The 72,089-nt window shown below is 37.2% G+C and overlaps 1 protein-coding gene across 1 annotated transcript; it reads left to right on the top strand.

Moving 5' to 3' along the window:
* Positions 1-37,795: 37,795 nt before the first annotated feature.
* Positions 37,796-43,274, top strand: LOC140883693 (abscisic acid 8'-hydroxylase 2). The gene is made up of 7 exons (XM_073290255.1): positions 37,796-38,071; positions 38,571-38,720; positions 40,466-40,717; positions 40,816-40,908; positions 41,018-41,203; positions 42,667-42,785; positions 43,070-43,274. The coding sequence occupies exons 1-7, from the start codon at positions 37,796-37,798 to the stop codon at positions 43,161-43,163; spliced, it is 1,170 nt and encodes a 389-aa protein (XP_073146356.1). The 3' UTR covers positions 43,164-43,274.
* Positions 43,275-72,089: the final 28,815 nt, after the last annotated feature.

Below are 72,089 nucleotides of genomic sequence, written 5' to 3'. Positions count from 1 at the left end.
GTTGTATATCGAATTATTTAACCGATTGTATTCTGTCGGTCAGCATTTTTTAAGCTTTCCGCAGTGTATTCTGATTAGTGTTAATTGCATGTTTAATTATGCTTTAATTCTCTGATTATTAGTGGATCCGGGTTGGGTAGCTACATTTATTTATATCAGAGAGCATGCAAAGAGACTTTTGGGACATAGTACTGAGATTTTTGGGTTACCTTGTAGGGTAATGACAGTGTTTGAGAAAAGAGCAGCAATTGAATTTGGAAAGACGAGATTATCAAGGACTCTCGAGATCGTCATTGCTGAAGTTTCCATCGAAGATTTGTCTTATGAGGATTCATATGAGATCCAACTGGAAGAGGAGTTTGAGTATTTCACTTCAAATGCATCTGAGGAGTTATTGCAGCGCATGGTGTGTGACTTCTTATGTGACATTAACTCAAAGGAGATTCTCCATTAGCAGTTGGAGATATTTTCATAAAGATCTTATCTCATCCACTGGGATGTTTCACCATAGATCAGTGACGTACTCCGGTAGGTTAGTGAGATATTTAATTGGAGATTGTGGGAAAATAAATCTATCAGAGTATGCTTGCATCGATGCATAGACCGATGAGAAGCTTCATGCTCAAGACCATGAGTTTTACTACGATTCGAGTATGATGAATACTGTGTTCTGTTGTAAACATTATTTCAGTTGTAAGTATTGAATCATCTGTACTAGTGATTTCAGACACTAGTTGTATAATTTCAAGTTTTATTGTACATTTTCCAGTGTATTCGGATTCTAATGATTTTGCATTACATGGGATTGTAATAAAAATTGTACATAACTTGAAACAATGATACATGTATTAATTTTGGGAATTCTTGAGGATAATCCAGTGATTAGTTGATCAGTGTTCGACTACAGTGACTCGCTGGGGTTATTGCATGTTTCTAGTTGATTGGTTCTAGAAGCTTTCCTAGGATGACCTAGTTAGTCGGTGGACTAAGTTAGTGCCAGGGATGAGGTGATTTATCAAGGTCATGGGTATGTTTATAGGATGTTTTCCCTTAGAACAATGAGTTGTCTTGACCTTATTGGGTTATTGCTATGTGATGAAGGGTTTTTCATAAGAGTGTCAGGTCGAGTAATACCAAGAGTTGTGGACTGTGTCAAGGATTAGACGTGAGGAGGCGCGACCCTATGCCGGTATTACCTGGGAGCCTTTGTGCTTCGGGAAGGGGCGGTGGGAAGGCTACTCAGTTTAAGAATTTTGGTAACGGTCACAATGAAGTATAACCTTGGTGTGGAAAGATACCGAGCTTGGTATTAATGTATTATTTATCGTTTGGATAATTGTAAGATAAATTGGTTTAATATCTCTGCTGTCAGAATCAGTCTTGGATGGATTTATTTGACGAAATGATTATTCTGAACGGATAGATTTTAACCTTTTGGGGTATTACTAGACGATTAGATCTAGTAGATAGACAGATTCCTATCAATTACTACGTGGAGTATCGTCTGATGTCTTCAGGGATGGAGCGTAGGATTTCCTTGTAATAGGAATGATCTAGGTTAATAGATCAAGGAAATTGTTTGAGTTTAGTTTGCCTTGGTGTTCGTTCGTATGGACAACACCTGGGATAGTAGTTCCAGAAGGGCACGAGACTTGTGACAATAGACTGCTCTAAGCTATCGTCTGTCCTCCCGGAATTAGGAATATAAATCAAGTGTGATTCTTATGATTCCTAAATATTTGGAATTAGCGAACTTGTGACAGTATGATCAAGATCGGTGATCGAGTCATAGTAGTTATCAGTAGTTGGCAAGTGATTGCCTAGACTAAATAGGCTGAGCGTGAGCAGCAGCAAATTAGTGTTATCATTGGGTTTAGTCCAATTCGTGTGATTCGGGGTGCAGCGAATCAAGAGATACCACAGGCTAGTATGCCTTGGAGCTTGATTCTTGGGAATACCTCGCGGTAGTAATGACGAAGAGGCATTCAGAATTCTCTAGTTCTTTGGGAATCTCCAGAAATGCGAGAAATGGAAATTTTGGGATTTCTTCCGATCACGGGAAGTGGTTACGGTGTGACTCTTGTGGTCATGGTTAATTTGATAACATTGTTGAGGTTATCAGTGATAGTGGAGGCAATTATTTCCTTGTTAGGAAATGACGAAATAATCGGAGCATTGCTTGGTATTAGCAATGAGTGGACCAGTTGAGAACATGGGATTATATGATTGTTCCATGTTATTGATAGGCAACAGTTTCAAGGACTATTAGCCTAATATTTTTGCTTGGGCATTCCCAGCAATAGTCTTAGAGTATGCCATCAAGTTGTGATACGACAAGTGTTGTGGATTTCGATGAGCATTGGCGGACTAACATCAGTTGTTTTGTCGTGGGATAAGACGATAGCTGAGACCTGGTTTTCGGGGTCTAGCAGGATTTTTGACACTAATCTCCCAGCGTGTGTGATGCGCGATGCCATTGATATAATTGAATCAATCAAGATCGACTTAGTAGCCAAAATGATTGCCATTAGGACTGAGGACTTCGTAAGATCGAGATGAAGTAATATTGTTCATCCCAATTAGTAAGTCACATCAGTGCAGACTGATTGTCGAGACTGTTGTGTTTTAGTAAGAGACAATAGTCGAAGAGGTGATGTGCCATGAAGGTTATTTCAAGAATGTTAGCGCTAGACGTGTTCCTAGAGAATTTTGGTAAATGTTGACTTGCGATAGCGCCGGAGATGACGAATTCATTAGGAATCTTAGTCATTTCAATTTTTTGTCAGGGCTGATGCATTTCAGCAAGGACATGAATTAGCGTAATGGTAGAACTATTTGGGAATAGTTTTCTCGAAGATCAGTTGATTCGCCCTTGCAAGGTTGTGATTAAACGATGATGATTTTAATCAGAGATTCAGGGATGAGTTATACCAGGTTCGAGTGGCTGTCGGGTTTCGAGACAGAATAGGAAACGTTACCATATGCCCGTGTACTGTGGATAGTTCTTTCGAGTCGGGCATTGCGGAGGGGATTTTCCTTAGTCTCGATATATGCACAGTTATAGCAAGGGGTATAGCTTACCAGGAGGATGTTCAACGATAGTTGAATCCTATAAGAGTTAGTTTTGGTACTAGGTTAGTGTCAAAGAGGTTTGACTAGTCCATCGATTGAGAGTCATAGATCAGCGGCCTGCAATCGAGATGACGTAGTTCGTCAGAGATAAGAGTCTTACCATGGCAGCTTGTGATTATCTAGATGACTTCTCGGATCAATGATTAAGGGTTGATCTTGCGAATATAATTGTCAAGAGATGATAACTTTAATCAGGACACAGTGTTGAGTTATACTGAGAAACGTAAACTGAGATTAGTACTAGACGTGGTGGGTTGAGTTTCCAATGTTGCTCTAGAAGCTTGTTTGTGCTTTAGAGTATTATAGGAAGGTTACCCCAATCTGGAAATCATTGTAAACAGTTGCGTTGGAGTATAGCTTGGTGTCAAATGGATTCGTTTGCAGAGTAATACCTGTTTCGATGTAACAATACAGTGTTGGGAGGGTGTTTCCTGACTATGAGAATTTTGCATGAGAGTTTTGAGAACTATTAGATGGATTAATCTAGTTAGTGATTCGACGAATGCCATGAGCCCGATAGTTTACATATTGGGTTCGTCTGTATAAGATTCTCTTGGGATAGTGAATTTGAAAAAAACTGGTCTTTATGTTCTATTTGATCAGTGAGATCGTGGTTAGTTCAATTGGTTCAAGATCAGTGCCCAGAGGCTACTCGTGAACTATCTTCCAATTCGATCGAAGATAGACATGATTAATATCGGTATAAAAATCAAGTACAGAGGATACTATATGTTCCAAGATATTGTCGATGTATGGATATAATCAATAAGACTTATCTTGACACATACATCTAGTTTGACATGCTGACATCGGAATGCGACGAGGAACGAATGTCATTGTGTAAGATATCTTTGGTTGCGAGATATGATCGTGCGAGTGTCAGGTTGATAGAAGAATCTTTTGGAGATTCAAATTAAGGACAGAAGGTGTATCAGGTATGGGATACCTTAGTGCCAAATAAGTTTTATTTGCATCAATTACGCAGCAGATTTCAGTTTCTGCAAAGGCCAACTATTGGGTTTGGAGATGCTAATGTGATTCAGAGTAAATAGACTTACGGATTTTGACTAGAGTTCGAGTTGTCGAAAGCTATTCGACTAGAAGTTCAAGTAGGGGTCTAAGGTACATTCTCGGGATTCTCTAGATTTCGAGTACGAAATCTTTTAAGGGGGGGGGGGGGGAGAATGTAATAACCCGTATCCGAAAATGATTATTAATTGATAATTAATCAAGTGATCATGTTTAGATTAAGTAAAACATGATTAAGGGAGTTCTTAAGGATCTAAGGAGTTCAAAGATGGATTTAGAGCACTTGAAATAGCAAAAGGGATTCCGAGTCATCAGAGGGATCGGAGGGTCCGAACGGATTGGAGCCAGTGTCCCAAAATTGGAAGATCTGTTGAGTTCGAAGGCTCCGAACTCAAAACGGAGGCTTCGCTCGTGTTCAAAGCCAGCTGTCCGAAGTATTATATCAGTCGTGAAGTCAGATTTTGGACACTCCGAAAGGAGATCAGAGGCTCAGAACAGCTATCGGCAGGCGTCCTCTAGAAGCTAGACACATGGTTGGCTGAGGGAGTTCAGACGCAGGGATCGGAAGCTCCGATCAAGATCGGAGGCTACGAACATGTGATCAAACGCTCTGATCACTATTTATATAATGGGGTGCCGAGCTCATTTGTTAAGTGCACCATTTCCTCTCTTCTCTTCTCTAAGTTAGTCTTTTACTTTTTAGGACCATTATAGGAGTCCTACTGAAGGGCCGGAAGTGGCAAGGCACTAAGGTACTAGTAGTAGAGTTATGCCTAAGTTTTGGAACTGACGACGGACGCTGGTATAGCTTTGGCTTCCTAAAAATATTTAGGAGTATGCAATAGCTTAGTTAAGGCTTTTAGAACATAAATACTATGCATGAGTATTTTGCATTGTAGAGCTAATGATAGGCTTGAAACCTAGAGTGAGACTTCTAGGGCTACATTTAGTAAGGTACGTAAGTACTGACCGAGATAGCCGACATGATATATGAAATATGTGTTGCATTTGTATGTGCTTTGTGTTTTACCATGGTTTACTGTTTTAGCACATGCATGTTTTTATATACGGGACTGCATCTCGTGAGAGGTGAGTCGTGACAGCTTCCATACGAGGATGATACCTCCCTATAGATTCGGGTCAAGGGAGGGGAGGCTCATCCCCATGTTTTGTCTATCACTGGGAGACGCCGCGACGGCAGGTTAGACGCTACAGTGATAAGTAAATAGACGAGTATGTTGGAGAACGGTGTTCAGATCAATCAGAATTGATACCCGGTGCAGCGGAAGTTTTAAAAATTTTATATGGAACGATTCCATATCATGGATATCAAAACTTTACGATTAAATTGTGCGTGTAAAAATTAAATAACAATTAAATTTTTACCTTGAATCTCGAAACGAGATTATGGACACCAACAGATAACTCTGCTCTTGTTGTATATCCCAGGAACTGATGGACGAACAATTCTTCAATCAGGTCCACGAACAGAAGTTTAATCCCTCTGATAGATTGCACTAGAAAATCTATCAGAAGTTTCTACGAAGAGAATTAACGAATTTGATCCGTTAAACCAGACTGCAAATTCGAAATTCACAGAATGGATTTCAGAGAGAAAACACAGAGGGGGGGCGGCCACTCTAGGTCTCAAAACCCTAGTGTTCGAAAATTATGACCTCTGATGTGTAATTTCTGTACTGCAATAACTTATTTATAATGTGGGCTGCTAACAGCTTAGGGCCCATTAGTCATAAGTTCAAGCCTGACAAGCAAAGCCCGCATGTTCAGAAATTAATATAAAATTCATCATGACTCCGATTGATAAACCAATTTCACCAATGTGCACAGAAACCATTTCTGCACCTTTTAAAGTCAAGATAAATTTTCTGAATCCGAATTCAGTGATTTCCAAAAATGCCCATCCCTATGTCATTTTAGGAAATCTTACTCCTCTACTCTGATATAAGAAGTCCTACTTCTTTGTTCATTAAATTTAACTCTTTAAATTTAACTATCTCAACGGGGATTAAAAATCCATTACTTGTGTGACCCTCAATGGTTCAGGATACAGCTAGCTGTGGGCTCACAACTCCTTGTGACTCGGAACAACAATTTCCGACTTGCCCATCGAATCATGGTAAGAGCGCCTAGCAACATCGCCCCATGATTCCCTAGGTATCACTGATAGTGCCTGCAAGAACCAATAGATTTTGGTTAGCGTACAGTACGGTCCCTTCATCCATATATCCCGATCGAATCAACAACCATTGGTAAATCGAGAGTCGTTCGAGATTCGATAACTATGCAATGCATCTTGAAGATCAAATAGTGACATCGCATGTGCTACTAAGAAACCATTTCTTAAAACACATCATGTACTCTGGCCAGAGATTCGTCACACTAATATCTCCTCAGATTGCATAGGATATCCACACTAGCAAGTATGTGGTGAATCCTTGACAACAAAGCATCGACTCCTATATGTGTCGTAACTGTACCCAATCCCGACATTTGATGACCCCAATAGAGTCGGTAAACGAGTCAAAGTACAGTACTAGCATATAGAGTCTCAATGATGTTTCAAGTAGTAAGGACTAATGGTGTACAACCAAAACCGCGGACTTTATCCACTCGATAAGTGATAACCACTTGGAAAGTCCGGATAGGGTAGTTCGATCATTCATCGTATGAATATCCATTTGCATGCTTTGAACATCTCTATGTTCCATAACAATGAAACGTGGTACTCGGCATCGCAAATGCTAGTCTCAATCTCGAGCGATCCTTATCCTTATTAACGGACGACTCAATCGACTAGGAACAGTTTAGAATATACAGTGACTATAAGATGTGTTTCATGATAGCCATCCCCATGTGCCACCACATCTTACATACACTATAGTATATTCAAGGTCTTCATCTAAACATCTTATAGTATTTCACAACATAATAATATGATAAAAGATAAAGTAAACGCCATTATAAAAGTGTAAATTATATTAAACAAAAGATTGTTTATACATAGAGTCATCAAAGCCCTTAGCCACAAGTTGGCTCACCGGGCACCCACTCTTTCAATCTCCCACTTGCCCTAAAGCCAACTAGTCATACTACGCAGTCCCATTGCTTCGCGATGTTTGTCAAACAATGGTCCTGGCAAGGGCTTAGTAAGTGGATCAGCGATATTGTCTGCAGAGGCCACTCTCTCGACAGTGATGTCTCCTCTTTCCACGATCTCCCGGATGATGTGGTATTTCCTCAGTACGTGTTTGGATCTTTGATGAGACCTTGGTTCCTTTGCCTGAGCAACGGCACCCGTGTTGTCACAGTACACCGGGACTGGACCAACAACTTCAGGAATGACGCCCAACTCTTGGACGAAATTCCTCATCCAAACGGCCTCTTTAGCAGTAGCTGATGCCGCAATGTATTCTGCCTCAGTGGTGGAATCCGCTGTGGTGTCCTGCTTGGAACTCTTCCAAGAGACAGCACCGCCATTGAGCATGAACACAAATCCAGAGGTTGACTTCGAGTCATCCACGTCACTTTGGAAGCTAGAGTCGGTATAGCCTTCCAATTTCAGTTCTCTTCCTCCATATACCATGAACATATTCTTAGTCCTTCGTAAGTACTTAAGAATGTCCTTCACGGCTTTCCAATGCATTTGACCGGGATTAGCTTGATATCTGCTCGTGACACTCAGAGCAAATGCTACATCCGGTCTGGTAGATATCATCCCATACATGATACTACCTATGGCTGACGCATATGGTACATGTGTCATTTTCTCTATCTTTTCATCAGTCTTGGGACACATAGACTTGGATAGAGAAACTCCATGACACATAGGTAGATGTCCTCTCTTGGACCCATCCATTGAAAACCTTTTCAATATGGTTTCGATGTAAGTAGCTTGAGTAAGTCCTATCATTCTCTTAGATCTATCTCTATAGATCTGTATCCCTAGAATATAGGATGCCTCACCCAAATCCTTCATCGAAAATCTACCTGATAACCATATCTTTGTTGACTGCAATATCCCTACATCATTCCCAATGAGTAAGATGTCATCAACATAAAGTACTAAGAATGTCACAGCATCCTTAACTACTTTCTTGTATACGCACGGTTCCTCCGGGTTCTTGATAAAACCAAAATCCTTTATTGTTTCATCAAATTTCTGGTTCCAACTTCTTGATGCTTGTTTGAGACCATAGATCGATCTCTGAAGCTTGCATACCTTATGCTCGCTTCCCATGGATGTGTATCCCTCAGGCTGCGTTATATAGATCTCTTCCTTAATGTTTCCATTAAGAAATGCAGTCTTCACATCCATTTGCCATATCTCATAGTCATACCAAGCAGCTATGGCAATAAGGATTCTTATGGACTTGAACATTGCAACTGGTGAAAAGGTTTCATCATAGTCAACTCCTTGTCTTTGAGTATAACCTTTCGCCACCAATCGTGCCTTGTAGGTCAATACCTTACCATCAGGCCCAAGCTTTCTCTTGTAGATCCATTTACACCCTATTGGAACAATTCCATCGGGAGGATCTACTAAAGACCAAACTTGGTTTGTATGCATCGAATCTATTTCCGACTGCATAGCTTCAAGCCATAAATTTGAATCCGCATCAGAAATTGCTTCCTTGAAGTTTCTTGGATCACATCCAACGTCGGGTTCATCTTGATCCCCTTCAAGAAGTAGACCATATCGAATAGGAGGTCTAGAAGTCCTCTCGGATCTTCTAGGTATAGGCGTGTCCATCAATGGTTCCTGAGGTGTAGGATCATTATTTTGTATCTTGGGTTCTTCTCGAATTTCTTCGAGTTCCATCATCTCGCCTTTCTTATCCAATAAGAATTCCTTCTCCAAGAAGGTGGCATTCCTTGAAACAAACACTTTTGTTTCAGTAGGATGATAGAAATAATATCCGATTGAATTCTTCGGATACCCTACAAAATAACATAAGGTGGATCGACTATCCAACTTATCTCTCACTGTCTGCTTCACGTAAGCTGGACATCCCCAAATCCTCAAGTACGAATACTTAGGAGCTTTGCCATTCCATAACTCGTATGGTGTTTTGTCCACTGCTTTGGTGTGGACGTTGTTCAACAACAACACCGCCGTTTCAAGCGCGTAGCCCCAAAACGAAGGTGGAAGCTCAGTGAAGCTCATCATGGATCGAACCATGTCCAACAAAGTTCGATTGCGACGCTCCGAAACACCATCAAGCTGAGGTGTCATAGGAGGAGTCCACTGAGAGAGAATCTCATTCTCTTTCAGATAGTCCAAAAACTCGGTACTTAAGTATTCTCCACCTCGATCAGATCGAAGTGCTTTAATACTTTTACCTAGCTTGTTTTCTACTTCAGCCTTGAATTCTTTGAACTTTTCAAATGCTTCAGACTTATATTTCATTAAATATAAATACCCATACCTAGAATAATCATCAGTAAAGGTAATGAAGTAGGTGTGGCCATATTGAGTACCAATTCTAAATGGACCACAAACATCTGTATGGATCAAATCCAACAGATTTTGACTACGCTCAGGTTTCCCCTTGAATGGAGATTTAGTCATTTTTTCTTTCAGGCAGGATTCACAAGTAGGTAGAGAGTTAATATCAGACATATCAAACATGCCCTCTCCCACTAGCTTGTTCATCCTCCTTGAGGAAATATGACCTAGCCTAGCATGCCAAAGGTTTGCCGGGTTTTGACTATCGATTTTCCTTTTGTTCGTTGTTATCGGTTTATCAACATAATTTATTGGAACGTCTTTTAATTTTAAGTTATATAGATCGTTTTCAAGTTGTCCATTTCCAATTAAACATTCATTCTTGTAAATATTGCAAATCCCATTTACAAAATTTCAAGAAAAACCATCTTTATCAAGCATAGAAATAGATATAATGTTTTTGACCAAATCTGGAACATATAAAACATCTCTCAAAAATAACTTAAAATTGTTTTTGCAAAACTAAATAAATGTCTCCTATAGCTTTGGCTTCGACTCTAGAACCATTCCCGAGCCTTAGCTGGGTCTCACCCATCCTTAGCTTATTACTTCTTGTCATCATTTGCAACTCATTGTAAATGTGAGATCTATATCTGGTATCCAATACCCAAGAAGTAGTATTAAGTAAAACATTTATTTTAATGTAAAACATACCCTTTGCAGTTTTCAACTGCTCGAGGTATTCCTTGCAGTTACGTTTCCAATGACCGGGTTTCTTGCAGTAATGGCAAACTTGTTTAGACTTGTCGAATTTTGCATGTAACATTTGGCCTTGAGATCATGGTCCAACCATTTCTCTAGTTCGGCCAACCTTTCGGCAGTTACATCAGCCGAGGCTGTTTTTCGGAGAAGCCTTTTCTAACACTTAGAAAATCTTTTCCGAACTCATGACAATCTTAACTTATGGAACCATCCTGTATAGATTGCGCCAGAAAATTTGTTTTGTTCGAGAATTGAAACATGTGGATTACGAATTCATTGTAATGAAATACTGAGATGAAACAGACAATAATCGATGATTTGTTTAATAAATTTACTAAGACATAAAATAGGCGAAATTTATTTTATGAATCTCACTCCCACTATTTTGACGATTTCACTACCCTCTAGTGAAAACAGGAAACTGTTTTCCTTAGTGGGAACATGGAGTCCAATTGACAAACTATGGTCCCGAATAATATCAGCCAACCATAATTTTCAAAAGGTAGAGCCCAATTTCTTTCAAAGCAACCTCCACGTTTTTACCTCATGTCCAATAAGGGCCCAATAATATGACGCCGTTTATTGTGACATGTCAAGATGACCCATCAATATTAAGTTGTGATGGACGGTCGCCATGTGGATCCCCCAATAATATGAGCCGATCTCATGGGAGTTCCACCCAACTTACAACATGTGTCGATCCAATGTACAGCTTTCCGACGAACGGGCCCCCCCAATAATATGAGCCGGACCGTATCCGCGGGTAGCATCTCATACATTGATCGTTGATGGAAGGTAGGAACATTTAAACAATATTTAAATTTCCTTTTAATCTTGATATCAATTTTAAATCATATCTAAAATGAGGGATTTTAATTTTTGAAAATTTATCTCATCATTTAAAATTTGTATGCTTGCGGGATTCATACAATTTAGTCTAAAACATGCATACAACGATAATATCATATATTATATAGGATGGTCGATTCCATTTCTAATCGACCCGTGGTTGCCAATCACGAGTCTAAGTCCAATCCTAGGTAATATGCAGGTATGCAATGCAATCCTATTACATTGAGCTTCCAATTTACATTTCTTCAGTCTTTATTGTCTGCTGGGCCCACCTCCGTCTTCAAATCTTCATCTCCCACTAAGTCTAATGTATTTACAATAAATAACTATGACAAGTAGGGGATACATTTTAAGGGGTGGGAACGGGCCATAAACCAGGCCCACTTTTATTACATATGACAATTCATATTGGGCCATAAACCAGGCCCATTAATAAATCCAACAACAATAAAAACAAATGTAAATTCCCTAACATACACCTACAAAATTGGTCATGGCAATCGATCATCCTTATCCAATAATATTTAATTCAAAATTAATTTATTGGATAACATGCAATGACAATCAAATCAAAAAGGATAAAATCATATTCCATATATAAAATCTTATTTTACATACAAAATCATATTTTATCTTTTTATCAAATAAAATCATATTTTACATATAAAATCCAATTTTATACATAAAATCATATTTTACTCAATATTTCCATAAGATCATATCTTATCATCAATTGTACCAAAAATAATTAATTTCATAAAATCTGATTTACCGGATAAAATTTATAAATTTTCCAAAAATTCAAATTTATCCAAAAAGCAATTTTAAAATTTTCGGACTCGAACAATTCGATCCGACGCCTCGTGGACCAATCAAAAACAATTTTCAATCGGACCAAAAATAGAATTTTAACATATTAAAATTTTAATTAAAAAATAAAAATAAATTTTTCCAGGCCGCCCGGTACGATCCCGGGCAGCCCGCGACCCAAAAGGGGCTCGGGCCGGGCAGCCCGTCGCTGCCCCTTGGGCAGCGCCGTGCGCTGCCCCGGGCAGCGAGCATCGCTGCCCCGGGCAGCGATCCAATCGCTGCCCGTGTTTTACCCGTCAAAAATTTTAAATTTTTATTTTGTTTCAAAAACCGAGGCTAAAAAAATTTTGTACAATTGATTAATTTAATCGCTTGATCTGAGCAACCTGTCTCTGATACCACTGTTGGAGAACGGTGTTCAGATCAATCAGAATTGATACCCGGTGCAGCGGAAGTTTTAAAAATTTTATATGGAACGATTCCATATCATGGATATCAAAACTTTACGATTAAATTGTGCGTGTAAAAATTAAATAACAATTAAATGTTTACCTTGAATCTCGAAACGAGATTATGGACACCAACAGATAACTCTGCTCTTATTGTATATCCCAGGAACTGATGGACGAACATTTCTTCAATCAGGTCCACGAACAGAAGTTTAATCCCTCTGATAGATTTCACTAGAAAATCTATCAGAAGTTTCTACGAAGAGAATTAACGAATTTGATCCGTTAAACCAGACTGCAAATTCGAAATTCACAGACTGGATTTCAGAGAGAAAACACAGAGGGGGGGCGGCCACTCTAGGTCTCAAAACCCTAGTGTTCGAAAATTATGACCTCTGATGTGTAATTTCTGTACTGCAATAACTTATTTATAATGTGGGCTGCTAACAGCTTAGGGCCCATTAGTCATAAGTTCAAGCCTGACAAGCAAAGCCCGCATGTTCATAAATTAATATAAAATTCATCATGACTCCGATTGATAAACCAATTTCACCAATGTGCACAGAAACCATTTCTGCACCTTTTAAAGTCAAGATAAATTTTCTGAATCCGAATTCAGTGATTTCCAAAAATGCCCATCCCTATGTCATTTTAGGAAATCTTACTCCTCTACTCTGATATAAGAAGTCCTACTTCTTTGTTCATTAAATTTAACTCTTTAAATTTAACTATCTCAACGGGGATTAAAAATCCATTACTTGTGTGACCCTCAATGGTTCAGGATACAGCTAGCTGTGGGCTCACAACTCCTTGTGACTCGGAACAACAATTTCCGACTTGCCCATCGAATCATGGTAAGAGCGCCTAGCAACATCGCCCCATGATTCCCTAGGTATCACTGATAGTGTCTGCAAGAACCAATAGATTTTGGTTAGCGTACAGTACGGTCCCTTCATCCATATATCCCGATCGAATCAACAACCATTGGTAAATCGAGAGTCGTTCGAGATTCGATAACTATGCAATGCATCTTGAAGATCAAATAGTGACATCGCATGTGCTACTAAGAAACCATTTCTTAAAACACATCATGTACTCTGGCCAGAGATTCGTCACACTAATATCTCCTCAGATTGCATAGGATATCCACACTAGCAAGTATGTGGTGAATCCTTGACAACAAAGCATCGACTCCTATATGTGTCGTAACTGTACCCAATCCCGACATTTGATGACCCCAATAGAGTCGGTAAACGAGTCAAAGTACAGTACTAGCATATAGAGTCTCAATGATGTTTCAAGTAGTAAGGACTAATGGTGTACAACCAAAACCGCGGACTTTATCCACTCGATAAGTGATAACCACTTGGAAAGTCCGGATAGGGTAGTTCGATCATTCATCGTATGAATATCCATTTGCATGCTTTGAACATCTCTATGTTCCATAACAATGAAACGTGATACTCGGCATCGCAAATGCTAGTCTCAATCTCGAGCGATCCTTATCCTTATTAACGGACGACTCAATCGACTAGGAACAGTTTAGAATATACAGTGACTATAAGATGTGTTTCATGATAGCCATCCACATGTGCCACCACATCTTACATACACTATAGTATATTCAAGGTCTTCATCTAAACATCTTATAGTATTTCACAACATAATAATATGATAAAAGATAAAGTAAACGCCATTATAAAAGTGTAAATTATATTAAACAAAAGATTGTTTATACATAGAGTCATCAAAGCCCTTAGCCACAAGTTGGCTCACCGGGCACCCACTCTTTCAATCTCCCACTTGCCCTAAAGCCAACTAGTCATACTACGCAGTCCCATTGCTTCGCGATGTTTGTCAAACAATGGTCCTGGCAAGGGCTTAGTAAGTGGATCAGCGATATTGTCTGCAGAGGCCACTCTCTCGACAGTGATGTCTCCTCTTTCCACGATCTCCCGGATGATGTGGTATTTCCTCAGTACGTGTTTGGATCTTTGATGAGACCTTGGTTCCTTTGCCTGAGCAACGGCACCCGTGTTGTCACAGTACACTGGGACTGGACCAACAACTTCAGGAATGACGCCCAACTCTTGGACAAAATTCCTCATCCAAACGGCCTCTTTAGCAGTAGCTGATGCCGCAATGTATTCTGCCTCAGTGGTGGAATCCGCTGTGGTGTCCTGCTTTGAACTCTTCCAAGAGACAGCACCGCCATTGAGCATGAACACAAATCCAGAGGTTGACTTCGAGTCATCCACGTCACTTTGGAAGCTAGAGTCGGTATAGCCTTCCAATTTCAGTTCTCTTCCTCCATATACCATGAACATATTCTTAGTCCTTCGTAAGTACTTAAGAATGTCCTTCACGGCTTTCCAATGCATTTGACCGGGATTAGCTTGATATCTGCTCGTGACACTCAGAGCAAATGCTACATCCGGTCTGGTAGATATCATCCCATACATGATACTACCTATGGCTGACGCATATGGTACATGTGTCATTTTCTCTATCTTTTCATCAGTCTTGGGACACATAGACTTGGATAGAGAAACTCCATGACACATAGGTAGATGTCCTCTCTTGGACCCATCCATTGAAAACCTTTTCAATATGGTTTCGATGTAAGTAGCTTGAGTAAGTCCTATCATTCTCTTAGATCTATCTCTATAGATCTGTATCCCTAGAATATAGATGCCTCACCCAAATCCTTCATCGAAAATCTACCTGATAACCATATCTTTGTTGACTGCAACATCCCTACATCATTCCCAATGAGTAAGATGTCATCAACATAAAGTACTAAGAATGTCACAGCATCCTTAACTACTTTCTTGTATACGCACGGTTCCTCCGGGTTCTTGATGAAACCAAAATCCTTTATTGTTTCATCAAATTTCTGGTTCCAACTTCTTGATGCTTGTTTGAGACCATAGATCGATCTCTGAAGCTTGCATACCTTATGCTCGCTTCCCATGGATGTGTATCCCTCAGGCTGCGTCATATAGATCTCTTCCTTAATGTTTCCATTAAGAAATGCAGTCTTCACATCCATTTGCCATATCTCATAGTCATACCAAGCAGCTATGGCAATAAGGATTCTTATGGACTTGAACATTGCAACTGGTGAAAAGGTTTCATCATAGTCAACTCCTTGTCTTTGAGTATAACCTTTCGCCACCAATTGTGCCTTGTAGGTCAATACCTTACCATCAGGCCCAAGCTTTCTCTTGTAGATCCATTTACACCCTATTGGAACAATTCCATCGGGAGGATCTACTAAAGACCAAACTTGGTTTGTATGCATCGAATCTATTTCCGACTGCATAGCTTCAAGCCATAAATTTGAATCCGCATCAGAAATTGCTTCCTTGAAGTTTCTTGGATCACATCCAACGCCGGGTTCATCTTGATCCCCTTCAAGAAGTAAACCATATCGAATAGGAGGTCTAGAAGTCCTCTCGGATCTTCTAGGTATAGGCGTGTCCATCAATGGTTCCTGAGGTGTAGGATCATTATTTTGTATCTTGGGTTCTTCTCGAATTTCTTCGAGTTCCATCATCTCGCCTTTCTTATCCAATAAGAATTCCTTCTCCAAGAAGGTGGCATTCCTTGAAACAAACACTTTTGTTTCAGTAGGATGATAGAAATAATATCCGATTGAATTCTTCGGATACCCTACAAAATAACATAAGGTGGATCGACTATCCAACTTATCTCCCACTGTCTGCTTCACGTAAGCTGGACATCCCCAAATCCTCAAGTACGAATACTTAGGAGCTTTGCCATTCCATAACTCGTATGGTGTTTTGTCCACTGCTTTGGTGTGGACGTTGTTCAACAACAACACCGCCGTTTCAAGCGCGTAGCCCCAAAACGAAGGTGGAAGCTCAGTGAAGCTCATCATGGATCGAACCATGTCCAACAAAGTTCGATTGCGACGCTCCGAAACACCATCAAGCTGAGGTGTCATAGGAGGAGTCCACTGAGAGAGAATCTCATTCTCTTTCAGATAGTCCAAAAACTCGGTACTTAAGTATTCTCCACCTCGATCAGATCGAAGTGCTTTAATACTTTTACCTAGCTTGTTTTCTACTTCAGCCTTGAATTCTTTGAACTTTTCAAATGCTTCAGACTTATATTTCATTAAATATAAATACCCATACCTAGAATAATCATCAGTAAAGGTAATGAAGTAGGTGTGGCCATATTGAGTACCAATTCTAAATGGACCACAAACATCTGTATGGATCAAATCCAACAGATTTTGACTACGCTCAGGTTTCCCCTTGAATGGAGATTTAGTCATTTTTTCTTTCAGGCAGGATTCACAAGTAGGTAGAGAGTTAATATCAGACATATCAAACATGCCCTCTCCCACTAGCTTGTTCATCCTCCTTGAGGAAATATGACCTAGCCTAGCATGCCAAAGGTTTGCCGGGTTTTGACTATCGATTTTCCTTTTGTTCGTTGTTATCGGTTTATCAACATAATTTATTGGAACGTCTTTTAATTTTAAGTTATATAGATCGTTTTCAAGTTGTCCATTTCCAATTAAACATTCATTCTTGTAAATATTGCAAATCCCATTTACAAAATTTCAAGAAAAACCATCTTTATCAAGCATAGAAATAGATATAATGTTTTTGACCAAATCTGGAACATATAAAACATCTCTCAAAAATAACTTAAAATTGTTTTTGCAAAACTAAATAAATTTCTCCTATAGCTTTGGCTTCGACTCTAGAACCATTTCCGAGCCTTAGCTGGGTCTCACCCATCCTTAGCTTATTACTTCTTGTCATCATTTGCAACTCATTGTAAATGTGAGATCTATATCTGGTATCCAATACCCAAGAAGTAGTATTAAGTAAAACATTTATTTTAATGTAAAACATACCCTTTGCAGTTCTCAACTGCTCGAGGTATTCCTTGCAGTTACGTTTCCAATGACCGGGTTTCTTGCAGTAATGGCAAACTTGTTTAGACTTGTCGAATTTTGCATGTAACATTTGGCCTTGAGATCATGGTCCAACCATTTCTCTAGTTCGGCCAACCTTTCGGCAGTTACATCAGCCGAGGCTGTTTTTCGGAGAAGCCTTTTCTAACACTTAGAAAATTTTTTTCGAACTCATGACAATCTTAACTTATGGAACCATCCTGTATAGATTGCGCCAGAAAATTTGTTTTGTTCGAGAATTGAAACATGTGGATTACGAATTCATTGTAATGAAATACTGAGATGAAACAGACAATAATCGATGATTTGTTTAATAAATTTACTAAGACATAAAATAGGCGAAATTTATTTTATGAATCTCACTCCCACTATTTTGACGATTTCACTATCCTCTAGTGAAAACGGGAAACTGTTTTCCTTAGTGGAAACATGGAGTCCAATTGACAAACTATGGTCCCGAATAATATCAGCCAACCATAATTTTCAAAAGGTAGAGCCCAATTGCTTTCAAAGCAACCTCCACGTTTTTACCTCATGTCCAATAAGGGCCCAATAATATGACGCCGTTTATTGTGACATGTCAAGATGACCCATCAATATTAAGTTGTGATGGACGGTCGCCATGTGGATCCCCCAATAATATGAGCCGATCTCATGGGAGTTCCACCCAACTTACAACATGTGTCGATCCAATGTACAGCTTTCCGACGAACGGGCCTCCCCAATAATATGAGCCGGACCGTATCCGCGGGTAGCATCTCATACATTGATCGTTGATGGAAGGTAGGAACATTTAAACAATATTTAAATTTCCTTTTAATCTTGATATCAATTTTAAATCATATCTAAAATGAGGGATTTTAATTTTTGAAAATTTATCTCATCATTTAAAATTTGTATGCTTGCGGGATTCATACAATTTAGTCTAAAACATGCATACAACGATAATATCATATATTATATAGGATGGTCGATTCCATTTCTAATCGACCCGTGGTTGCCAATCACGAGTCTAAGTCCAATCCTAGGTAATATGCAGGTATGCAATGCAATCCTATTACATTGAGCTTCCAATTTACATTTCTTCAGTCTTTATTGTCTGCTGGGCCCACCTCCGTCTTCAAATCTTCATCTTCCACTAAGTCTAATGTATTTACAATAAATAACTATGACAAGTAGGGGATACATTTTAAGGGGTGGGAACGGGCCATAAACCAGGCCCACTTTTATTACATATGACAATTCATATTGGGCCATAAACCAGGCCCATTAATAAATCCAACAACAATAAAAACAAATGTAAATTCCCTAACATACACCTACAAAATTGGTCATGACAATCGATCATCCTTATCCAATAATATTTAATTCAAAATTAATTTATTGGATAACATGCAATGACAATCAAATCAAAAAGGATAAAATCATATTCCATATATAAAATCTTATTTTACATACAAAATCATATTTTATCTTTTTATCAAATAAAATCATATTTTACATATAAAATCCAATTTTATACATAAAATCATATTTTACTCAATATTTCCATAAGATCATATCTTATCATCAATTGTACCAAAAATAATTAATTTCATAAAATCTGATTTACCGGATAAAATTTATAAATTTTCCAAAAATTCAAATTTATCCAAAAAGCAATTTTAAAATTTTCGGACTCGAACAATTCGATCCGACGCCTCGTGGACCAATCAAAAACAATTTTCGATCGGACCAAAAATAGAATTTTAACAAATTAAAATTTTAATTAAAAAATAAAAATAAATTTTTCCGGGCCGCCCGGGACGATCCCGGGCAGCCCGCGACCCAAAAGGGGCTCGGGCCGGGCAGCCCGTCGCTGCCCCTTGGGCAGCGACCATCGCTGCCCCGGGCAGCGACCATCGCTGCCCCGGGCAGCGATCCAATCGCTGCCCGTGTTTTACCCGTCAAAAATTTTAAATTTTTATTTTGTTTCAAAACCCGAGGCTAAAAAAATTTTGTACAATTGATTAATTTAATCGCTTGATCTGAGCAACCTGTCTCTGATACACTGTTGGAGAACGGTGTTCAGATCAATCAGAATTGATACCCGGTGCAGCGGAAGTTTTAAAAATTTTATATGGAACGATTCCATATCATGGATATCAAAACTTTACGATTAAATTGTGCGTGTAAAAATTAAATAACAATTAAATTTTTACCTTGAATCTCGAAACGAGATTATGGACACCAACAGATAACTCTGCTCTTGTTGTATATCCCAGGAACTGATGGACGAACATTTCTTCAATCAGGTCCACGAACAGAAGTTTAATCCCTCTGATAGATTTCACTAGAAAATCTATCAGAAGTTTCTACGAAGAGAATTAACGAATTTGATCCGTTAAACCAGACTGCAAATTCGAAATTCACAGACTGGATTTCAGAGAGAAAACACAGAGGGGGGGCGGCCACTCTAGGTCTCAAAACCCTAGTGTTCGAAAATTATGACCTCTGATGTGTAATTTCTGTACTGCAATAACTTATTTATAATGTGGGCTGCTAACAGCTTAGGGCCCATTAGTCATAAGTTCAAGCCTGACAAGCAAAGCCCGCATGTTCATAAATTAATATAAAATTCATCATGACTCCGATTGATAAACCAATTTCACCAATGTGCACAGAAACCATTTCTGCACCTTTTAAAGTCAAGATAAATTTTCTGAATCCGAATTCAGTGATTTCCAAAAATGCCCATCCCTATGTCATTTTAGGAAATCTTACTCCTCTACTCTGATATAAGAAGTCCTACTTCTTTGTTCATTAAATTTAACTCTTTAAATTTAACTATCTCAACGGGGATTAAAAATCCATTACTTGTGTGACCCTCAATGGTTCAGGATACAGCTAGCTGTGGGCTCACAACTCCTTGTGACTCGGAACAACAATTTCCGACTTGCCCATCGAATCATGGTAAGAGCGCCTAGCAACATCGCCCCATGATTCCCTAGGTATCACTGATAGTGCCTGCAAGAACCAATAGATTTTGGTTAGCGTACAGTACGGTCCCTTCATCCATATATCCCGATCGAATCAACAACCATTGGTAAATCGAGAGTCGTTCGAGATTCGATAACTATGCAATGCATCTTGAAGATCAAATAGTGACATCGCATGTGCTACTAAGAAACCATTTCTTAAAACACATCATGTACTCTGGCCAGAGATTCGTCACACTAATATCTCCTCAGATTGCATAGGATATCCACACTAGCAAGTATGTGGTGAATCCTTGACAACAAAGCATCGACTCCTATATGTGTCGTAACTGTACCCAATCCCGACATTTGATGACCCCAATAGAGTCGGTAAACGAGTCAAAGTACGGTACTAGCATATAGAGTCTCAATGATGTTTCAAGTAGTAAGGACTAATGGTGTACAACCAAAACCGCGGACTTTATCCACTCGATAAGTGATAACCACTTGGAAAGTCCGGATAGGGTAGTTCGATCATTCATCGTATGAATATCCATTTGCATGCTTTGAACATCTCTATGTTCCATAACAATGAAACGTGGTACTCGGCATCGCAAATGCTAGTCTCAATCTCGAGCGATCCTTATCCTTATTAACGGACGGCTCAATCGACTAGGAACAGTTTAGAATATACAGTGACTATAAGATGTGTTTCATGATAGTCATCCCCATGTGCCACCACATCTTACATACACTATAGTATATTCAAGGTCTTCATCTAAACATCTTATAGTATTTCACAACATAATAATATGATAAAAGATAAAGTAAACGCCATTATAAAAGTGTAAATTATATTAAACAAAAGATTGTTTATACATAGAGTCATCAAAGCCCTTAGCCACAAGTTGGCTCACCGGGCACCCACTCTTTCAATCTCCCACTTACCCTAAGGCCAACTAGTCATACTACGCAGTCCCATTGCTTCGCGATGTTTGTCAAACAATGGTCCTGGCAAGGGCTTAGTAAGTGGATCAGCGATATTGTCTGCAGAGGCCACTCTCTCGACAGTGATGTCTCCTCTTTCCACGATCTCCCGGATGATGTGGTATTTCCTCAGTACGTGTTTGGATCTTTGATGAGACCTTGGTTCCTTTGCCTGAGCAACGGCACCCGTGTTGTCACAGTACACCGGGACTGGACCAACAACTTCAGGAATGACGCCCAACTCTTGGACGAAATTCCTCATCCAAACGGCCTCTTTAGCAGTAGCTGATGCCGCAATGTATTCTGCCTCAGTGGTGGAATCCGTTGTGGTGTCCTGCTTGAAACTCTTCCAAGAGATAGCACCGCCATTGAGCATGAACACAAATCCAGAGGTTGACTTCGAGTCATCCACGTCACTTTGGAAGCTAGAGTCGGTATAGCCTTCCAATTTCAGTTCTCTTCCTCCATATACCATGAACATATTCTTAGTCCTTCGTAAGTACTTAAGAATGTCCTTCACGGCTTTCCAATGCATTTGACCGGGATTAGCTTGATATCTGCTCGTGACACTCAGAGCAAATGCTACATCCGGTCTGGTAGATATCATCCCATACATGATACTACCTATGGCTGACGCATATGGTACATGTGTCATTTTCTCTATCTTTTCATCAGTCTTGGGACACATAGACTTGGATAGAGAAACTCCATGACACATAGGTAGATGTCCTCTCTTGGACCCATCCATTGAAAACCTTTTCAATATGGTTTCGATGTAAGTAGCTTGAGTAAGTCCTATCATTCTCTTAGATCTATCTCTATAGATCTGTATCCCTAGAATATAGGATGCCTCACCCAAATCCTTCATCGAAAATCTACCTGATAACCATATCTTTGTTGACTGCAACATCCCTACATCATTCCCAATGAGTAAGATGTCATCAACATAAAGTACTAAGAATGTCACAGCATCCTTAACTACTTTCTTGTATACGCACGGTTCCTCCGGGTTCTTGATGAAACCAAAATCCTTTATTGTTTCATCAAATTTCTGGTTCCAACTTCTTGATGCTTGTTTGAGACCATAGATCAATCTCTGAAGCTTGCATACCTTATGCTCGCTTCCCATGGATGTGTATCCCTCAGGCTGCGTCATATAGATCTCTTCCTTAATGTTTCCATTAAGAAATGCAGTCTTCACATCCATTTGCCATATCTCATAGTCATACCAAGCAGCTATGGCAATAAGGATTCTTATGGACTTGAACATTGCAACTGGTGAAAAGGTTTCATCATAGTCAACTCCTTGTCTTTGAGTATAACCTTTCGCCACCAATCGTGCCTTGTAGGTCAATACCTTACCATCAGGCCCAAGCTTTCTCTTGTAGATCCATTTACACCCTATTGGAACAATTCCATCGGGAGGATCTACTAAAGACCAAACTTGGTTTGTATGCATCGAATCTATTTCCTACTGCATAGCTTCAAGCCATAAATTTGAATCCGCATCAGAAATTGCTTCCTTGAAGTTTCTTGGATCACATCCAACGTCGGGTTCATCTTGATCCCCTTCAAGAAGTAGACCATATCGAATAGGAGGTCTAGAAGTCCTCTCGGATCTTCTAGGTATAGGCGTGTCCATCAATGGTTCCTAAGGTGTAGGATCATTATTTTGTATCTTGGGTTCTTCTCGAATTTCTTCGAGTTCCATCATCTCGCCTTTCTTATCCAATAAGAATTCCTTCTCCAAGAAGGTGGCATTCCTTGAAACAAACACTTTTGTTTCAGTAGGATGATAGAAATAATATCCGATTGAATTCTTCGGATACCCTACAAAATAACATAAGGTGGATCGACTATCCAACTTATCTCCCACTGTCTGCTTCACGTAAGCTGGACATCCCCAAATCCTCAAGTACGAATACTTAGGAGCTTTGCCATTCCATAACTCGTATGGTGTTTTGTCCACTGCTTTGGTGTGGACGTTGTTCAACAACAACACCGCCGTTTCAAGCGCGTAGCCCCAAAACGAAGGTGGAAGCTCAGTGAAGCTCATCATGGATCGAACCATGTCCAACAAAGTTCGATTGCGACGCTCCGAAACACCATTAAGCTGAGGTGTCATAGGAGGAGTCCACTGAGAGAGAATCCCATTCTCTTTCAGATAGTCCAAAAACTCGGTACTTAAGTATTCTCCACCTCGATCAGATCGAAGTGCTTTAATACTTTTACCTAGCTTGTTTTCTACTTCAGCCTTGAATTCTTTGAACTTTTCAAATGCTTCAGACTTATATTTCATTAAATATAAATACCCATACCTAGAATAATCATCAGTAAAGGTAATGAAGTAGGTGTGGCCATATTGAGTACCAATTCTAAATGGACCACAAACATCTGTATGGATCAAATCCAACAGATTTTGACTATGCTCAGGTTTCCCCTTGAATGGAGATTTAGTCATTTTTTCTTTCAGGCAGGATTCACAAGTAGGTAGAGAGTTAATATCAGACATATCAAACATGCCCTCTCCCACTAGCTTGTTCATCCTCCTTGAGGAAATATGACCTAGCCTAGCATGCCAAAGGTTTGCCGGGTTTTGACTATCGATTTTCCTTTTGTTCGTTGTTATCGGTTTATCAACATAATTTATTGGAACGTCTTTTAATTTTAAGTTATATAGATCGTTTTCAAGTTGTCCATTTCCAATTAAACATTCATTCTTGTAAATATTGCAAATCCCATTTACAAAATTTCAAGAAAAACCATCTCTATCAAGCATAGAAATAGATATAATGTTTTTGACCAAATCTGGAACATATAAAACATCTCTAAAAAATAACTTAAAATTGTTTTTGCAAAACTAAATAAATGTCTCCTATAGCTTTGGCTTCGACTCTAGAACCATTCCCGAGCCTTAGCTGGGTCTCACCCATCCTTAGCTTATTACTTCTTGTCATCATTTGCAACTCATTGTAAATGTGAGATCTATATCTGGTATCCAATACCCAAGAAGTAGTATTAAGTCAAACATTTATTTTAATGTAAAACATACCCTTTGCAGTTCTCAACTGCTCGAGGTATTCCTTGCAGTTACGTTTCCAATGACTGGGTTTCTTGCAGTAATGGCAAACTTGTTTAGACTTGTCGAATTTTGCATGTAACATTTGGCCTTGAGATCATGGTCCAACCATTTCTCTAGTTCGGCCAACCTTTCGGCAGTTACATCACCCGAGGCTGTTTTTCGGAGAAGCCTTTTCTAACACTTAGAAAATCTTTTCCGAACTCATGACAATCTTAACTTATGGAACCATCCTGTATAGATTGCGCCAGAAAATTTGTTTTGTTCGAGAATTGAAACATGTGGATTACGAATTCATTGTAATGAAATACTGAGATGAAACAGACAATAATCGATGATTTGTTTAATAAATTTACTAAGACATAAAATAGGCGAAATTTATTTTATGAATCTCACTCCCACTATTTTGACGATTTCACTACCCTCTAGTGAAAACGGGAAACTGTTTTCCTTAGTGGAAACATGGAGTCCAATTGACAAACTATGGTCCCGAATAATATTAGCCAACCATAATTTTCAAAAGGTAGAGCCCAATTGCTTTCAAAGCAACCTTCACGTTTTTACCTCATGTCCAATAAGGGCCCAATAATATGACGCCGTTTATTGTGACATGTCAAGATGACCCATCAATATTAAGTTGTGATGGACGGTCGCCATGTGGATCCCCCAATAATATGAGCCGATCTCATGGGAGTTCCACCCAACTTACAACATGTGTCGATCCAATGTACAGCTTTCCGACGAACGGGCCCCCCCAATAATATGAGCCGGACCGTATCCGCGGGTAGCATCTCATACATTGATCGTTGATGGAAGGTAGGAACATTTAAACAATATTTAAATTTCCTTTTAATCTTGATATCAATTTTAAATCATATTTAAAATGAGGGATTTTAATTTTTGAAAATTTGTCTCATCATTTAAAATTTGTATGCTTGCGGGATTCATACAATTTAGTCTAAAACATGCATACAACGATAATATCATATATTATATAGGATGATCGATTCCATTTCTAATCGACCCGTGGTTGCCAATCACGAGTCTAAGTCCAATCCTAGGTAATATGCAGGTATGCAATGCAATCCTATTACATTGAGCTTCCAATTTACATTTTTTCAGTCTTTATTGTCTGCTGGGCCCACCTCCGTCTTCAAATCTTCATCTCCCACTAAGTCTAATGTATTTACAATAAATAACTATGACAAGTAGGGGATACATTTTAAGGGGTGGGAACGGGCCATAAACCAGGCCCATTAATAAATCCAACAACAATAAAAACAAATGTAAATTCCCTAACATACACCTACAAAATTGGTCATGGCAATCGATCATCCTTATCCAATAATATTTAATTCAAAATTAATTTATTGGATAACATGCAATGACAATAAAATCAAAAAGGATAAAATCATATTCCATATATAAAATCTTATTTTACATACAAAATCATATTTTATCTTTTTATCAAATAAAATCATATTTTACATATAAAATCCAATTTTATACATATAATCATATTTTACTCAATATTTCCATAAGATCATATCTTATCATCAATTGTACCAAAAATAATTAATTTCATAAAATCTGATTTACCGGATAAAATTTATAAATTTTCCAAAAATTCAAATTTATCCAAAAATCAATTTTAAAATTTTCGGACTCGAACAATTCGATCCGACGCCTCGTGGACCAATCAAAAACAATTTTCGATCGGACCAAAAATAGAATTTTAACATATTAAAATTTTAATTAAAAAATAAAAATAAATTTTTCCGGGCCGCCCGGGACGATCCCGGGCAGCCCGCAACCCAAAAGGGGCTCGGGCCGGGCAGCGATCCAATCGCTGCCCGTGTTTTACCCGTCAAAAATTTTAAATTTTTATTTTGTTTCAAAAACCGAGGCTAAAAAAATTTTGTACAATTGATTAATTTAATCGCTTGATCTGAGCAACCTGTCTTTGATACCACTGTTGGAGAACGGTGTTCAGATCAATCAGAATTGATACCCGGTGCAGCGGAAGTTTTAAAAATTTTATATGGAACGATTCCATATCATGGATATCAAAACTTTACGATTAAATTGTGCGTGTAAAAATTAAATAACAATTAAATTTTTACCTTGAATCTCGAAACGAGATTATGGACACCAACAGATAACTCTGCTCTTGTTGTATATCCCAGGAACTGATGGACGAACAATTCTTCAATCAGGTCCACGAACAGAAGTTTAATCCCTCTGATAGATTGCACTAGAAAATCTATCAGAAGTTTCTACGAAGATAATTAACGAATTTGATCCGTTAAACCAGACTGCAAATTCGAAATTCACAGACTGGATTTCAGAGAGAAAACACAGAGGGGGGGCGGCCACTCTAGGTCTCAAAACCCTAGTGTTCGAAAATTATGACCTCTGATGTGTAATTTCTGTACTGCAATAACTTATTTATAATGTGGGCTGCTAACAGCTTAGGGCCCATTATTCATAAGTTCAAGCCTGACAAGCAAAGCCCGCATGTTCAGAAATTAATATAAAATTCATCATGACTCCGATTGATAAACCAATTTCACCAATGTGCACAGAAACCATTTCTGCACCTTTTAAAGTCAAGATAAATTTTCTGAATCCGAATTCAGTGATTTCCAAAAATGCCCATCCCTATGTCATTTTAGGAAATCATACTCCTCTAATCTGATATAAGAAGTCCTACTTCTTTGTTCATTAAATTTAACTCTTTAAATTTAACTATCTCAACGGGGATTAAAAATCCATTACTTGTGTGACCCTCAATGGTTCAGGATACAGCTAGCTGTGGGCTCACAACTCCTTGTGACTCGGAACAACAATTTCCGACTTGCCCATCGAATCATGGTAAGAGCGCCTAGCAACATCGCCCCATGATTCCCTAGGTATCACTGATAGTGCCTGAAAGAACCAATAGATTTTGGTTAGCGTACAGTACGGTCCCTTCATCCATATATCCCGATCGAATCAACAACCATTGGTAAATCGAGAGTCGTTCAAGATTCGATAACTATGCAATGCATCTTGAAGATCAAATAGTGACATCGCATGTGCTGCTAAGAAACCATTTCTTAAAACACATCATGTACTCTGGCCAGAGATTCGTCACACTAATATCTCCTCAGATTGCATAGGATATCCACACTAGCAAGTATGTGGTGAATCCTTGACAACAAAGCATCGACTCCTATATGTGTCGTAACTGTACCCAATCCCGACATTTGATGACCCCAATAGAGTCGGTAAACGAGTCAAAGTACAGTACTAGCATATAGAGTCTCAATGATGTTTCAAGTAGTAAGGACTAATGGTGTACAACCAAAACCGCGGACTTTATCCACTCGATAAGTGATAACCACTTGGAAAGTACGGATAGGGTAGTTCGATCATTCATCGTATGAATATCCATTTGCATGCTTTGAACATCTTTATGTTCCATAACAATGAAACGTGGTACTCGGCATCGCAAATGCTAGTCTCAATCTTGAGCAATCCTTATCCTTATTAACGGACGGCTCAATCGACTAGGAACAGTTTAGAATATACAGTGACTATAAGATGTGTTTCATGATAGCCATCCCCATGTGCCACCACATCTTACATACACTATAGTATATTCAAGGTCTTCATCTAAACATCTTATAGTATTTCACAACATAATAATATGATAAAAGATAAAGTAAACGCCATTATAAAAGTGTAAATTATATTAAACAAAAGATTGTTTATACATAGAGTCTTCAAAGCCCTTAGCCACAAGTTGGCTCACCGGGCACCCACTCTTTCAATCTCCCACTTGCCCTAAAGCCAACTAGTCATACTACGCAGTCACATTGCTTCGCGATGTTTGTCAAACAATGGTCCTGGCAAGGGCTTAGTAAGTGGATCAGCGATATTGTCTGCAGAGGCCACTCTCTCGACAGTGATGTCTCCTCTTTCCACGATCTCCCAGATGATGTGGTATTTCCTCAGTACGTGTTTGGATCTTTGATGAGACCTTGGTTCCTTTGCCTGAGCAACGGCATCCGTGTTGTCACAGTACACCGGGACTGGACCAACAACTTCAGGAATGACGCCCAACTCTTGGACGAAATTCCTCATCCAAACGGCCTCTTTAGCAGTAGCTGATGCCGCAATGTATTCTGCCTCAGTGGTGGAATCCGCTGTGGTGTCCTGCTTGGAACTCTTCCAAGAGACAGCACCGCCATTGAGCATGAACACAAATCCAGAGGTTGACTTCGAGTCATCCACGTCACTTTGGAAGCTAGAGTCGGTATAGCCTTCCAATTTCAGTTCTCTTCCTCCATATACCATGAACATATTCTTAGTCCTTCGTAAGTACTTAAGAATGTCCTTCACGGCTTTCCAATGCATTTGACCGGGATTAGCTTGATATCTGCTCGTGACACTCAGAGCAAATGCTACATCCGGTCTGGTAGATATCATCCCATACATGATACTACCTATGGCTGACGCATATGGTACATGTGTCATTTTCTCTATCTTTTCATCAGTCTTGGGACACATAGACTTGGATAGAGAAACTCCATGACACATAGGTAGATGTCCTCTCTTGGACCCATCCATTGAAAACCTTTTCAATATGGTTTTGATGTAAGTAGCTTGAGTAAGTCCTATCATTCTCTTAGATCTATCTCTATAGATCTGTATCCCTAGAATATAGGATGCCTCACCCAAATCCTTCATCGAAAATCTACCTGATAACCATATCTTTGTTGACTGCAACATCCCTACATCATTCCCAATGAGTAAGATGTCATCAACATAAAGTACTAAGAATGTCACAGCATCCTTAACTACTTTCTTGTATACGCACGGTTCCTCCGGGTTCTTGATGAAACCAAAATCCTTTATTGTTTCATCAAATTTCTGGTTCCAACTTCTTGATGCTTGTTTGAGACCATAGATCAATCTCTGAAGCTTGCATACCTTATGCTCGCTTCCCATGGATGTGTATCCCTCAGGCTGCGTCATATAGATCTCTTCCTTAATGTTTCCATTAAGAAATGCAGTCTTCACATCCATTTGCCATATCTCATAGTCATACCAAGCAGCTATGGCAATAAGGATTCTTATGGACTTGAACATTGCAACTGGTGAAAAGGTTTCATCATAGTCAACTCCTTGTCTTTGAGTATAACCTTTCGCCACCAATCGTGCCTTGTAGGTCAATACCTTACCATCAGGCCCAAGCTTTCTCTTGTAGATCCATTTACACCCTATTGGAACAATTCCATCGGGAGGATCTACTAAAGACCAAACTTGGTTTGTATGCATCGAATCTATTTCCGACTGCATAGCTTCAAGCCATAAATTTGAATCCGCATCAGAAATTGCTTCCTTGAAGTTTCTTGGATCACATCCAACGTCGGGTTCATCTTGATCCCCTTCAAGAAGTAGACCATATCGAATAGGAGGTCTAGAAGTCCTCTCGGATCTTCTAGGTATAGGCGTGTCCATCAATGGTTCCTGAGGTGTAGGATCATTATTTTGTATCTTGGGTTCTTCTCGAATTTCTTCGAGTTCCATCATCTCGCCTTTCTTATCCAATAAGAATTCCTTCTCCAAGAAGGTGGCATTCCTTGAAACAAACACTTTTGTTTCAGTAGGATGATAGAAATAATATCCGATTGAATTCTTCGGATACCCTACAAAATAACATAAGGTGGATCGACTATCCAACTTATCTCCCACTGTCTGCTTCACGTAAGCTGGACATCCCCAAATCCTCAAGTACGAATACTTAGGAGCTTTGCCATTCCATAACTCGTATGGTGTTTTGTCCACTGCTTTGGTGTGGACGTTGTTCAACAACAACACCGCCGTTTCAAGCGCGTAGCCCCAAAACGAAGGTGGAAGCTCAGTGAAGCTCATCATGGATCGAACCATGTCCAACAAAGTTCGATTGCGACGCTCCGAAACACCATTAAGCTGAGGTGTCATAGGAGGAGTCCACTGAGAGAGAATCCCATTCTCTTTCAGATAGTCCAAAAACTCGGTACTTAAGTATTCTCCACCTCGATCAGATCGAAGTGCTTTAATACTTTTACCTAGCTTGTTTTCTACTTCAGCCTTGAATTCTTTGAACTTTTCAAATGCTTCAGACTTATATTTCATTAAATATAAATACCCATACCTAGAATAAGCATCAGTAAAGGTAATGAAGTAGGTGTGGCCATATTGAGTACCAATTCTAAATGGACCACAAACATCTGTATGGATCAAATCCAACAGATTTTGACTACGCTCAGGTTTCCCCTTGAATGGAGATTTAGTCATTTTTTCTTTCAGGCAGGATTCACAAGTAGGTAGAGAGTTAATATCAGACATATCAAACATGCCCTCTCCTACTAGCTTATTCATCCTCCTTGAGGAAATATGACCTAGCCTAGCATGCCAAAGGTTTGCCGGGTTTTGACTATCGATTTTCCTTTTGTTCGTTGTTATCGGTTTATCAACATAATTTATTGGAACGTCTTTTAATTTTAAGTTATATAGATCGTTTTCAAGTTGTCCATTTCCAATTAAACATTCATTCTTGTAAATATTGCAAATCCCATTTACAAAATTTCAAGAAAAACCATCTTTATCAAGCATAGAAATAGATATAATGTTTTTGACCAAATCTGGAACATATAAAACATCTCTCAAAAATAACTTAAAATTGTTTTTTCAAAACTAAATAAATGTCTCCTATAGCTTTGGCTTCGACTCTAGAACCATTCCCGAGCCTTAGCTGGGTCTCACCCATCCTTAGCTTATTACTTCTTGTCATCATTTGCAACTCATTGTAAATGTGAGATCTATATCTGGTATCCAATATCCAAGAAGTAGTATTAAGTAAAACATTTATTTTAATGTAAAACATACCCTTTGCAGTTCTCAACTGCTCAAGGTATTCCTTGCAGTTACGTTTCCAATGACCGGGTTTCTTGCAGTAATGGCAAACTTGTTTAGACTTGTCGAATTTTGCATGTAACATTTGGCCTTGAGATCATGGTCCAACCATTTCTCTAGTTCGGCCAACCTTTCGGCAGTTACATCAGCCGAGGCTGTTTTTCGGAGAAGCCTTTTCTAACACTTAGAAAATCTTTTCCGAACTCATGACAATCTTAACTTATGGAACCATCCTGTATAGATTGCGCCAGAAAATTTGTTTTGTTCGAGAATTGAAACATGTTGATTACGAATTCATTGTAATGAAATACTGAGATGAAACAGACAATAATCGATGATTTGTTTAATAAATTTACTAAGACATAAAATAGGCGAAATTTATTTTATGAATCTCACTCCCACTATTTTGACGATTTCACTACCCTCTAGTGAAAACGGGAAACTGTTTTCCTTAGTGGGAACATGGAGTCCAATTGACAAACTATGGTCCCGAATAATATCAGCCAACCATAATTTTCAAAAGGTAAGCCCAATTGCTTTCAAAGCAACCTCCACGTTTTTACCTCATGTCCAATAAGGGCCCAATAATATGACGCCGTTTATTGTGACATGTCAAGATGACCCATCAATATTAAGTTGTGATGGACGGTCGCCATGTGGATCCCCCAATAATATGAGCCGATCTCATGGGAGTTCCACCCAACTTACAACATGTGTCGATCCAATGTACAGCTTTCCGACGAACGGGCCCCCCCAATAATATGAGCCGGACCGTATCCGCGGGTAGCATCTCATACATTGATCGTTGATGGAAGGTAGGAACATTTAAACAATATTTAAATTTCCTTTTAATCTTGATATCAATTTTAAATCATATTTAAAATGAGGAATTTTAATTTTTGAAAATTTGTCTCATCATTTAAAATTTGTATGCTTGCGGGATTCATACAATTTAGTCTAAAACATGCATACAACGATAATATCATATATTATATAGGATGATCGATTCCATTTCTAATCGACCCGTGGTTGCCAATCACGAGTCTAAGTCCAATCCTAGGTAATATGCAGGTATGCAATGCAATCCTATTACATTGAGCTTCCAATTTACATTTCTTCAGTCTTTATTGTCTGCTGGGCCCACCTCCGTCTTCAAATCTTCATCTCCCACTAAGTCTAATGTATTTACAATAAATAACTATGACAAGTAGGGGATACATTTTAAGGGGTGGGAACGGGCCATAAACCAGGCCCACTTTTATTACATATGACAATTCATATTGGGCCATAAACCAGGCCCATTAATAAATCCAACAACAATAAAAACAAATGTAAATTCCCTAACATACACCTACAAAATTGGTCATGGCAATCGATCATCCTTATCCAATAATATTTAATTCAAAATTAATTTATTGGATAACATGCAATGACAATCAAATCAAAAAGGATAAAATCATATTCCATATATAAAATCTTATTTTACATACAAAATCATATTTTATCTTTTTATCAAATAAAATCATATTTTACATATAAAATCCAATTTTATACATAAAATCATATTTTACTCAATATTTCCATAAGATCATATCTTATCATCAATTGTACCAAAAATAATTAATTTCATAAAATCTGATTTACCGGATAAAATTTATAAATTTTCCAAAAATTCAAATTTATCCAAAAAGCAATTTTAAAATTTTCGGACTCGAACAATTCGATCCGACGCCTCGTGGACCAATCAAAAACAATTTTCGATCGGACCAAAAATAGAATTTTAACATATTAAAATTTTAATTAAAAAATAAAAATAAATTTTTCCGGGCCGCCCGGGACGATCCCGGGCAGCCCGCGACCCAAAAGGGGCTCGGGCCGGGCAGCCCATCGCTGCCCCTTGGGCAGCGACCATCGCTGCCCGTGTTTTACCCGTCAAAAATTTTAAATTTTTATTTTGTTTCAAAAACCGAGGCTAAAAAAATTTTGTACAATTGATTAATTTAATCGCTTGATCTGAGCAACCTGTCTCTGATACCACTGTTGGAGAACGGTGTTCAGATCAATCAGAATTGATACCCGGTGCAGCGGAAGTTTTAAAAATTTTATATGGAACGATTCCATATCATGGATATCAAAACTTTACGATTAAATTGTGCGTGTAAAAATTAAATAACAATTAAATTTTTACCTTGAATCTCGAAACGAGATTATGGACACCAACAGATAACTCTGCTCTTGTTGTATATCTCAGGAACTGATGGACGAACAATTCTTCAATCAGGTCCACGAACAGAAGTTTAATCCCTCTGATAGATTGCACTAGAAAATCTATCAGAAGTTTCTACGAAGAGAATTAACGAATTTGATCCGTTAAACCAGACTGCAAATTCGAAATTCACAGACTGAATTTCAGAGAGAAAACACAGAGGGGGGGCGGCCACTCTAGGTCTCAAAACCCTAGTGTTCGAAAATTATGACCTCTGATGTGTAATTTCTGTACTGCAATAACTTATTTATAATGTGGGCTGCTAACAGCTTAGAGCCCATTAGTCATAAGTTTAAGCCTGACAAGCAAAGTTCAGAAATTAATATAAAATTCATCATGACTCCGATTGATAAACCAATTTCACCAATGTGCACAGAAACCATTTCTGCACCTTTTAAAGTCAAGATAAATTTTCTGAATCCGAATTCAGTGATTTCCAAAAATGCCCATCCCTATGTCATTTTAGGAAATCTTACTCCTCTACTCTGATATAAGAAGTCCTACTTCTTTGTTCATTAAATTTAACTCTTTAAATTTAACTATCTCAACGGGGATTAAAAATCCATTACTTGTGTGACCCTCAATGGTTCAGGGATACAGCTAGCCGCGGGCTCACAACTCCTTGTGACTCGGAACAACAATTTCCGACTTGCCCATCGAATCATGGTAAGAGCGCCTAGCAACATCACCCCATGATTCCCTAGGTATCACTGATAGTGCCTGCAAGAACCAATAGATTTTGGTTAGCGTACAGTACGGTCTCTTCATCCATATATCCCGATCGAATCAACAACCATTGGTAAATCGAGAGTCGTTCGAGATTCGATAACTATGCAATGCATCTTGAAGATCAAATAGTGACATCGCATGTGCTACTAAAAAACCATTTCTTAAAACACATCATGTACTCTGGCCAGAGATTCGTCACACTAATATCTCCTCAGATTGCATAGGATATCCACACTAGCAAGTATGTGGTGAATCCTTGACAACAAAGCATCGACTCCTATATGTGTCGTAACTGTACCCAATCCCGACACCTGATGACCCCAATAGAGTCGGTAAACGAGTCAAAGTACAGTACTAGCATATAGAGTCTCAATGATATTTCAAGTAGTAAGGACTAATGGTGTACAACCAAAACCGCGGACTTTATCCACTCGATAAGTGATAACCACTTGGAAAGTCCGGATAGGGTAGTTCGATCATTCATCGTATGAATATCCATTTGCATGTTTTGAACATCTCTATGTTCCATACCAATGAAACGTGGTACTCGGCATCGCAAATGCTAGTCTCAATCTCGAGCGATCCTTATCCTTATTAACGGACGGCTCAATCGATTAGGAACAGTTTAGAATATACAGTGACTATAAGATGTGTTTCATGATAGCCATCCCCATGTGCCACCACATCTTACATACACTATAGTATATTCAAGGTCTTCATCTAAACATCTTATAGTATGTCACAACATAATAATATGATAAAAGATAAAGTAAACGCCATTATAAAAGTATAAATTATATTAAACAAAAGATTGTTTATACATAGAGTCATCAAAGCCCTTAGCCACAAGTTGGCTCACCGGGCACCCATTCTTTCAGAGTACCCCGCGGACTAACTATCTGGTACGGTACTGTGTATTCATTGGCGCCCCTGAACATACTGTTTTACCATGGTTTTAAAGTCATTTATGTGTTGCATATATTTTATATATCATTGCTTTTGTATTGAGCGTAGTCGATCAGTCCAGTATTTTATGTATGTCTGGACACCCATTCGACGGAGCAGGTGCAGGTGCAGGTAGTGCGCCCAACGACTTGGAGTAGTCGATGACCAGAGAAACTAGCAGGATTAGCTGTAGGTTCTATTGTTGTTAAGATTTATTTCGATTGAGTTGTATATCGAATTTTTTAACCGGTTGTATTCTGCATGTCAGCATTTTTTAAGATTTTCGCAGTGTATTTTGATTAGTGTTAATTGCATGCTTAATTATGTTCTAATTCTTTTATTAGTAGTGGATCCGGGTTGGGTCGCTACAGTCAAAGTTAGTGAAGTAGATAGGTAAACACTTTATCAGTGGTCAGGTGTTCGATTCTCTTTACCGTTACTATTTTGGACTTATCACATAGGTCTTGTCCAGTATAGTTTGCAGCATATTGTCTTAGTTCGAAGATTTACCCAATGCGCACTAAAATATAGCGACTACGGAATTCCCATGTCATAAAATATAACTAAACATCTAAGCTAAATTTATTTTTAAATTTATAATCCAAATATCTCAACCACCAATAAACTAAATATTACAAATATCAACTAAACGCTTTAAAACACTATTAATGTCATCACAATTATATTAGAGAAATGAAAGAAAATGAACTAAAATAATACTAACCTAAAGTAAAGTAAATCGCTAGTAAGACTGTCTCGTATATCTATTTTCATGATACAGGTCGATCCGATCCATATTTGTCGTAAATAATAATTTTTTTGCTTAAAAAGTAATGGGTCGAGTCAGATTGAAGACCCGTCTCATAAAATTGGTCCATGAGACTGACATGCATGAGTTTTTGTGCATAAAATAAATAATGACAAAATATCTAATAAAAATATGGGTATATTTGAGCTGTAGAATATTTTTGATGGAAATCTGAAGTTGATATATAGCGAAATATCATTCTTGGGGGAAAAATAAAAGACAGATGAAAAAGAGGCTGGATTGTCAAATAATTAAGAAGAATAATTATAATTAATTTATTCGGAAACTGGACTTCTAGAAGCGAGCCAAACGGGTTAACGAATGTTTATATATTTATTAACAAGTTTTGTAACGTAACTGAATATACGTTTTCGGTTCAAATAAATATCTAGGTACCTATATATAATATATTATAATTTTGTTCATTATAATAATCATTACAACTTTCACTCGTGGCTTATTTTGAATGGATCGATTTCTCAAATCACCATGAGTTGACCATCCCTAGCCCTCCACGCCACCACTTCTAACATTGTAAAAGCCGACAATATATTAATTAATATATTTATTTATATAAACTCAAAAAATCATGCATATATGTTTATATAGATAGCTTCTAATATCATCATTATTGAGAACTTTACCTATATATATATATCTTCTGTACATGCATTTTATGAATATATCTATTTTTCCATGAATATTATTCTTACAATTACTTCAATATATATTTTCTGTTGATGAGATGATGATCATGATTACTGTCATAGTTTGTGGGTTTCTTGGATTTCTATGCTTCATCCAGCGGCTAGGGCAATGGCGGCGGCGCCTCCGCCTGCCGCCTGGGTCGATGGGCTGGCCTTATGTCGGAGAAACTTTGAAGCTATACACTCAGCATCCCAACACCTTCTTCTCTGCTAGGCAAAAAAGGTGATCCAACATATATCATGCATGATCCATCAGTTTTACGTAGGTTAATAATATATTAATTAATTTCCAAAAGTTGATATGATTTTTGGGGTTCAACTTACATGTAGCATTCTGAAATATATATTCCATTTATTTGGTGATATATGTATTCGGAGTTGGCTAGGGTTCTCTCCCTCCCTCTCTCTCTCTTTTTTCTCTTTTACTTTTTGCAATAGAATTTGTGACTGTTACACTTTGATGCATGTCTCACATATATGACAGACTCGTTCAAAAGAGTGTTAGGGCGTTCTCTTTTGATTAATAATACGTATGAGGAGAGATATTTAAGAGGATACGTGTACATGATACAATATGTATCAAAAAAATAATATAGATAGCCAAATATATCTTGTAAATTAAAAGAAACCCTTATGGATCGTTCCTTTTGTAAGAGAAGAGACGTACAAAAGTTGGATAATATTTTATTTAGTGACACGCTATACATATGCACGTAAATAGTTTGGGATAAGAATATTGATTAATCCCTTGGTTAAAATTTACAATTAATTTTTTTATATTCTTTTATTTTGATGTTTAATTTCTAACATCTTAATTATACTTACAAATCGAAGTGACATTGTTCCTCTTTTTGTCTGCTTAAATTAGGTATGGTGATGTATTCAAAAGCCACATATTAGGATGCCCTTGCGTGATGATTTCCAGCCCAGATGCCGCAAAGATTATTCTCGTTAGCCAAGCTCATCTATTCAAGCCTACGTATCCACCAAGTAAGATGAAAATGATTGGACCCGATGCCCTCTTCTTTCACCAAGGCGAATACCATTCGACGCTCAAGAGATTGGTACGAGTCTCGTTTTCACCCTCTGCTCTCGCTCGATCCGTCCCTGAAATCGAGAAGCTCGTGCTAAGTTTCCTTTCCAGCTGGGAAAATAACTCTACCATTCATACTTTGCATGAAATGAAGAAGGTAAGCTAATACAACTATATATAGTTGTTTCTTGTCTTGTAAAAAACGGTAGGCGAGCAGTCACATACCGTCTATACGTTTAGGCGGATGCCTATGCGATTTTTTTCTTTTTAACTTAAATATCTAATTCTTTTTGTTCATCTTAATATTTTTACAATAATTTCTATTTATTGAATTCAAATTCAAAATTAATGAAGTATTCCTCGTCTTCATCTCGTATAAACTGATGGACAAATATGTCAAATAATTTTTTTAAAAAAACTTAAAATTAAAAAAATAAAATATTAATCTAGGCGGTCACCTAAATGACGATTAGGCAAATGACTAACGTAATAACACCTAGATCTATCAATTGTCTAAAAATTAAACGGTGAGCAAACGCATAGCGGCTAGACACCGTCTTTTAGGTCAGTGGTTTTTCACATGTGTGTTCGTGGTGATTAAATATCAAATTTGAAGCTAGCTAGATAAAAGGTTTATTTGTTTGTTTGTTTTTTAGTTTGCTTTCGATGTGGCTATGCATTCGGCATTTGGCGACATAGAGCAAGAAGAAATACAAGGAATCAAATGTTTGTACCAAAGATTGGAGAAAGGTTACAATTCGTTGCCTTTGGATTTTCCGGGAACTCCATACCACAAAGCGATGAAGGTAATTAAATTGCAATATTTCCACTTGACTCAAGCTCGATATCTAAGCGCGTATTTGGATTGAAGTACTTGAAACGGCCGTAAATTTCAAATCCATTTCACTGTTTGGATAACATATATTAGGTGAATTTCAGATCTACCATTAAATAACTTAGTTAAATCTAATAAGGGAAAATAAGTTTTTTGGTTCATTAACTTGTCCGTGTTTTGGTTTTGGCCCATTGATTTTTCTGATCTGGGTTTTGGTACACTAATTTTGTATTTTCAGTGTTTTTTGGTTCAACTGCATACGTGTCAGCTTCTGATTGGTCCAAAATAAATACAAAGTTAGTGTACCAAAACCCACATCGAAAAAGTTAATGGACCAAAACCCAAAGGAGGTAAAGTTACTGGATTAAAAAACTTATTTTTCCATCTAATAATGATGTTTGAGATGGTTTGACTCAAATAAATCAATCTATTGCTCAAATAATTTCATAAATCAAATGATTTCTTATTCTTATTATTATTATTATTATTATTATTATTAGTAGTAGTTATTATGTCACACGCGATGCGTGTACACAAAATATAAAAGATAAAAGATGAATGACGGTTACACAAAATATAAAAGATGAATGACGGTTTCAACAACTAAGGACAATTATAAAAATTTGAATGATTTATTAATTGTGTTGTGACATAATAGAACGAATTCAGACGGACATTCATCGATAAAAAAAAAAAAGTAAATTAAATTATTTTAAAAAACGTAAATCGAAGTTAAATAAAACAATAAAATTAAAGATATTTTTGGAATACTAAAATAAATCTCACCAAAAGTAATTAATATTAATCCCCCTCCCTTTACAAATAGTACAAATATAGTTGTATACATAGAGCCGTCAATTTGAGTTAGGCCATCAGGGTCGGTCCCTCCCGCCACACAATTAAGTGAGTTGGGTTGAAACGCGAGCCTATGCGGGCCAACCCGCGGCGGGCCTGGGTTGGCCCGCGGGCTTGAATTTTTTTATTTTTTTTACATTTATGGTGATATATGCATTTTTTAATGAAAATTTTGATTTTTTTATTAATTACTTTATATAAAAATTTACGCGTGTGAAATCAATAAATAAAAAATTTATCAATATGATTTTATTAATATTTATTTATGAAATGAAATTTATGATTAATTATAATAATTTTTATTTTTATTTGTAGTGACCCAACCCGCGGGCCGACGCGCTTAACCCGCAACCTAATTTGGGTTGGGTTGCGAATTTCCGGCCCGTCGGGATGGTGGGCCGGCATGTCCTCGACCTTCTAAACGGTGGATTTTTGGTGGGCCGGTTCGCTCCGCCATGAGTTGACACATCTGACAGCTCTATACATACATGTTGAAATTTTATGTGAAAAATTAGAGGTTATACTAAAATTAAAATATTTAAAATTATTTTTTACATTCAGTTATACGATCATTTTAAAACTTAAAAGTATAGATAAATACTAAAAATATATATTTTATTGTACGGAATTTTGTTGCTTTAACAAAAATTATAGGTAACAGTATAACTCTAATATTTTTAAATCACACATCAACCCAAGTACCGAATATATATCTAGCTAGTGATAACAGTGCTATGTATATTCTAGTTCTCTTGCACGAAATGTGAGCATATATATTTGAAAAAAAATTAAATTAGACCTTTTATAGTAAGAAAGAAATTTTATTTTATTTTTCTTTTTTGTTGTATTTATTTGATGCAGGCAAGAAAGAAATTGACTGAGAGGTTGAAGAAATTAATTGAAAAAAGAAGAGAAAATAGTGAAAGAAGAGGAGGGTTACTTGGAGTATTGTTGAAAGCACAAGAGGAAAATGTGGGGAATGGATTAAATGACAATCAAATAGCTGATAACATAATTGGAGTCATATTTGCTGCTCATGATACCACTGCCAGTGTATTGACATGGGCACTTAAATACTTACATGATCATCCAAATGTCTTGGAAGATGTTACGGTAATTAATCATACTATTAATTATTTTTATTCCACACTTTTTTTTGCCTAATTATTTTTCGACATATATTTGTATGTATATATATATATATACCACAGAGAGAGCAAGAAGGAATTCGACACAAACTAGAGTCAGAAGGCAATCGAGGCCTCACATGGGATGACACACGACAAATGTCGGTGACAAGCAGGGTACATGTTTTATATATTTTTTATGTTTGTCATCCATCGAAATATATTGACATGACATGTGACAACACGGTCGATAATATATGATTATAATTTGAATGATCTTGGTTAGGTGATACAAGAGACGTTAAGAAGTGCAAGCATTCTGTCATTTACATTCAGAGAGGCAGTTGAAGATGTGGAGTTCCAAGGATTTACGATCCCCAAAGGTTGGAAGGTGTTGCCTCTCTTTAGAACCATTCATCATTCCCCAGACTTTTTCCCACAGCCACACAACTTCGATCCATCAAGATTCCAGGTACGTAATAGTACTTTTCATTTTTTTATTAATTAAATAAATATACATATTTTAATTTAATTTAGATCTGTTGGATCTATGTTTTCTTTTTGGCTAATTATTTTAAATAAATGGGATCATTCTGATTAATGTGTCGGGGAAATCTTTCCGCAATTAGGCAAGATTGGAATCATGAACACTCATCATTTAAGTTAATGAGCTATATTATATCATATATACATATAGTATTAAATTAAGTTAAACTACTTAGCGATGTGTACGTTGGGAAAGCCTATCATTTTTATTCTTCTTAATTCTTTCCTTCCAATCTTCTCCGGAGTCTAATTTTGCAATCAATCAACCAAATAATACAAATACTCATGGGCGGTTCTATGTAGGGGCAAGGGGAGGCAGCTGTCCTCCCTTGAATTTTTATGTGAAATACACTTAATTAGTTTTTAAAAAATTGTACACGTAAATTATCAGTATTCAAACTCCTCTATCATTAACCAATAACTCATTTTTTAAGAGTACTGAGAAATTGTCTTCTTTTTTATGATTTTAATTCATCTATATTGTTCTTTATCTGTATTTCAACTAAATTTTTCGTCAATTAATCGAATAAAAAATGACTATATATCGGAATGATAGTTAAATTACTTAAATTAAAAAGAGATATATATTTTGTATCTTGCTGAATATAGTTATTATTCATTATTTTCAGAAAAAAAAATTCAATTTGTTAGAAATATTGTAAGTTAGATCTGAAATTCAAAAAAATATTATTTTTACTTTGTTATTTTAATTTAATTTTTGTTATGGATTATTTTATATGTTTGTGTATTCTTTGATTTTTGCCCATCTTCGATAAAATTCTTGAATCCGCCCTTGCAAATACCTAACATAGTTATAAATAATTTATATATTTTGATTTTCACTTCATTCAAATTAAATTAATTATATATAATCTAAAAATTATACTAAAAAATAATATTATATATATATATATATGATCTCATGCCATACGTGTGTCTTTGAGACTAATATGTATTAAAGTTAAACTCATTCTCTTTGATTTTCTCCCGTCAACATCCTCCGCTCTCAACTTTTGAATAAACTAATGAAATAAATAGAAATATTTCAATGCTTTACACAGTTATAATATATATTTAATTAAATTTCATTCAAATTAAAGTAAATTATATATAGAGAGAGTAATTACGATTTACGAGGACCGGCTGTCCATGGCCCCATGTGTCTGTCTAATTTTATTGGTTGACTTTTCTATGGATCCCATTCGGACACCATAGGCATTATTAAATATTGTCATGTTCTAATTGTGAAAAAAAAAAAACAATAAAAATATCAATTTTTTATTTTTATTTTTTACAAATTTTATGCATTCAAAAAAAATAAAATAATAATAATAATAATAATAATAATAATAATAATAAATTCAATTAATATTTGTTGGACGCATGCAGGCTCTACCAAAACCTAACACATTCATGCCGTTCGGCAGCGGCATACATTCTTGTCCGGGCAGCGACCTCGCCAAGCTTGAGATGCTAATAATGCTTCACCATCTCACTACCACTTTTAGGTATATTTTCAACATATATACTTCAATATTTCATCCATGCAAGCATCATATTTTTTGCAAGTTTTATATGTACTTAAAGCTCGAAAAATGCATTTGCAAACATATAATATGCTTAATTGTCTTGCAAATCATATTCATATGTTAAAACAATTTTGGGTCTATGATTAAAAATTAATGACTCACATTGGAGCCAACTAACTCAATAACTAGTAATACAAGTACTGTTCTTGTATATTGTGTGTATAATCAAATTAATTTATTTATTTCTTTGTTGGGAGGATCAGATGGAAAGTGATTGGAGCAAAAGATGCAGTGCAATATGGGCCATTTCCAGTTCCAAAAGGAGGACTACCAATTCAAGTTTATCCAAGGAATTAATAATATAGAAATTAACATTATTTTGTTTTCTATTTTTCATGTATCTCTAGTTAACGGCAAATAAACAAAATTATGTCAGGCTCAAAAGCGAAAACCATGTACATTCTTGGATAGTAAGGGACAAAGAGCAACTCAAACCCTTGTAGTTGATAGGCGCATGAGTCATGGCACCAGCTATATATGTGTGTGTTGGAATCAGTATGTGTCAGTGTCACATCCAAAGACGCAGCGTATTAATTTAAAATATTCTATTTTAATGTCGATAAATTCTCAGATTTTCTTGTAGTTTATTAATTTGATGGATAACCTTCGAATTCTTTGATATCAATAATAAATATGAGATTTCAAAGAACATATATAACACACAAGAATGAAAGACTCAGGTAGCTAGCTAGTGTTTGAGAGAGCTTATAGGAAACACTTTTTAGCCTTTTATTCACAAATTTTCAAAATTTTGAAAAGAAAAAGCTGATAAGTACTTCTTAGAAACTCTCCCAAACATTATCTCACTAGCATCACAACACCACTGCTTTCCCATGCGAATGATGTGGGTGGTGCGCGCCGATCGCGGATGTCTTGTGGTGATGCAGGTTGAAGATTCTCGCCCACTTAAACTTTGTTGTCTCCTAGAGGCTAGAAGTGCTGCAGCAGTTGCCCAAGCATCTAAACCACATGGTGAAGTTTGCCTGATATTCTTAATTCCCTTCACGTAGTTTGAATGATTAATTGCGTGGAAAAATACCGTAAAATCACGAGATTGTGGAAAACATCTAGTTACTATAAATAATTTTCGTGTTTATAAATTTTGAGCACGCATCTCCCTGAAAATTAAATGTACGCGCAAGGGGATATGTGCTCAAAAATTTTAAAGAGTTAGTATATGTAATTAACCCTGGGTTGGGGGGTGGGGGGAAGAAAAGAGAGAGAACAAATCAATGAAAATTTGTAAATGACCCTATCTCAATAAAAAAAAAAAAAAAAAAAAAAACCCATCAAAATCTTGAAAACAATCATAGAAATTTAACAAAAACAAGAGAGAGATTGATTTTGTAACAATTCATTTTTTTCTCTAAATGTAAGTGAAGCAATTGGAATTAAGAAGCAATATGGTAATTTAAAAGAAAATATTTGGTGAAATAGTATCGAATTTAAATTTCGATATACATATATACATATATATTAGTATATATAAAATAACAAACGATGATTAAATTATATGAGATCAAACCATATAAATTTCTAATAGCATAGCTCAAAAAACTTGGTAGTGGTGCCCAGAATCTATTCTTATAATGTTTAGGATTTTGGGTGATTAATCCATGTTTAAGAGTGATTATGAGGTAATGATATATACTGAAACTTAACTAGGATTTGCACAAACTTTTTGAACTCGCGCGAGTGAATGGCGCCGTACGTGATCAGCGGGTGTTAATTCAAGAATTGATTAATGCATGCTAGCTATAATATTTGTTCTGAAATTAAATAGAATGGAATTGTCTGAGAGCAAAGAAATAGCTAGGCTTAGAACCATAGTTAAATTTCAATGACTGGTTCGGTTCGAATGCAAGCTTAAGTTCGAGTAACGCGTACATGTTGTCACCTCAGCGGAATTTTGGCCTAGGAATTAATCTGGATTTGGTACATGAACAAAAGTTATCCCACTTTGTTTTGTCTTTGAAATGATATCAACATTGCTAAATTTGGTTAAGAATTGAGTGGGTTATGATGGTTTGGTTCCAAATACTAAAGAGCAGGGGCGGTCCTGAGACATATTAGGCCCGGAAGGAATAAAAAAATTCATCATTTCATTAATTTGAACATATATATATATATATATATGAGTAATTTTCAGCTGCCCAACCATTCCTGCCCAACTCGTTCCCGACCACTAAAACCCACTACCGGGTTTTAGTTGTTTTTTTTAAAAAAAAATTCGTATCGCTAAAACCCACTACCGGGTTTTAGTTGTCGGGGACGAGTTGAGCATCATTGGTTGGACAACTGAAAATTTCTATATATATATATAAATCAATCGAATATTATAGTCAAATTAAATGATAATATGTAATTAAAAAAACTACGCATCACAAACGTTCTACGTAATTTTTCAAAATAACTTATTCAATAACCAATAATATTTAAATTGCACTCTTCTCGCATTTTTTTGAAGCAAAATCATCATTTTTTTTGACATTTTACGTAAGATGAATAATTATGCAAGAATAAAACTATGTTCACTAAACTCATATGCAATATAAAAATAATACTAAATAATGAACTCGAAAACGAACAAAAATAAACATACATAGGAGAATAATAAATTAGTGTAATATGAATTAATAACATAACAATGCAACAATCAATTAGTAATTAGTAAGTGAATAAATGAAAAAATGTTACCTTTTTGTAAAATTACACAATTTCAAAGTTGTAATCCGAGTAATTATCATGGTTTAATTGTATAATAACAAAAAAAAATAACGATATGCCTACCTATGAACCAATGGAGGTTTGAGATAAATTTTCGTATTTAGAGTAAATTGTTTGCAGGACCGCAGGAGGAGAGAAGATGAAATTAAAAAAAATATTAATGGCTACGAGAGTTTGTGGTGATTTAACTGATAAAGTAAAAGTTTTACAATAAAATTATACAATCAATTTTTTTTATTTTGTCATATAATTTTTTATTAACTAAAATTATATAAATATTAATATAATACTAATTTAAAAATAATTGGGGGCCCGTCTCAATGTGGGGCCCTTGGCGATCGCCCGGCTCGCCCTACCTCAGGGCTGCCCCTGTTAAAGAGAAAGTGGCGTATGAGAATTCGTCTTCCTTTTCATCATATTAAAAAAAAAAAAGATCCGTCCATTGTTTTTTTGATAGCACTACAACGGTCAATTTCACACTTAACAATACTTTCAGGATTAGTTTCTTTGATAGCACTACAATACCATCTTAATTTATCATACGATCCATCTTCTGCACCGTGAATGTCATGCATAGCTAATTCCTTTCTTTTCCAAACCTTCTGGTAATTGAGCTCAACTCCATAATCTTTTTGTATATCTGTCAACATCATACACGGTCGATAAAAGGGCTCTCCACTCAATCTGTCAATCACAACATTGGCAACCCACTAAGCATCGGTTCTAGGATGTACTCTGCTACGAAGATTGTCATCCCCACACGTATGCACTAGGTTATATTTTCTAATGCCAAAAAGATTGTCATCTTTATGTCTTGAGACATATATTCTCCAAGAACATGTTTTCACACTACAAATAATAATAACTTTCTCACTGTCATTCTTTTTATACTTAAACGATCGTCTCGTAGCAATTGCATATTTTTTGGCATAGGTTCAAAATTCTGCAGCATCCTTGAAAATTTGACCTTCTCCACGGATGCAATGACTCCAAGCGTATAAGGAATTGCTCCCCAAACCCACTTCAAGATAACAATCATTACTAGTCCGTGTCTCCTCTTCAGATTCATGCCTTACCGGTTTAACATAATCAATATAACATCAGTGCAAATACAATACTTCAATTTAACATGCTATCTATAAAACAAAACATGTAACATTCAATCATTATATAATTAACATAGAAAGACTTGTCAACAAACTAAAATGTGGACAATAGAAACCGTGGATGAATATAAAATCTAAACAATAAGCCATCATCGGTTTTATTCATTTAAATATATATATATTTTCATTTATTAATACTTTATATGTACATATGATACTATTTTAATTTATGCAATAATTTATTTAATTTCCTCTTTTGTAACTTTTACTAAATTAATAACGTTACAAAAATGGTTTGAAAACAAACTCTTATGCATAATCAACATTCACAACAAGCCATCAAACAACATATTCTACGTCACATACAACTTTTGATGGGGAGCTAGATATTGCTTACCAAGCAAATCAACATCAACCCGATTCATGCAAAAACAAAAAAAATACAATTAACAAATTTTTTACCTCTCCGAATTGTTTCCTCCCATATGATCTTTTTTCACCACCCTCATATTAATTATTGCCAGTTTCATAGTCGTGTGAAGATGTGTCATGTTACTAACGTCATCTTCTTCATTCAACGTCACATACAACTTTCGATGGGGAGCTAGATATTACAAGATCACATTTTGTGGAGCAATCTCCTCGTATTTTCTCCCAAGACTAAGAAACAACTCCATTAGACTAAAACCATTACAAATGAAAATCATATAAAGATCTTCTTTATACTCACAGCTACCCAAAAACGTAAAATTTGAAGATCCAGATTCCATTTATTCAAGAAATAGATAAAAACCTGTGTAACCTGGTCATTTATAAAAGTGGCATGAAAAATTTAGACCAAAATCTGGATTAAAAACAAAAACTCATACTTAATTCATTCAAAACGACAATTCCCATGTTTCAAATAAACTCTATAAAACCATCACATGATTCAATATATCAATTAGACACCCACAAAAAAAAACACTAGATGACAAATACAACCGACCACTGTCGTCAACATCCAAACTTCCCTTTTTTAAATCAATTATGGGCAAACCTACATATAGCATTAACACTACTAGAAAAATTGTATATAGTGACACTTATGCGATGACATTTTTTATAAAGTGTTGTCAAAACTATCTTTTAATGACAATTGAGAAAAAAATATTAATTTGATAAAATATAAATCATAATAAGCCATCTATAGTGACATTTTTATCATAATGTCATTAAATATTAACTTTTTACTATCTCAATCCCTCCATTTTTTTCACATTTCCCACCATCTTTTCAATTCCCTCCATATTTTTATTTTCACATATTACACTATCAATATATATCAATCATTATTAATTATACAAACTTAACAGATTAAAAAAAAAAAAGAAAGAAAACCCAACCCTAAGCCCCTTTTCCGTCGCCTCTCAATCCCAGCCATCTCCTATCTTTGGTTATCACGGTGGCGGAGATGCCATCTAAGAGGATTTGTCGATATCTGTTACAGAAACCCATGCCTTAAAGCTTTCGATTATGTCCTAGATCGCAAGAAAGATGCTCGAATTTAGACCCTGTTTCGCGACTGAAGCTGCGCATATTCTTCCTCGAGATTTCGTCCACTTAATTAACTTTTTTGAGAAGGTATCTTCTTTTATCCTTGTTTCTTATAAGTACTTCGAGCCACAAGAATTAATTAAGCAAAAATTAATTTAAATGACAATCATATTATAAAGCAGAAAATAATGAAAATTATTAGCACCACTGAATTACGAAAACTTTCAACAGATGAAGTAAACTCTATTGATAAAATTGTCACATTCTCAATTTTTTACAAAATATTTCCAATGTTTCGATTTTTTTAATTAAAAAATTTATCTTTCAATTCCTTCAATCCACAACTTCAATTCCAGATTGCAAACTAAAGATAAAATTAAAAAAAATCTAAAACTCACTTACACCAGGGAAGCAACAAGAATCAGGAAAGCACATAAATTTTTTAAAAAAACACCCATAAATATAATCACAAATAAACCATCAGGAAAGCGTCAATGATTAAGAGAAGAAATTACGTCTTAGATGCGTTTTCATGGACAACCGATTGGGGTGTCCAAGAAACAAAACACTGGACGTGAGCGAACTACGCTCAGCACGAGAGTATGAGTATTCAAGTACTATATGAGCCTGAATACAAGTGTACGGGATATCAAGACACAAGGTCAAGAAACTCTGCTCAGACAAACTCGGAGCCCTGGTATGTAGCACTTTGTGTCGTTGCATCAGGAGGTGGCTCACACACCCAACAGTGGATATAGGTGACTTGATCACGAGTTCACGTGTCCAACCATCCACTAAGACATAGGATAAACACCCTACTACATGCTATCTCAAAGATACAAGCTCAATATGATAATGCATGCAAAAAAATATCATGTCATAATATATGCAGATAAAATCATGTCATATAAATAATGCAACACATAATATATGCATATTCAATCAAGGTATCTCGAATAGTACTTTCAGTACCTTAACACTTGTCCTAGATGTAAAGGCATCTACAGTCCATCACTACAAGTCAAAATAATTATGCATCACGAATCATGCTCTAAAAGCCTTAACTAAGCTAATAGATACTCCCAAAATATTTATAGGAACTCGGATATACCTCCGTCCGTCGTCAGCCCTTTGGTGTTGATGGCTCCAAAACTTGGGAACAACTCCGCTGCAACTCCGGAGACACCTCTCTGAAGCCCGGACTACACCTTAATGGCTAAAAACACCCAAGAAAAACAAGAAGGAGAGGGAAGATTTCGGAATTAGCAAGAAAAAGTCTCGGATGGCCAATTTATAGGCGGAGATTGAACGCTCCGATCTCTAGATCGGACGGTCCGATCTTGCTTGCATGGCCACGTGCCTGAAAGCTCTAATCCGACGATTTGATCATGAGATTGGATTCTCCGATCTCAACCATGCAGTACCAGGTGTCAAAATCCTTGCCATATGCCCCTCCAGCACTTACGACTGTCCGATCTACCACTTCGGAATGTGTGATCTTTGCCACGTGTTGATCACAAGTCGACAACATGTTGGAAACCTCATTCATGGAGTTTGTATCGTCCGATCTTAAGATCGGATCGTCCGATCTCTCCCCGACCCTCCGAACTCAAACCCTTTCTTCCAAAGAGTTCAGACCCTCCGATCTTCGAGTTCAGATCGTCCGATCCACCCGAAAACTCGGACCTCTCCGGACCATTTTCGATCGTCCTGAATCCAATTTTCCACTCCAATAACTCAATTGGGATTTCCTTAATCATGTTTTACCCATTTAATCTTGTAAAATAAAACCGGGTTACTACAACTTTCATGAAGAAATATAACATATAGATACATTATATAACTTAATCGATCCACATGAGTCGTTCCATCCATCCCGGACATTCGAATTTGAAAATTTTTCCAATAGAACATCTTAAAAACACTTTAAATCTCTTTAAAGATCATAAAATTGAATTTTGCACTTCAAATGCGATAAGTAAAAATTTTGGACAAAAATTTTCCGCCAGAGCGGAAATTATTTCTCCCTTAGTGCCCTCACCTCGCGCCTAGGCGCAACGCTAGCTGCCTGGATTTTCCAGGAAGGTCAGTACTGTGCGACCTGGCCCTAAAACTGACCATCTCGACCTCTTTCGACCCCTTTCGACCTTTTTTTTAGAAAATGATCACCCATACTTTGAAAAGATCGAGTATCAAAACTTGATAAAAATTCATTCAAAACAACCCATCATTTAAAAGTTTGATTCAACATTCACATATATCAAAATTCTGAATTTCTACATCTAAATCCATAAATCCCAATAAACTTTCACCAAAGACATCATGAACGAACCACGCTTCACAATTCTACATCATGTTCTTAAAATTGTCATAAATCATGCATAATACAACATATACACATTAGGGCTCATAGTAAAAATACCTATACTCTTGAATGGTGGTTTCAAAACATTAAAAACTTGTCTGATAATTTTCATTTAATTTAACTTGTACTTTGGGAGCGATCTAGCCTCGAACAAAAAAAAACTCGACTTCTAACCTTGGGTGCAGTTTTGAACATGAAGGGGAAGGAGAGAAGACGGCGTGAGAGAAAAGAAAATCTGAGAGGAGTGGCGTGCTCAGAAGTTTGTAACTAATGGGCTTGGAAGTCGACCAATTAGTTGCAACACCAACTTTTTAAAATTCACTCTCTCTATTTTGTTTTCAAAAAATACATTGCACTATCTTTAACTTAAAATAAACATGAAAAATTTTCTCTAGACTTTGTTCGACGGCTAGTCTCGTCCCTTCAATTCAATATTAAAATCCAAACCTGAAAACATTAAACTAACTTGCAAAATATTAAATATCAGGCATATACATAGAAACAATTAAAGTTAAACATAACAATAAAATTTCATAAATAAAATGCATAAAGTCATATAAATCTTTTAAAACTTTCGTGATCGAGCTAGTGTACTTTTGGACCTTACACTGATAGTGACTCATTTGGATCAGATTGCTCAACCAGCTCAAATGATGATGATGAGGTGAAGTGATTGATGGAAAATGATCAAGAACTGGAGTCTACCAGTGAACAAGTATTTGACTTCAATTTAGAAAAATTTACACACGATGATCTAGTTAATGTACTTCATGAGATGTTAAATGAGTACCAGAGACTCTCTTTGTTATTTGAGAAAGTTAAGGCTAAGAAACATGATCTACCAGACACCTCGACTGAGTACAGTTGAGAACAATCAGTCGAGAAGATCATTCTAGAGGCAAAGATTTCCAAGCTTAAAACTAAAAAAAAATATACAGAATGATTACTAGATGGCAGACGCCGACCCTTCAAAATAAAAAATTGGATGATCTGGTAAAAATATGGAACAAATCATCAGTTACCCTAACTGAAATGCATGAGTTGCAAAGGCCCGTGGGAGACAAGACTGGTATGGGCTTTTGCAACAATGAGTGCATTAATACTCGCTCAAAACTAAAAATGTGCAAATGGAAATATATCCACTTTGTGAAATCCACTATGGGACATGAGCATGGTGACCCTATCCCAAATAATGAGAAGCATGTCGAAGATCAAGCTCCTGGAAGGAGATGTGGGATTAGCTACATGCCAGAGAGCTCAACAACTAGACATGACTAATAGCCTCCACAGATCAGTCGAGCTAGGTGTGGCTCTATGAATGGTCCATGTAGGCAGTACCACAACTCGAGACCAGTTCAAAAAAAATACAGGCAACTGAAAGACCTGGGGAATGTCAAACAACACATGGTTTCAAGCACACACCGAACACATCATTCAACTGCATCTGCACAAGCACACACCCTATGGGATTTACACAAAGGTCGTTCAGTCAGGGTGATCCAAGTCTGGATACCCAAAGGCCTAATACCTTATGGACCCAAACAGATGTGGGGACCATTTTATTCAACTTTGTTCTTGTCGGTACAAGGAGAAGCAGGAGACTTACAATCGTACATATAGTATATAGACAGAGGCTACTCCAGGCACATGACTGGGGAAGCACGACTGCTCACTCAAATGAATTTTTTTACAAAACCTAAAATCACTTTTGGTGATAATTACACAGGTAACCATGAGTAAGGGTAATATTATCCATGATAACATTATCACTGAAGATTTATTACTTGTTGAAAATTTGAGATATAATCTGATAAGCATCAGTCAACTATGTGACAGAGGTTACTCAGTCGATTTCATGAAACATAGTTTCCTATTAAAATATTCTATTGGAAATCTTCTATTAATAGGAAACAGGTTTGGAAATACCTACAAAGTTAGTGTGATAGATCAACCAGTTGATCCAGTATGCTTTGTAGCTGCAAATCAAAAGAAGAACTGGTTATGGCACAATCGAGTAAAATATTCTAAACTTCAAGGCTATTTCCAGTCTGAGCAAGCATGTCTTAGTCATTGGTCTGCCAAAACTTAATTTTACTAGGGACAAAGTATGCTCAGCATGTCAGCTCGGGAATCAAATTAGGTCATCATTTAAAAACAAGAGGTGTAATTCATCAACCCGAAGCTTGGAACTTCTGCACATTGACTTGTTTGGTCCTATTACAGTGACTAGCTTAGGGGGAATGAAATATATCTAGTTGTGGTATATGACTACATAAGTTGATCCAGCTTCACAAGCCAACAAAAATGATCAAGATTATAGATGAAAGAAAGATCATCCACAAAACTTGGTTATAGGTAACCCCTCTGATCCAGTCAAGACTAGATAATTAATCCTTTTATGCATTCAAATTTTATATCTCAAATTGAACCCAAAAATATTGATGAAACTCTTACTGATCCAAGCTGGGTAGAAGCAATGCAAGAAGAGCTGAATCAATTCACACGTATATATGTCTCCAAAACCAAGTCATCAATCAGTCATAGGTACAAAATGGGTGTACATGAACAAAATTAATGAAGATGGAATAGTCGTGAGGAACAGAGCACAACTAGTTGCTCAAGCATTAAGCAAGAAGAAGGAATCAACTATGATGAAACCTATGCTCCAATAGCACGACTAGAGGTCATCCACATGTTTCTTGGCTATGCATCTTACAATAATTTCAAATTATATCAAATGGATGTTAGAATGCATTACTAAATGTGCAACTGGAAGAAGAGGTGTTTGTTGAACAGCCTCCAGCCTTTGTTAACCATCAATTTCTAGATCATGTTTATCACTTAAACAAAGTTCTATATATACTAAAACAGGCTCCAAGAGCTTGATATGAGACCCTATCCAAATTTCTAATTGAACATGACTTCACTATAGGTACAATGGACAAAAATTTGTTCAAGTTCACCAAGGATGGACACACTTTGCTCGTTCAAATTTATGTTGATGATATAATATTTGGGTCAACTAACCCCAAACTGTGCAAGAAGTTTTCTAAGATTATGCAGGACATGTTCGAGCTGAGCATGATGGGAGAACTGACATTATTTCTTGGACTACAAGTGAAGCAAGTGGAGAATGAAATCTTCATAAGCTAAACCAAGTATACTAAAGAACTACTCAAGAAGTTTGGTATGGAAAACTGCTCAGCTGCTACCACCCAAATTAGCTCATTAGTTAATCTTAATAAAAATGAATGGGGAATATCATTTGAGTAACATTGTATCGAGGTTTGATAGGCTCATTTTATACTTTACTTCTAGTAGACCAGATATTTTTTTTGCTATTTGCTTGTGTGCAAAGTTTCAGGCAAATCGAAAGCAGTCTCACTACCTAGTTGCCAAACGCATATTGAAATATCTTAAAGGAACCCCAAATGTTGGGTTGTGGTATGCTAAGGACAATTCCTTCAATCTAGTTGGATATTCAGATACAGGCTATGCTGGTTGCAAACTGGGCAGAAAGAGCACTAGTGGATTCTGCCAATTCTTAGGAGATCGAGTGATCTCATGGTTTAGCAAGAAGCAGACATCCATTGCTACTTACATGACTGAGGCAGAGTACTTAGCTACTGGGAGTTTTTGTGATCAACTGCTCGAAATTCAATAACAGTTGAGAGACTATGAGATTAAGGCCAAAGAGTCACGTATTTTCTGTGACAACACGAGCACTATAGCAATCACATACAATCAAATTATTTACTCTAGGACGAAGCACATTGATTTCAAGCATCACTTCATCAGAGATCATGCATTGAAGAAGGACAACCTCCTGGAATACATCTCAACTGATCAACAAGCCGCCGACATTTTCACCAATCCACTCCTCGAGACTAAGTTTTCATACTTTAGAAATGTTCTAGGACTAATTGATTTGTCACATATGAATTCATTTAGGGGGAACACCTATTTTTCAAACGGACGACTGATAAGACTGCATTGAGCTGATCTTGAGCTCGACTGCCTGAGTCAACTGAGCTCTTGGCTCAACTGACCTTATCATATAGTTGACCAAAGTTTGTCTCAGTTGCGTTTTAAATTAAATCAATTGTGACTGATGAATTGACAACTCTTCAAATTCTATTTTTATTGGTTATCATTTAACGCTCAGTTTTACTTGTTGAAATCAGCTGACTTACTTTATTTTGAACATTTCAAATACCCATTGACTGATTGCCACGTGTCATGTCAGGGGAAATTCAAATTGTCACAGTAAATCTGTACCAAAATTCACACACTTCATCTTCTTCACTGAAGGCTTAGAATTTTCAGAGATATTTTTGCATTCTTGTGCATTCGAACCCTAGAAATCACTCGTTTTCTACATATTTTCAAAACTATCTACTATGGCAGCTTCATCCCAGCTCTCTTATCTGATGAATTCTATCTCCGTGGACTTAGAGCCCATTTACTCTATGGATGATCCACCACTGATTGAGATCTTCAGAATTTTAGAGACATCTGAACTTCGCAAGTTTCTCTCCATTGAGTTTATGGACTACTATGAGCAGTAGATTGCCCGAGTCTACAGATAATTTCATTTTATGTGCATTATTTGGTGTCATTTTTATGTCTATTTTGCATGCATTAATATTGTTTCTTGTGTGTTTTTACATGTTTTATTCATAATTTATTGCATGCTTTTGCATTTCACTCTCTGGGTTTATTTTGTAGGAAAATAGACTTTTGAAGAAAATCTGGCAGAAGAAATCGCGCTGGAGCGGGACTTTCTCCCGCTCGAGTGCGAGCTAAAGATACAGAAGACGATATAAAATGGCGCGATCGAGCAAATATTTCTATCGCTCGAGCGCGAGTCGATTTCCAGTAGATTGCAGAAAATGGCACTCTGGAGCGGGACTTTCCCCCTCTCGAGCGCGAGTGGAATTCTAGTAAGTTGAAGAAAATGTCGCGCTCCAGCGGGACATTCTACCGCTCGAGCGCGAGTTCATGAAATCAATATTTCGGAAGATTACTTGTGTGGAATGAAATCTATTATTTCGGGATCCGGACCATATAAATAGAAGATTTTAACATATTTTGAGGGTTCCCAGTTCCAGTTCCTAACAGACAGCGGCGGCTACTTCTCAGAGCTTTGGAGTGAAGAATTCTATTTTCTTATTTTCTTATGTTTAGTTTTTATTTTATGGTTAAAAACTTTGTTTGAGAACTATGTTTATTTGTGAGTAGTAATTTTTATTCGATTGAGGCCGCGAGATTGGGCCGAACAGATTATTGTTAAACAATGGATGTTTGTTTGAGATTTTCAGACTATTATTAAAATTATCGATCGTTGGATTTACATTTTGTTCTTGTGAATAATCTGGTCAATTATTTACTTGCTTGTTAATTGATTCTGAGTTGAAAGATTATGAATTAATTTTGATTACTCCAATAATTGACATATAGTTAAACCGACTAGAAATAATATTCGATTTTCGTATGTGATTTTAGGTGAAAACTGAATTTTCATAGTTTCTAATGCAGTTGAATTTGATTAGAATTAATTAGAGATAATTAATCTATCAATATTTGAATAGGTTTAACATGTTCTAGAAAGAGAATGTTAAACAATTTAGGAGAATTCGTTGTGATTTAAGATTTAATCTGGATCCTAGATTTACCACATATTTGCATGATTTGTTTGGTACTTGCATGTGTCTTGATCTGATGCAATCATGGATGGCTCGCGTGTTGCTGAGGAAGCTAAGGATCCATTGAAAATGCCACGTGGACCAATTACGAGAGGTCGAGGCAAGAAATTTAAGGAAGCTCTTAAATCATTGATGACGAATTGTCAAGAGGGTGTTGGATTGCTTAAGAATCACTTTGAGGGAAGTTATAACATTATTGAAATTCAAAGGGATCAAGAAAGTGAAAAAAGTACTGAAGAAAACTCAAAAATTCAAAGTTCAGTTCGAGCCTTGGGGGCCGCATTTTGAAATACACACGCCCGCGCCTACCTCTGCGCAAGATATGCCCGCGCCACTAAGTTTTGCATGCACCGAGCGTGTTTGTGTGTGTGTTTTGGAATTAGATTTCGAATACCATTGGCATTGTGATCCTTCACTGCAGGGTTGGAGTCACCAATTCCTCCAGATATCAACTCTAAAAATTTTGCGAACCAACCACCTGAGCATCAAGAAGAGTGTATAGGGGCTCAGTTGGAGAACATTGTGCGACAACAGACAGAGATAAACCAGTTCTTCGAAAGCCGCATCAAATTTTTGAGTCTTTTGGATGAACAGATTGCACTTCATAGATAACCAGTTTCTGAGATCTGCCAAGAGCGTGAAGTAATTGAGCCAGAGCATGAGGAAATATTTTTTGAGGAATCATCTTGTGATGATGAGCCAACAGTGAAATTGGAGGAGGAAGACACATACAAGGCTACAGATTTTACCTCGTCAATGGTCGTTCCATGTATACCGTTAGAAGATTTTTTCTTGCCATTGACGCCACCTCCAGCATATTCCATCCTCTATGAGCTTCAGCCTAGATTCAAAGTCTCCTTCCAAAAGAAAAATTTCAGACCAAGTGTTGTTGGACTGACGAGCTTACAAAGTATATATCACGCCAAGCTTGAGGGCGAAGGAAATCAAGACCCATACGTAGAGTCGTATGATTCTTACTATGGGTGGCAACCGCTCTTTGATGGTTGCTTCTACATAGTCGGGCTGTAGACTATAAACTTAGCACTTACTGGGAGGCAACCCAGTAATCTTTCCCTTGATTTTTTAGTTTAATTTTTGGTTTTTGTTTATTTCTATTTGATTTTTGTTCTTTCTCATTCCAGTTTGTCGTGCCTGACTGATGTATCCCGTCTGCTATTGTAATCCCAAAAGATGCTGCCGAAGAGGAAGATGAAGAGGACGAATACGAAACCAGGGGAGTGTTATTTTTGTTTTCATTGTGTGTTTGTTTTGTATTTTGTTCATTGTTCTAGAGCATTGGGGGCAATGCTTTGGATAAGTATGGAGGGGTTTTATTTAGTTTTGTTTCGTTAATCATTGTGTTTTACATTCTTATGGTTTAGTTTATTGCATATAGTTCGTATTCATGCATATCATTATGATTTGTGTTTATGTTGTGTGAATAAGTAGAATGATGAAGGTTGGCCGATGATGATAGAGTTGTGAAAAATTTTTTTTAGAAAATGTTGCTTTTGATTGATCATGAGAAACTGTTGGTTGAATCGTGAATCTTTTTAAGCACGCATGTTAGACTAGTGTAGTGTAGCGATGTAATTGATGAAATTTGTGTTTGCTTGATCATTGCACGACAATAGATGCTTGTTGATCATGATAGTGCCTTTGGATTCTTGATGATTGTTAGACATTGCATGTATGATCTTGGGCGTACCTATAAAAATTTTTTGAAAAACTTTTGTTGAAAATTAAGTTAACTCCATCCGGGTTACGAGCAGAGATTGAAATCCTAATCTCTTGTTCTTGACTAAGTATGCGGATTCCATGGGGTTAATAAATTTAAAATTTTAAAGTAACAATTCCATCCGGACTTGGACAATGATTGAAATCCTAATCTTTGTTCCATAGCTAAGTTTGCGGGTTAAATGAGATTGATGCTCCATCCGGGATATAGACGAGAGGATTGAAATTCGAATCCTATCTTAGTTATAGCTAAGTTTGCGGGTAATTATTGGGGCTTATTAAAAATACCGGATGCAAAATCCGGAGGTACGTAATTAATCTCAAGAAAATGCATATTTTTGTTTGGGATTGTTGAGATGATGGAGTGCTGGATTGTGATACTTGCATTGAATTGTCATAGGTCGCTAATAATTCTTAGGACAGAGTCTTTTGAAGTTGCATGAAGCTGGAATGACATGACACACACACACACGTTTACGTTAAACTGACAGTGTATTGTGAAAAATCAGAAGTTTTTGTGGTTTTTAGTTGTTGAAGTTGAAACTTATCGGAGGCTATGTTGTTCATGATTCATTCTTACTTATGTCGTTGTTTGCATATTGTTTTTGGTATATCTTGCTCGAGGGCGAGCAAGGTTTAAGTATGAGGGTGTTGATAAGTGCATTTTTTATGCATTATTTCGTGATAGGTTTATGTCTATTTTGTGTGCATTCATATTATTTTTATGTTTTTTTATGTGTTTTAGTGCATGTGTGTGTATTTCACTCCTCGGGTTGATTTTGTAGGAAAATGTATTTTTTAAGTGTGAATTGCGGAGCAGCTTTGTTTGAAAAATCAAATTTAATTTTACAGAGATCCAAATCCGATCTCCACCATTCAGATTAAAGTTCAAACTGTTTTGAAGCTGCTGTCCAAATTTTAGCTCGATCCGAAGGCTATATCTCAAGATATTAATTTTTGAAAATCGTCGCTCGCAGCAGAATTTTTGTAATGCGCGCGCGCGAGCCTGCGAGTCGGAGTTCCAGACCTCTGTTTTTATGTGCTGCGCGCATGCATGTTTCGGGGTCAGTTTTGTTTTGAAAAGTCCTATTTTGTGAAGGAAATTAATTGGTAGGCGTTCCGGACCATATATATAGAAGATACAACATATTTTTGAGGGTTCGGAAGTTCCAGAACGCGCACAACACAGAGGAGGCGGCTTCAGGCTTGGGCGAGAAGATTTCTTTTCTTTCTTTTGTTTTTTTTCTTAATTTTTGTTTAATTATTGTTTTCAATTATTGAGAAGTTTGTTTTCAACCAAGACGGCGTGATTGGGCCGAACAAGTTTATGTAGAAAACTTGGATGTTTGTTTGGGATTTTTCAGAGTTGATTTTATTTTATTGATTGTCAGATTTATATTTGTTTTGTGAATAGCCTGATCAACTGTTTGCTTGCATGTTAATCGATTTTAAGTCGACAGAGAAGGTTTCGATTTTGATCACTTTGATAATCAACATATTGTAAAACCGACTAGAAATAGAATTCGGTTTCAGTGTGCGGTTTGGGTGTAAACTGAATTTTCACAAATATTTAATGCATTCAAATTTGATTAGAATTACGAAAGATTAGTTCATCAATATTTGAATAGGTTTGATTGTTCTAGAAATAGTTCTTTGAACAAATTAGGAGAATTCCCGTTAATTAAGATTAAATCTGAGTCCTGAATTGTCTACATGTTACATGATTTGTTCGGTACCTACGTGTGTCTTGGTTGTCTTTGTTTTAATTATTTTATCTTCAGTTATTTTTATTCTTATTTCTTAAGCAGATTTTATTTATTTTCTTATTTTATTTAAATCAAATTGTTTTTTATTATTTTGTCTAGATTAAGTAAAATAATTAATTCTTGAGAATTGACAACAGTCCCTGTGAGATCGATACTTGGATTCTCAGTCCACTTTATTATTACTTGACCTGGTACGCTTGCCAGTAGATTCATATCACACCGATTTAGCCGGTCACTCTCTCTTCTACTGAAGTTGAATATCGCGCCATCGCTTCCACTGCTGCGGAACTTCAATGGGTTCGTTCTCTTCTGGATGAACTCGACATTACTACCATCCCGTCTTCAGCTTCCATATACTGCAATAATTTTGGGGCCACTTATCTCTGTGTTAATCCAGTTTTTCACTCTCGTATGAAGCATACTGCTCTGGATTATCACTTTATTAGTGAGCTGGTTCAGAGTCGTAAAGTTCGTGTTTCCCATGTCTCCTCCTCTGATCAGCTGAATGATGCATTGACGAAGCCGCTTCCTAGTCCTCGTCTTCGCCTATTGTGCTCCAAGATTAGTGTCTCTCCCATCCACCATCTTGAGGGGGCCTATTGGAAATATATATCTTTGTATATTTAATTATGTTGTGCATATCTTTTGTATATTTTGTTTATTTGTTTTCTTCTATCTTTCTCGTGTTAGGTTGTATATAAATATACATTGTATCTTTATTTTTAGACTATATGAAATTATATTCTCCCAAACGTTTTACAATAATAAACCTTCTTTTGAATAAATTGGAAGATGTGTAAAATTCCTTACATTTCCTTGACTTTTTTTAAAGGATCTTGAATGAGTGGTTTTATATTCTCTGATAAAATTGATGTAAAGCCATTAAACATATATAAGTTTATCTTAATCGCATAAATAAATAAAAATAAAACATAAATATATGTCATCTCAAAAGTTCTATGTTTTGAGTTAAGAATGATTGAAATATTTTAATTGAGATGTGAGTAGAGAGATTTCTATTTGTTAATAAAATTATTAGATGGTTTTCATTTATTGGATACTTTTTCACAGAATTCCAAATCATGTACTTTTAGGGATCAATTTTATGTAGCGAATCTTTTATTTGGATTATCCATGAAAATGTGTTATGCTAAAAATATTACTTTTTATTATAAAAATGGACATATATATTTGATTCGTTTCACGAATAAAAATATGTGATATCATCTCATAAGAAACCCCTTTTGAATAAATTGGAAGATGTGTAAAATTCCTTACATTTTCTTAACTGTTTTTTTGAAGAATCATAAAATTGATGTAAAGCCATTAAACATATGTAAGTTTATGCTATCTTATAAATAAATAAAATAAACATAAATAAATGTTATCTCAAGAGTTCTATGTTTTGAGTAATATTTCTGTCTACACTATTCTACACGTACAATTCTTATATTTGCAGGTGAATTCTATAGAATTATGTATAAGTGTGGAACAAGAAAAAAAATATAGAAGGTTTTAGATGTTAACGAGTCTCTATTCTCCGAAATGCACATGAAAGTTCCGGTTCATGACAATATGGTTGAAATGCTCTCATCTTGTAGTTCAATAACCAAATTGAGATCTATTTGTCTAAATGAGAATCTTTGAAATGGTTGTGGTTCCTATAAGAGTTATATGAGCAGAATGTATTGTACTGTATTCATCAACGTACAAATATATAGAAAGTTACAGATAACAACTAATGTGTAAATAATCCTATATATAAATGATCTGCTAAATAATTCAAAATGATTTTGTTGTTGATTAGATTATCCTTCTGTTGAAGACTTCGGATATATAGGAGATATGGTTGAGGAAGATTCTTCTACAGGCCCCCGCAAGACGGTGCTTCCATTGGAGACACCGATCTTGGACCGCAAAGCTTGAAAGGAAGAGGATGGCAGCGGTTTTGTAAGGGTGTCTGCAAGCTGATCCTTGGATGAAATATGTGAAACATAGAATGAGCCCCGGGCAACATGGTCACGGACGAAGTGGTAGTCAATGGCAATGTGTTTCATTCTGGAGTGAAAAACAGGGTTTACAGATAAATATGTTGCACCAATATTATCACAGAAAATTTGCGGAACCTGTGAGCAGGAAACATGAAGCTCATGTAATAAATTTTTTATCCAAAGAACTTCAGCTGCACAAAGAATCTAAGGAACGATATTCGGCTTCGGTTGAGGAACGTGCAATCGTCTTTTGCTTTTTCGAACACCAGGAAATTGCGTTTCCTCCCAAGTAAACAATGTAGGCTGACGTAGAGGTGAAGTCATCACGATTGCCGGCCCAATCGGCATCAGTGAAGGCAGTAACATGAAGATGCTGATTTCTTTTGAGAAGTAGACCATGATGGATGGTGTTTTTCAAGTAGCGCAAGACCCGTTTCGCAGCTGACCAATGTGTTTCAGTGGGAGAATGCATAAAGCGGGAAAATTTATTGACAGCATAAGATACATCCGGTCGAGTGAGAGATAAATATTGGAGAGCCCCAACAACTTGACGATATTTGGTGGCATCGGTAGGCATGGAATCGTCATTGAGCTGTAGTGACTGAGTGGAGGACATTGGTGTAGCGCATTCTTTAGCTCCAGTCATGTTTGATTTGGCTAGAAGATCCCGAATATAATTATGTTGCGTTAGAAGCAACCCAGTATTTGTTGGAAGAACTTCAATACCAAGGAAGTAGTGGAGATCACCAAGATCCTTGATAGAGAAACGGGTAGCCAGAGAGTGAATAAAGGTATTGAGAGAGATCGCATTGTTACCTGTGACAATAAGATCATCTACATAGACCAAGAAATAAAGAGTTATAGCATTTGTATGATAAACAAACAGTGAAGTATCACTTTGTGAATTTACAAAACCATAAGCAATCAAAAAACCCTTCAGCTCGTTGTACCAAGCCCGGGGGGCTTGTTTGAGGCCATAAATTGTCTTTCGAAGTTTACACACAAAATCCGGTTTAGATTGATCAATAAATCCCGACGGTTGTTGCATGTACACATCTTCGAATAGTGTTCCATGAAGAAATGCATTATTAACATCCAATTGACGAAGGGGCCAACCATTAGACAAGGCAAGTGTAAGAACAGTATGTATAGTTGTTGGCTTAATGACCGGACTAAATGTGTCATGGAAATCAATACCAGGCCTTTGGTGGAAGCCTTTGGAAACAATACGAGCTTTGTATCGAGAGATAGAGCCATTCGGATGACGTTTAATGTGATATACCCATTTACATCCAACAACGTTTTGAGAGGAGCTAGGAGAAACTAGTTCCCATGTACCATTTCGAAGAAGTGCCGTAATTTCATCGGACATGGCTTTCCGCCATTCACCATGCTTAATGGCTTTGGAAACACAAGAGGGTTCAATGGAATCAGGAAGGGGGTGAGTCGTTGTAACTTGGTATATGGTCTTTGGTTTGAAAATATTATTTTTTGAGCGAGTGGTCATTGTGTGAGAGGATACGGAAGAGGCTGTTGCTGCAGGATTGGTGTGTAAACCGGGAGATATGGTTTCGGATGGTTGAGGAGCAGAGTTTGCAGGAAACACACAAGTGTTCGACAAGCCGGATAGTGGTGAATCTGATGAGTGCCGCGGCAGAAACTGGAGAGGGGCAGCTGTGACATCCTCTACTGTTGGTTCCATGACACTAGACGGAGGAGAAGGAGAATTGGTTGGTGGTTCAAACCATTCAGGGGGAAAAGTGGAAGATGACAAGTAAGAAGAAGGGAAGTTATGTTCCACAAATTGAACGTGACGAGAGGTGTAAATTTTTAGTGTTTTTAAGTCTAGACACAAGTACGCACTTTGATGCAAGGAATATCCAATGAACATGCATGGAGATGATTTTGGTTCAAGTTTATTAGAGTTGTACGGTTTAAGCCAAGGAAAGCATAGACATCCAAACACTCGAAGCTTATTGTAATTTGGTTTGGAGTTAAATAGTTTTTCATAAGGAGAGAGAAGGTTTTTCATAAAAATGACTGAACCAAACTGAACATGTCACGCCTCGAAACCGGGCCTTGTTGACATCGGCGTTGTTTAACATTTCGAATTGAAAAATAACAAGCCACGTAGTATAGAGAACAACCTTCAACCAGTCTTTTACATAATCAAATATGTCTTTACAAAATAGGAAATACGACAATAGCGAAAACGACAAAATAATAGAAAATAACTTCTAATAAAACTTCAAGTTGATCACCAACCCCAGAATGCATATTGTTCATCCTCTTCTAGATTTTCTTCGATATCTAGGGAGAAAAGTAACGGGGTGAGTGTTTTGGGAAACACTCAGCAAGTGGAGGCCGATCGAGCACGATAAACACCAAAATATATTTACATGTACTCATGTATATTTCATAATCTCGAAACAAAATAAGCATGTTGAATTCGAACAAATACGAAGCAAATATTGCACTGTTAATTATCTCATTTTCCGTGGTTCTACTGATCAGTCCCCTATATGTTACTCCTTTAAGGGGCGAGGCCAAAGGAACGGTTATTATAACCCACCGCATCAGGGCCATATCAAATCAAATCAAATCGTCGGAAATTCCTTAATCATTTCTAAATCGACTCTTAACAGTGCATCTCAAATATTTCCAAATAATTCTAACATGCTTCAAATAATATCACATATAGCCAACAAATAATATATATATCAAAGTGAAACGAATATTATCATGCCGATCAAATTTTCAAAATATAAGTATTTATGTTATAAAACTTAACTCACACGCAAAAATAAATATAAGTGTAGAAACTTATATCACACAAAAAAAAGGTAGAAGCCCACTTACCGTATTCAATTTCTAAGAAAATCGTGTAGAAGTAAAGATTGTTGGAGAGCCTCGACTTCGGCAAAACTTGAACTAGATTCACAACGAAATCTGTTCGGTTTTAAGGGAACTAAGCTGCTCAACTTTTCTGGAAAAATGCAACTCCTCGCTCGACTTCGGCGCTGCTTCTTGGCTTGAACTCGGGCAACTTTTTGGATTTGGTTGCAGTAGATGATTACTTGAACTTGGGTAGATTCGAAGGCTTCAGGAATAGGCAGAAACTTGCACTTGAAATGGACAGAAACCTCTTCCAAAATGGACAGAAAGTATGATCGAAACGATGCCGACTTTTTTTCCGAGATTTCTGTTTATCACTTGTGCTCGACAATGAGCAGGCTTTTGAGCTTCGTACGGTTGCTGATGTCTTCGAATTTAGGAGGGACACAAGCTATGTAATAATTCTGATATATGGAGAGGATTCTGCAGCCTCTATCAACCACAAATGGGAGCACACTGGGCAACAAAAATGGAGCTCAAGAAAACTAAAAAACAGCAGCTTGGTGCTCGAGAATTTGGAGTTTTTTGGGTGTGATCTTCATTCAGAATTTGGCCACTATTTATAGGCTGAAAATCTAACTGAAAAGCCTCTCATTCATGGCCAATAATTCCCATTAACAGCCATGATTCCTCTTTATTCTTGCTGTTACAATTCTTGACTGTTACTCATATCAATTTTGAATTTGAAACATCTGCCTTCCTTCCTTCCGTTAAGGCTCTTCATTGCTTGCTTGAAGGCTGAAAGCTGGGTTCTCACATCCCACCCTCCTTATTGAGAGTTTCGTCCTCGAAACTTGAGTCGAGTTGCTTTTCAAAAAGATAAGGATATTGTTTCCGCATATTCTCTTCGAGTTCCCATGTGGCTTCCCTTTCAGAATGATTAGATCATTGCACTTTAACGTATGGTATGATCCGTCTCCTTAGCACTTGGTCTTTTGTATCCACAATGCGAATAGAAACCTCTTCATACTTAAGTTTCTCATTTAGATTCCCTTCGATTATAAGGGGTGCACTTTCAAGGACATGTCTTGAGTCTGAAATATACTTTCTGAGCTAAGATACATGGAAAACATTGTGAATCCTTGACATATCTGGTGGTAATGCCAGTCTATATGCCAATGTTCCCACCTTGTCCAAAATCTCAAATGGTCCGACATATCTCGGGTTTAACTTCCCGTTTTTCCCGAACCGGATCACCCCTTTCATGGGTGAAACTTTAACATAAGCCTTTTCGCCTATGTCAAATTCCAACGGTCGTCTCTTCATATCAGCCCAGCTCTTTTGTCGATCCTGAGCAGCTTTGAGTCTTTCCTTGATGATAGAAACTTTTTCTACTGTTGTTTGGACGAGGTCAAGTCCAGTGATAGCTTTCTCTCCCACTTCATCCCAATACAAAGGTGAACGACACTTTCTCCCATACAAGGCTTCGTATGGTGCCATTCCAATACTGCTGTGGTAACTATTATTGTAAGCGAACTCGATTATAGGTAAGTGTTCACTCCAGTTACCACTAAAGTCTAGGGCACAAGCCCTCAACATATCCTCCAAGGTTTGAATTGTTCTCTCTGTTTGGCCATCAGTTTGCGGATGGTAGGCTGTACTGAGAGTAACCTTGGTTCCCATTACTTCTTGAAAACTTTTCCAGAATCGGGACACAAATCTCGGATCCCTATCCGACAAAATACTAGCAGGTACCCCATGTAATCTCACGATATTGTCCATATATAGGGTAGCTAGCTTATCCAGGTTATAATTCATGCGAACCGGTAGAAAGTGCGATGTCTTTGTTAGTCTATCCACAATTACCCATATCCCGTCATGACTTTGTCTTGACTTGGGTAAACCAACAACAAAATCCATAGAAATGTGCTCCCATTTCCATTCCGGAATTTCCAGGGGCTGCAGTAATCCTTCAGGTCGTTGATGTTCGGCTTTGACTTGCTGACAGACCTGACACCTGGAAACAAACTCTGCAACATCCTTTTTCATTCCATTCCACCAAAAATTGCCTTTCAAATCCCTGTACATTTTGGTACTGCCGGGATGAACTGAAAATTTTGATTTGTGTGCTTCAGACATTACCTCCTGACGAATATTGTCAATGTCAGGTACACACAATCGTCCTTTCATTCACATAACTCCGTTTTGATCTATTTCAAGATTTGGTGACTTTCCTTCTCCTGCTTGCTCCCTGAGTTTTTCTAAAGAAGGATCTTGGTTCTGTTTCAATTTGACGGTTTCTCGCAGACATGGTTGTGCTGAGAGTGAAGCTAAGATCACCTTACCCATGTTCTTTCGACTTAGAGCATCAGCTACCTTGTTTGCTTTTCCAGGATGGTAGCTTATTGTCAAGTCATAATCCTTCAATAGTTCAATCCACCTTCTCTGTCTCATATTCAACTCTTTTTGAGTAAACAAGTACTTGAGACTTTGGTGATCAGTAAATATTTCACACTTTGCACCGTAAAGATAATGTCTCCAAATCTTTAGTGCAAAGACTACTGCGGCTAATTCGAGGTCATGCGTGGGGTAATTTTGCTCATACGGTTTTAGTTGTCTTGAAGCATAAGCAATCACCCTTCCATCTTGCATGAGTACGCATCCCAATCCTCCTTTTGACGCATCACTATAGATGGTAAAATCCTTGCCTTCAGTCGGTAGTGTCAATACTGGTGTAAATGCCAGCTTTTTCTTCAAAATTTCAAAGCTCTTTTCACATGTTTCATCCCAATTGAACTTAGAGTTCTTTTGTGTGAGTTTGGTGAGAGGTATAGCTATCGAGAAAAAACCTTCCACAAATTTTCGATAGTAACCAGCCAAACCTAGAAATCTTCGAATTTCAGTTACCGTTTTTGGTCTAGGCCAATCCATAACTGCCTCCACTTTCTTGGGATCCACAGATAATCTGTCTTTGGATATTATATGGCCCAAAAATGTGACGCTCTTCAGCCAAAATTCACACTTCTTGAATTTGGCATAGAGTTCTTTATCTCTAAGCGTCTGGAGAGTGAGCCTGAGATGCTCTTTGTGGTCTTCTTCACTTGATGAATACACAAGAATATCATCAATAAACACCACCACAAACTTGTCGAGAAATGGCTTGAATACTCTATTCATGAGGTCCATGAACGCAGCTGGTGCATTGGTTAACCCAAAAGGCATCACCATGAATTCGTAATGCCCATATCTTGTCCGAAAAGCTGTTTTCGGAACGTCTTCTACCTTGACTTTCAATTGGTGATATCCTGACCTTAGATCGAGCTTGGAAAAGACTGTAGCTCCTTTGAGTTGGTCAAACAAATCATCAATTCTTGGAAGGGGGTACTTGTTCTTGATTGTGATCTTATTGAGTTCTCGATAGTCGATACACAACCTCATACTCCTATCTTTCTTCTTCACAAATAGAACCGGGGCTCCCCAAGGAAATGCGCTTGGTCGTATTTGCTTTTTATCCAACAATTCTTGCAGTTGCTCTTTTAATTCTTTCAATTCCGCTGGAGCCATTCGATATGGTTCTTTTGAGATAGGTGCAGCACCGGGTACTAGATTAATCTCAAATTCCACCTCGCGGTAAGGAATTACTCCAAGGAGTTCTTCAGGAAACACATCCGAAAACTCTTGTACAACCGGAATCTCTTCTAATGCAAGCGTAACTTCTTCCTTTACCTCACCTACTACGGCTACGTATACTTCTTCTCCACTTGTCATAGCTTTCCAAGCTTGAGAAGCAGATAAAAGAGACTTCTGCTCCTTGGTTTTACCATGATAAATGACTTCGTCGAGGTTTGAAGTTCGCAGTTTGACATTCTTCATGCGACAATCAACTAATGCATGATTATTTGCTAGCCAATACATCCCCAGAATGACATCAAATTCTACCATGTTTAGTTGAATCAGTTCAGCTTGAAATACGTGTTCTCTGATACCACAAAAATGTCACGCCCCGAAACCGGGCCTTGTTGACATCGGCGTTGTTTAACATTTCGAATTGAAAAACAACAAGCCACGTAGTATAGAGAACAACCTTCAACCAGTCTTTTACATAATCAAATATGTCTTTACAAAATAGGAAATACGACAATAGCGGAAACGACAAAATAATAGAAAATAACTTCTAATAAAACTTCAAGTTGATCACCAACCCCAGAATGCATATTGTTCATCCTCTTCTAGATTTTCTTCGGTATCTGGGGAGGAAAGTAAGGGGGTGAGTGTTTTGGGAAACACTCAGCAAGTGGGGGCCGATCGAGCACGATAAATACCAAAATATATTTACATGTACTCATGTATATTTCATAATCTCGAAACAAAATAAGCATGTTGAATTCGAACAAATACGAAGCAAATATTGCACTGTTAATTATCTCATTTTCCGTGGTTCTACTGATCAGTCCCCTATATGTTACTCCTCTAAGGGGCGAGGCCAAAGGAACGGTTATTATAACCCACCGCATCAGGGCCATATCAAATCAAATCAAATCGTCGGAAATTCCTTAACCATTTCTAAATCGACTCTTAACAGTGCATCTCAAATATTTCCAAATAATTCTAACATGCTTCAAATAATATCACATATAGCCAACAAATAATATATATATCAAAGTGAAACGAATATTATCATGCCGATCAAATTTTCAAAATATAAGTATTTATGTTATAAAACTTAACTCACACGCAAAAATAAATATAAGTGTAGAAACTTATATCACACAAAAGAAAGGTAGAAGCCCACTTACCGTATTCGATTTCTAAGAAAATCGTGTAGGAGTAAAGATTGTTGGAGAGCCTCGACTTCGGCAAAACTTGAACTAGATTCACAACGAAATCTGTTCGGTTTTAAGGGAACTAAGCTGCTCAACTTTTCTGGAAAAATGCAACTCCTCGCTCGACTTCGGCGCTGCTTCTTGGCTTGAACTCGGGCAACTTTTTGGATTTGGTTGCAGTAGATGATTACTTGAACTTGGGTAGATTCGAAGGCTTCAGGAACAGGCAGAAACTTGCACTTGAAATGGACAGAAACCTCTTCCAAAATGGACAGACAGTATGATCGAAACGATGCCGACTTTTTTTCCGAGATTTCTGTTTATCACTTGTGCTCGACAATGAGCAGGATTTTGAGCTTCGTACGGTTGCTGATGTCTTCGAATTTAGGAGGGACACAAGCTATGCAATAATTCTGATATATGGAGAGGATTTTGCAGCCTCTATCAACCACAAATGGCAGCACACTGGGCAACAAAAATGGAGCTCAAGAAAACCAAAAAAACAGCAGCTTGGTACTCGAGAATTTGGAGTTTTTTGGGTGTGATCTTCATTCAGACTTTGGCCACTATTTATAGGCTGAAAATCTAAGTGAAAAGCCTCTCATTCATGGCCAATAATTCCCATTAACAGCCATGATTCCTCTTTATTCTTGCTGTTACAATTCTTGACTGCTACTCACATCAATTTTGAATTTGAAACATCTGCCTTCCTTCCTTCCGTTAAGGCTCTTCATTGCTTGCTTGAAGGCTGAAAGCTGGGTTCTCACAGAACAAGTTTATTGGCAATATTGGTAGAAGGATGACCGAGACGCTCATGCCACGTTTTTGGAGAAGCTTTGGCAGTAGCCCCAATGGTGACTGCCAAGTTGATGTGTTTACCAGTAGGTTCTGCACGTGGCCACTCATACAGATCATTCCGATTGTTTCCCTGTAGTAGATGAGTCCTTGTATGCAAATCCTTGACAACAAAATGTGTAGGGAAGAATTCAATGGATGTGTTATTTGAACGACAGAATTGAGAAACGGAAATTAGATTTTGTTTAATGGAGGGAGCACAAAGAACATGAGATAAATTAAAAAATGGGTGAAGAGAAACAGAACCAGTGTGAGTTATTGGCAAACCTGAGTCATCACCTATGTGGATATCATCAGGCCCATCATATGGGTGGTGAAGAGATAAGTTGGAGAGTTGGGAAGTGACATGGTGAGATGCTCCAGAGTCCATAATCCATTGATTTTGAGGAGAGTTGAGAGGTAAGACAACATGATTGGCACTTGGACGCTGAGTGCGGAGATGAGGAAAGAGCTTGAAGCAGCGGTTGGCCGTATGATATGGCTTGTTACAATATTGATAGATAACTGTATTTTGTGTATGGTTAAAGACATTTGGTGGATTAAGCTTGGTAGTGGGTGGAGGGTTGGGAAGAAGAGGACGTGTGTTTGATGAAGGTTTGGGCCGAAATGATTTTGGAGAAGAGTGGGAATACTTGGCAAGATTAATTGTAGGTGGTTCGGATTCCAGGAGCTGTTTGTCATGATGGAGGAGGAAAGTTTCATGATCGATGATTTTATCGAACAATTCTTCGAATGGAGCCACATTGTATCTAGTTCTGATAGCTGTAACCAGTTCTTTGTAAGCAGGACCGAGCCCACGGGTAGCATAGATGAGAAGATTAGCATCACTTGGAGGATCGCCGAGTGTAGTGAGTTCATCAGCAATTTGTTTAATGGATGTGAGAAAGTCTGTGACAAAGAGAGAACCACGAGTAAGCGTAGTTATCTTGTCTTTGAGATGGATAATGTGAGTAGAAGATCGTTTTGCAAAGAGATGAGAGAGACGAGTCCATGCTTCATGGCTTGAGGTTGCCGAAGAGACGAGCGGAATGACCGATTCACTTGAGGAAGCTAGAATAGCGTGAAGAATCAACTGGTCTTGGCGACGCCATGAGAGATGGTCTGGATTCGGAATAGTTTTTCCTTCTGTAGTGAGCGTTGAAGAAGGGCATGGTAGTGTCCCATCAAGATAGCCAAGGAGATCTAATCCAAAGAGTAAAGCATGAACCTGGGCTTTCCAGGAGAAGTAATTGGACTTCGTTAATTTTAGAGGAAGCTGAGCTGCTGGATTGATGGTGATAAAATTTGATGTTGAAGAGGCCATTGAAAAAAAAAACTCGTTGGAGTAAGAAGGCTTTGATACCATATAAGAGTTATATGAGCATAATGTATTGTACTGTATTCATCAACGTACAAATATATAGAAAGTACAGATAACAACTAATGTGTAAATAATCCTATATAAATGATCTGCTAAATAATTCAAAATGATTTTGTTGTTGATTAGATTATCCTTCTGTTGAAGACTTCGGATATATAGGAGATATGGTTGAGGAAGATTCTTCTACAGTTCCTAATGAAATAAAGAAATTAAATTGCATGTAAAGAAAGTTCGAAACAAACTTAGGAGCATAAGTTTCCACATTTTGGTTTCCTTACCGTTATTAATGATTTTGTTAGAATGTGACCTGTTACACCGTGTATAAAGAATGGGTGATTAGTTAATATAACTTGGGGAAAATTGCAAATTTAGTCCTGTATGTTTGTCACTTTGCGATTTTGGTCCTTTATGTTTTCA

Source organism: Henckelia pumila, chromosome 2 (assembly GCF_033568475.1).
Source record: "Henckelia pumila isolate YLH828 chromosome 2, ASM3356847v2, whole genome shotgun sequence".
In the NCBI taxonomy this organism is placed as follows: Eukaryota; Viridiplantae; Streptophyta; class Magnoliopsida; order Lamiales; family Gesneriaceae; genus Henckelia; species Henckelia pumila.
Note: the sequence above shows the minus strand (reverse complement) of the source record. Positions and strands in the feature narration are given on the sequence as shown.

Excerpts from the sequence above, each read along its gene's own strand:
- LOC140883693 (XM_073290255.1), top strand. The coding sequence starts at position 37,796 with ATGATTTCCAGCCCAGATGCCGCAAAGATTATTCTCGTTAGCCAAGCT. Across the intron at positions 40,909-41,017 it reads AAATGTCGGTGACAAGCAGG|GTGATACAAGAGACGTTAAG; the intron begins GTACATGTTTTA and ends GATCTTGGTTAG. Across the intron at positions 42,786-43,069 it reads CATCTCACTACCACTTTTAG|ATGGAAAGTGATTGGAGCAA; the intron begins GTATATTTTCAA and ends TGGGAGGATCAG.